This window comes from Wolffia australiana, chromosome 9 (assembly GCF_029677425.1).
Source record: "Wolffia australiana isolate 7733 chromosome 9, ASM2967742v1".
Taxonomy (NCBI): Eukaryota; Viridiplantae; Streptophyta; class Magnoliopsida; order Alismatales; family Araceae; genus Wolffia; species Wolffia australiana.
The window spans coordinates 4,874,390-4,946,478 of record NC_135843.1 but is presented as its reverse complement, the minus strand read 5'-3'; the positions used below and the strand labels follow the sequence as shown (position 1 = coordinate 4,946,478).

Here is a 72,089-nt window from a genome sequence, read left to right as displayed (position 1 = left end):
CATGGACGATGAAGTTGTTTGAGAGGATGAAGGTGGAGATCATGCACACATTATCAGAGGTCGACTTTGTGTCGGTGAGAACCAATGCTTGGATGGTGGAAAATGGTTGTGAACTTCTGGGTGTAACAGTCCATTGGATCAACATGTATTGGACGTATCGTGAATGTGTCCTCACGACCTGTATGATAGTGAATCAAAGGTGGAGAAGGGGGAAGCAGATTGCTCATTACACCAGAAAATCGGTTCGCTTGGGGACACAGTCACTAAAGTGAGAACAATAGTTCGAGCTATTCGTTGAACAACAACACAACGTATATATTATGATTACCTATGTAGGACACATAAATTAACACCAAGATTTTCCTCACTTGACTGCTCACCATGATAGAGTAGCACGCACGAGATGCTAGAAGAACCTATTGCGAAGAGAGATGTGATTGATGTCGGAGGTGCATTCTTCACAACAAGGGGGGAGCAGGAAGAAGATCTCACGTGAGATGTTGGAGGAGTTTGCCTTCCTGTTGGGACCTTTTGTGTTCATAAAAAATCATGTGAGCTGATCAAAGAAGTCTGTTGTTGGAGATGTCCTCCTCCTTGTGTGGGCTGCTAGATTCTATAGGCCTAGATCTTGATGAAGAGATCATAAAAATCCACAGTGGAAGACTTAAGCAAAATTGTACGACATCGATGAAACCATGAAACGAAGTACCTTTGCAAGGATCACATTCACAATTTCTTGGATCCGGCAAAGAGATAAGTCGAGCTGCTCAAGTGTGCAGCCTCTAGACGTATCCCCACGATCCTCGACATGTCGAATCCCCTCCTTCTCATTGACAAGCCTCGTTCTACCTCCCTCGTCGTTGTTACGCTGCTCCGATTACATCGGGCATGGAGAGGGGTGTGGGGAGAGTGGAAAAGAAGGGAAACTTTCTGACCTTCGTGATGTACCCAAACTAAGACCATTTAAAATCCCATGATTAGAGACTCGTTGGCCATAGTCAAAGTACAATGTCCGTCCACAATACGTCTTTGATGTCTCAGGTCTAATGACCACTTACACAACTTTGACGTGAATCGACCTGATTGACAGTTCGGTATAATACCATTCAGGGATTCGTATGGATCAAGTCAGTGAACTCTTTCCACTAAAGAGCACCCACTATCTATCCTTAGTGTCTCCACACTAATGGATACGGAATTGGCCATACTCATCATATGAGTGAGGCTAGATAGTGCTATTCTATCGGGATACTTCGATGTCCTTCTCGCGTATCCTTCGAGTAGGAATGTTTAGAACACATGCTTAAAGACTAGTGATCTCCGTATTACGATCTCATCATAATTCACTGTTCAATCTTGTATTCATGGACTTTATTATAATTATCACACATGCATTATAATGAATATGTTCCATTAATGAACATGGAACGAGATGTGGAATGTGTAGTTGGCTTGCCAGCCACATATATTCCCATAAGAAACTACACAACTTAAGTGTGCACATCATTAACTCTAATTCTGAAGCTGACGATGAGAATAATGGAAGGCCTAACTTAACTTACACAAACATTATTTAAAGAATAATCACTATTTAAAAATATTAAAACCTTCATTACCATTCCACGTGGAGAAAATCCATTCTCATCACTAGCTAAATTTATTCAAGTGAGTACATGCTTATATTTTTAATGATTAAACTCAAAATACTTTTTGAAAAATTAAAACTTTAATTTTTGAGTTTATCACATTTGATGGAAGATAAGTGATAACTTGCAAATTAACATGATTAATTAATGAATTTTATATTATATTTATGTGTTTTAATGACTATATTTCCATGTTATCATATTAAAATAAAGATAGATCATTTAACCTTTCATTTTATTATTAATTCTGATTTTTTATCATTTTTAATGGAATTTAACTTCATTTCAGTGAAGAAATATTTTTTACAGGGTTTTAAATACTTGGCTAAAGGTTGGTAAGTGTTTCCATGATTTTTCTGGAATTTTTCATATTTTTATATAATTTTTTGACCATTATATAGCCAAGAAATGATTTTTACATATTTAAATAACACATATATTATTTATTTGGCATTTATAATATATTTAAATATTTACTAAGGAGTATCCACGTCATTCGCCCGGGCGAATAAATGGATATATTTATTTAAATAAGAATAAAGAGAGAGAGAGAGAATGAGTGGTTATTATTATATAATAAATAGAGAGAAGAGAGAGAGAAGAATAGTCAACATAAGCGGCTATGATTTAAAATATATAAAAGAGAGAAGAGAGAGAGAAGAATAGTCAACATAAGAGGCTATGATTTAAAATATTTAAAGAGAGAAGAGAGAGAAGAATAGCGGCTTATGATTTAAAATAAAAGAGATAAGAATGGTCAAAGATTACGGCTAAGAGAATAAAAAAATATATATATTTTTTTTAAAAAGACCTTTTGTCCTTTTCTTTTGTTTTTATTATTTCAGGGTGACGTGGAGAATTCCTAGCCGTTCAAATGACGAAATCACTTGCCAATGATTGCGGGCGGACGACGCGCACAACAACGTGTCAGGGCGTGATCCGAGAAAGCGGAAAACGAGAAATAATCATGCTAGCCAATCAAAACGCGCCATTTCCAAGCTTATTGGAGGAGAGATAAATAAATCCAACGGCTCAGATTTTTTCTCACTAAAACCTTGATATCTTGAGATCTACATGTCCGATTGGGCTGAAATTTAGAGGGTAGGTTCGTCTTTTCCCCCTCTACAATCCAGACGGTTGGATCTTTAAATGGAGGTCTGGAAAGGGGCGAAGATCACTTTTGGAGGCTATCCCAAGCAATTTGCCAGGAAGGACACAGGAGGCATTCTGGAAGTCGTCAGATCTGGATCTCTTTATCAAATTTGTAAGTTTCTGAATTGTATTTGATCATCTTCTAGAACGATTCGAAAACGCCTTGGCATGGGCGAAATGTACATGCCCTAGATTCATGTTTTGAATGCATCAGCACTTCTTTTTGATTTGGATTCGAGATCTGATTTTTGATAATTAATTCTTAATCATTTTAGGACATTTCTGCTTCATTACATTTTTTATTTAGGGTCGAAATTGGGGCTTTCCCCAATTTCTTCACTTTCTCTCTATCCGCTAATTTGATTTTTTCTCTCTCTAGATTTCGGTTTTTATTGTTTAGGAATTTAATTTAATATATAAAAAACCTAAAAATAAAATTTGAACCGAAAATTCATCCATTTTGAACTCCAATTCAAAAATCACTTTCTTGATTATTAAATTCCCAATTTTAATTCTGAAAATTATTATAAATTTTATTAAATTGGGAAATTAATAATTTATATTTTTATGAGCTTAAAATTATAATAATATTCTTATCTGGAATTATCTGACTGAAATCAAAATTAAGTTTTACTTAATTTTGATTATTTTAAGAATATTATTTAATATTAATTGAATTAAATATTGCAAAATTCAAAATTACTTGACTTGATCCATAAAAATTGTTTGAAAATTCTGAATTGTTGCCTCCTTGCGGATCGACCCCTTGCTTGCTCTATATTCTTATTTAGTAATTAAGGGAATTATAAATTTATTGCATAAGTCTAAAAAGCGCAACGACCACGTAATTTTACGTGATTTTTCGGCTTATCAATAAGCCTTAAAATTAACATTTGACCTCATATAAATCAAGAAATTTTAGTAGGAACAAAAGTTAACGAGCAATCAGAATGATAAATAACATAGTCAAATAGGGGGGGGGTGATTGAAAATGATTAAATATAAGATAACCTAGACCTAGAAAAGATGAATTCCTAAAATAATTATATAGGTCAGATAAGCATATAACTTTAAAATAACTTGTTAGCTTCTTGTAAGGATAAAATTAATTAGACTAGTACCAATATTAGCTTCTCTCTATACCCCCCTCTCCCCTGCCCCCCCTCTCCGCCTCTCTCTCTCTATTGCTCCCCATCCCCTCTCATGTGCTCCTCCCCCTTGCTTCCTCTCTCATCTCACTCTCTCTCTCCACCCTCTCTCTCGTGCTCCTCCCCCTTGCTTCCTCTCTCATCTCTCTCTCGCCCCCCCTCCCCCCTCTCGTGCTCCTCCCCCTTGCTCCCTCTCTCATTTCTCTCTCTATCCACCCCCTCTACCGTGCTCCTTCCCCTTGCCCCCTCCCTCATCGCTCCCCCCCCCCCCCCTTCCCCCTTGCTCCCCCCCTTGCTCCCTCTCTCCTTTCTCTCTCTCCACCCCCTCTCCCGTGCTCCTCCCCCTTGCTCCCTCTCTCATTTCTCTCTCTATCCACCCCCTCTACCGTGCTCCTTCCCCTTGCTCCCTCTCTCATTTCTCTCTCTCCACCCCCTCTCCCGTGCTCCTCCCCCTTGCTCCCTCTCTCATTTCTCTCTCTCTCTCTCTATCTATCTCTCTGATCTTACAATTTTTTGATCATTTTTAAAAGTGTAACATTTGTGAAAGATTCGCGAACAAACTCGAATGAACCTATATGAAAAGCGTAACGTTCATTCTACGTCGAACAAGGGATTTCCTATCCCTAGTTCCACCAAGATCACAATGGTTTACGAGTGCCAGTAAGTTCCCCCTCTTCTCTAATGCTTCTTCCCACACACCCAAGGCACCAAGAACACACTTGATGGATCTCAAAAACTTACTGTCTTTCAATCAGCCCACATGCAAGGAATCAAGTTCAAGGATATTTTCACAGTGATCAATTCCTCTATTTATAGATCAGAGACATGGATGGAAATAGGAGGGGGAGACGAAGAAACCCTGAAAATTTCAGTTCAATCGAACATGTGGATCATCATATATCGCAGTTTAAATTTTGAGCAATCCTAGCCCTTGGTGTTTCTCTCTCATCAACATCATCACTGACACTTCCTCTTTTTCCATTTTGGTTGAATTGTCAACTCATCTAAATTCTTTGTCACCGCATCTTCAATGCTCGCACCTTTCAAAGCCGCCACATGTACACGTAGGGGAAAATGACAAAAGACACTTTTTATTTGTTCATTAATTATTCCATGATGTGGCGTGGCGTCGCCGTGCGCCACATCACGGAATATTATTTTTTTCTCTTTTTATAAGTGAATGACACGCTGACATGTATTATTCACGTCAGAGAAAAAGGGAAGATTCGCTTTTCAGTCTCTAATGCGACACATGTTTTTCCTTTTTTTTAATGATTTGCGGTGGTATATGTGTGCACCATGTGTACTACTACAATTTTTGACTTTTCGTTTATCATTTTTTATAATTTTATTTTCTCAATTCTTTTCAGTATTTACTGCAAAAAATGACTCCTTTCTAATTGGTCCACGTCGGCTCCCTACGAAAAAAATGTCATCGTGTCAGATAATGATTTGCGCATTATGGCATAACAATCTACGATGCCATAATTGCGCCTTGTCATAATGATTACTGCATTTAATCATTGCAGAATGGTGTGATTGGTCGCCATTTGACAAATAGAGCACGACCACAAAGTCCAAAACAGAATAAGGTACTTCAGCTTCTCTTGACATGAAATTAATTTTTAATTTATGATGAAGTTTTCTTAATGAACTCAAATCTTCTTATTAATCATTGAGATTACACTATGAATGTGATTTCCTGACTTACACTGTGAATCTGTGATTTCATCTCCTATTCTTGGTCTTGACTTCTTCAGTTGTTGATGAGGTTATATGCCAAGTTAATGCAGGAATTCCATCTCAACAATTCTAGTTCTCAAAGCAGGGTGTTAATATTTGATTGGATGTGTGAAGAATCTGGAATACTGTTGGATATCTGCTCATAATCTAGTTTTAAAGCTCGGAATAATTAGTAAATATAAATATTTTCCTTGATTTTTGAACATAGATAAATTGGAATAATCAGTAAAAATAAATCTAATTATAAAGCAAGGAATGGATAAATTGGAGATGGCATAATGTATTGTCTTTATAGTTATCTTTAACCAACCATAAAGGAAATAATTATTCTAATATAGGTAACATGTTTCTAACTGACAAAAGTGTGAAAACATAAAGGGATCAATAAAAAATATGGCACTAAAGTTGTGAACTAGAAATGAAAACCGAAAAAGTAAATATCATGGAAAATCGATCTCCACAAAAATGTTTTATATTTACTTCATATGCTGCATTGCATATATCACCGGTTTGACATTATTATATTGTAATTTATTAGGGCATTGATTCTGATATGTATGCGCATGCAAACAATATATGAATACCTATCTAAGAGCAAGGTGTAATGTGTTCTAAAATATTTTTCAAAAACTCATTAAACTTTATGGAGTATATATTTTCAATAACCTTGACAATTCGCTGGCGAAAAATATGAAAAATATAAATTTTAAGTCATATAGATATGGACTCTCTTTACAAAACCGTTGCAAAATATTTTATTAGAAAAAGAAAATTTCGAAGAAGTCGACAGGGACACAATCCTAATTAAACGTTTATCAGCCTATATATTCAAAAAACTGGGACTTTTGGCGGGAAAGAGTTACCCGCGCAATTATCTACTTTTAGGAATTTTAAACATAAAATCTATAAGCGCAGGAGTTTATCTAATAATTTGCAATAAAACGAAATAACACTATATAAGTTAGAAAAAAATGACAAATTGTTCTAAAGTTTGATCACAGCTTTGAAAATTCAATCATCATCACACCTGTAATTTGATTGCTGTCGTCTTGATTTCGGTCGGGGGGGCAGGTAAGAAAATCTCTCTTTGTTTCTCTATCTTGATCTCCATTCTTATTGCTTTCTTTTGATATCTCTATTTCCAAATTCCATTAGATCTCATCTGTTCTTCATATAATTAGTCTACATGACTCGGTTTGTTGTCATTTCTCTTTTATTGTAGCCGTGTGGCATTTTCCTATAGTTGGAAGTCGAAGGAGGGGACGCCACGGGGTTTCTTGGGATGAATTTAAGAACATGATTCGTTTAATTAATTTTTTTATTCCCTATTTTTTGTCGCAAATTATTGCTCGGAATGCGATTAATTACAGCTTTTAATTCCTCGTTGTTGACGAAAATGGGCTTCTGTAGTTGTCTGCGGATTTTTCTTCCTTAAAGAAACATTATTGTTCGATTTATTTCCTTCTTGCATCGATGGAAGAAACCTAAAAAATCTGTGAAGTTAGTCATACGAAACATGAAAAATTGACAGAATCTTTGAACAAGTTTCTTTCTCTCTCACTAAAATTCACCTTCGTTGAATATGCAGTTATGGCAACAGAGGATGGGAAATTTGATTCTCGCCCATCTGCCTCTCTGGTATGTGATATTATTTCTGGCTTTGTGATAACATTTTAAATTATGATTATGTCATTTATCTCTCATATTATTGGGAATTTGACAGATTGGCAAAACCTTCGTTGAACAATATTACACTATAATCCATCATTTTCCAGATATGGCCCAAAAATTCTACAAGGATGCAAGTATACTTACACATCCAGATCCTGATGGCACTATGTCATCGGTCACAACAATGGAAGTAAGGTCTCCAAACTCAATTTTGTTAGACTGCCTCTAGGATGTCTAATTATTGATTTTAATTCCCAGTGAGTTCCTGCTGTTGCTTTTTCTTTCTTTTATGAACGTTATTTTCTGTTATTTGTTGTGCTCCTTGTCTTTCTTTTTTTGAAAAAAAATCATTGCCTTTGAAGTTTATCTTTACAATTCTGTAGAATTATTATTATTTTTTGGTCTTGCAGGCGGTAGATGTAGGTATAAAGATGAATGGATGAAGAAACTTTGAGGAAACTGTAGGGAGGAAGGGATTACTGAAGACATACCTGGAGAGAGATAGGGACTCTGAAAAGAAACTCAAGTAATTCTTCTTGTATGTTTTAGGAGAACTCACCAGTTCAAAGAAAAAACTGCGTAAAGGAAAATCAACTGAAAAGTAAAATACAACGAGAAGTAAAGTTTTCAGCAAAAGAAAATGCATGACCCACAGAAAGATTCCAAGTTTTTCTTCATAGTTGTCAGAAATAGTATGCAGCCATTACCTCTAGGCCACTCGAGCAACTATCATTACGTTCATGAAGTCTAGATGCATTTTTTAAACTGGTTATTCATTAAAAAAAGAATGTAATACAGTTGAGAATTTAGTACAAGAATTTTTTTCTAGCTTTGAGCTTGACTAGTGAGCATTCTTCCCTTAGTGGTCGGTCCAATAATACCGTCTGTCTTATGCGTTTTTGAAGCTTTTGGTATGTATGAAGATGAAGGGTAAGAAAATATAAACGCTGCACTTGATTTGATGGTGTTTCTGTTCGCAGGGCATTAATGAAAAAATCCTATCTCTGAAGTATGAGGAATGCAACTTTGAGATAGAGACCGTTGATGCACAAAATTCCATGAATGACTGTGTGATTGTTCTCGTGACTGGAAGCCTTACTGGGCAGACGAAAATTGTGCAGAAATTCTGTCAGACTTTTTGTCTTGCTCCGCAAGAAAACGGTGGTTTCTATGTCTTGAATGACATTTTGAAATTATCAAGTCGAAGCCAAGTTCAGGGAGACAGTAATTTGCATGAAAATACTTCATCGGATCCAGGTGACTATACTTGATTATAGAAGCTTTTGGTTCCCTCATTAATCCTGGAAATTTAATCATCCTATTTCTAACATGAAAAGTTTTAAGTTTCTCCGAGTCACAGTTGCCAGGATTTGGAAGTCAACGCGGAAAGTTCTAAACAAGATGATGATCCTACTGTTAACAAATCACTGGAAAATTTTGAAGAAGACGGATCCCAGAAGTCATACGTGTCAAATGTAAGTTAGTTGAGCCATGTAGAATTGAACTTTTTTTCCTTCTTTAGAAATTGTGTCTTCAAAATGATTTGATGTCATAAAATTAAGGAAACGATAACTAGTCATCTTATCTTTTTTATTGATACGAGCTACTTGATTTTCAAACCATGTGAAAGAAACTAAAATTTTAGCTAGGCCTTAATATTCAGAATGTTTTTATCAACTTATGTCGCCATCACATAAATTTTTGGAGCAAAAAATGTACCTTTTAAACTTTATATTCTAGTTTGAAGAGTGTGAAAGTTGCCATTAATCTTGCCGTTGTCATAGTCTTCCCCATATTTCTTCATCTATTTTCACAACAAGAATAATTATGAGATGACGAGGATAAGATGATGAGTCTATGATGAATCCGTCAACTATGTTCATTATAATCATAATCCTGCTCGGGGGCTTTACTAGATATCTGAGAAAAATTATTTTATTTTTTAATAATTATATCCTTATTATTTAGCAATGATGAATCCGTCATCTATCTGCGAAAAATTCTTTTATTTTTTAACAATTATTCAACCTCTTTTGTTTGAGTTTTTTTAGCACATCGTTGCTGAGTCATTGAGCCAAGTGGAAATGAACTTCTTGCTTTTTCTAGAAATTTAGTGTCTCTCCCGAATGATGCGCTTTCATAATGTCAAGAAACTGTGTTGGGAGATCTACTATAATCCTTACTTTTGAATTCCTCATCATCCTCCCGAAATAAAATCTGGCAATTGAGCTATTATTATATTCTTTCCAATAAATCAAATTATTTAGTCCGCGGTTTTCAAACACATCATTGCTGAATAATAAGGATATAATTATTTGAAAATTAACCTGGGAGGCCTGAATAAACTTTTGGTGTTTCCTTCTTCTGCATTTCCTCTAAGATATGTTATTTGCCTTCAACCTAAATTTTTTAACAATTTCTGTTTTCTTCAAGGATAATGTTTCGAACAAGAGCAAATATGTTGGCAACGTGCTTCCGATTAAGTCCAAGGTTGAACCATTCAGTACTGAGAAACTTGCTCGTCCTCCACCAGAAACTGCTGAATCTCCCTCAGCAAACAATTCAGAAAATGAAGGTTATCCAATATTACTCTCATATCTTATGAAGGTTATTTTCTTCAAAAAAAAGAAACTCTCATATCTTATGAACTAGTTATATGAAAGAAACTATTTTTTTTCTCCTTGTATTAATGTTATATGGTCGCAGAGAAACGCCATACAATTTATGCCGGGAATATACCACGGCATGCCACTCTTGCTGAGGTTGAAAACCTTTTCAAAAAGTTTGGACCTATAAGACAGGGGGGTGTTCAAATGAAGGTTAACAAGGTCTGTTTTCCTGTCATCTACTCTCATCCTTTGATTTTATTTTTATTAATCTTTTGCATTCCGGAATCTTTTTTTATGTCCTTGTGAAATGTTTATTTACAGCGGGACAACTATTGCTTCTGCTTTGTTGAGTTTGAGTCTGCGAGCTCGGTGCAAGCAGCAGTCGAGGTATTTGTTATATTTTCCTATGCTTTTTTTTTATCTTGTTCCACTCCCATGTGGTAGTCTGATCAAGTAATTTGAATCCTTTTTTATTGGAAAATTAGATGAAGTAAGAGTGGGCCGCCCCTTGACATGATAATTGTGGAAAACATTCCTGAAGAGCGTACCATTTATTGGTTACCTTCTCATGTCAAAGTTTTTGAGTTTGTGATAAAACTACTTTCGAGAAATCAAAATTTAATAATATCCAGAGATCTTGGATTTTAGTGTCTGCATTTTTATAATAAAAAACTCTAGTCTGACATATCAGATTTCTCTTTTGAAAAAATATCTTTTAGGCCATGCCCTTGGAACTAGCTGGTCACCGCATTACAGTCCAGATACAGAAACGTTCAAAAAAAAGTAAGCTACTCGCTCTCTTGATAAATCTCTGTAAATTTTAATTGAGACGCTTCAGTATATTACATAACAGACTGAGGTGCTAATATAGCTTCAATTAGAAATTAAAATCAAAAAATCATATTCAAAATTGTTACGTTTCTATATCTATTGGAAACATATGTAAAAGTTCATACATCAATTCGGAAATCAAAGTTTATACACCAATATGCTAGCCCTTTCATAGAGGGATGTGTCATTGTTTTGAAGTATTTATGTTGTTACCAAGATAAATGAAAAAAATAATCAAACCGGGGGATCCTGGATTTTACATCTGCCTTTTTAAAATATCAAAAATCTTGAGCCTGGAAATCAGGTTTGTTTCTTAAAAGGATTCATTATGGAGATTTACATCTGTTTCATTTATTTGAATGCAGGAAGAGATGGCGGTGAAGGCCGCGTGAGCGGTATTGGCTGGCAGCTACCTCAATATGGAATTCCCTATGGAGTTTATGGATACAGGCCAATGTACCGGAGGTGAAAGAGTCATTCAAGGTCTTTTTTCTTTGTTTTCAAACTGTTCTTACTAGTCATGCTCTCAGTTTCTCTCTGAAATCTCAATTTTTTTTGTTTTATTCCTCCCAGAGAACTCAAACGGGTAAGGAGGAGATGATGTGGGTAAGTGAAATGGAGCTAGACACTGGTGATCAGATCAGATGAAAACAAAGAAATGATATTGTGAAGACTTTGATAAAATGGCTGATAAAATGACTTTGATATTGTTGGATCATAATCAGTCAGATCAATCCTATTTGATCAAGAGGACATAAAAATAGATTTTCAGGTTGCCAAGCAAGTGGAACCTGAAAATTAGTCTGTGATATGAACCTGCCAAGCAAGCTCATATCGGAAGGAGGGAAGAGTGCGAGGCGAGGTAGAAGTTCCTGTGGTAGAGAGGAGAAACGTGAAGGATCCGAGAGGAGGCCGAGCAGAGGGGGTAGGAATTGACCAGGGACGAGCCACCTGAAGACGCGGTGATGTAGAGACGATCACGAGGACGAGGATCATAGAGGGAGATGGAGCATGGATATAAAAAGAGACGAGAGGGGAGGGAAAACCAACAGTCACTTAAGAAATAACTTCCAGTCTGCCCTCCTAGAAGGAGGGCTGTGCTATTTAAAGGAAACACGGAGGGCTGTGCTATTCTCGCCCTTAATGGCAAAAGGGCGAGAGTGCCCCCAAAGAGGGCCCGGGGAATCCTATCAGTCTGATTGGGCATTTTAATTTTCCGAGTGGGGCTAATCTCATATTGACAGTTTATAATATTGATAGTTCTATATTTTTTGGTGGAGTGAAGAAGAAATATAACTCAGAAAGTCTAAGAGAGAAACTCTGAAATACATTAATATGATTATTGTAAGTTATCTTTGATTAATTCTAAGTTGATTTGAGCAGGTTGGAGGAAAAATATGAGAACATTGCCAGCTACTAAAGAAAAATATGAACCCATTGAAAATGATATGATTGATTTATATCATTCTCATCATGATAGGCCATGTTACTATATAGTAATTTTATTGGCTTAAGTAAAATATTAAAAGATTGTGACCCCTACGTGAAGCAAAAGGTTTTTTCAAGCATGGTATTTTGTGCGTAATATGAGTTCATTTATTCTTAAGGTCTTTGTAGTCATGACCTTGAAAAAGGGATCATGGAGTGATATCACGTAATTTAGTAGGTTAATATGACCATATTTACATATTTACTTACATCGAAATGATTATATACATGCATTATCAAGCTTAGAATGATTAACTCTATCTTTAAATGTTCTAAGTTTAATAGATTTTTAAGTACTTTTAACAATTTTTGTTACTTCATTTTATGAAAAAAATTAAAATTTTGGGTCTGAGTATGATTTTTAGGAATTTTGGTACATCATATTCTGAAAAAAATTAATTTTTTGAGCCTGGATATGATTTTTATGAATTTTCTGACATTAAATTTAGATATATATAATATATATACATAATATATATATACATAATGTATATATATATGTGTGTTTCTAAGTCAGAAAATATTTTTCTCAACAATTTTAACCTATTTATGATTTTATTAATAGGTTTTGAGATTAATCATCTGTTGTGCCATGTAACACCATTTGATCTAATCGGATGTTGACCTATCACTAACTTTCACAACGATTGGTGCTGCCAATCATTGAAAAATGCCATTATAGATTCCCAAATTGATGCAGTAATGGCTAATTATGGACTGACGCTTTTCCTCTCTATTTTTCACCATACTGAGTATACATAAAAAAAATTTACAAAATATACTCTTTAATGTTACGATAACATATGCCCACAACCACGTTTCCTTCAAATATCACTTAATTATCTGAACTTCTCTAACGCATGGCTATGAAGGATAACATTGAACATAGGACACATATATAGTCTCTATTTGATAGACTAACAGTTACACATGAGAGTGATCCTTGTGTCTATATAATAGTGTTGGCCAACACTCAAATTGGCACTATCATGATCCAAATTGGCACTTTTAGTCATCTGTGATTTTATTGGAATACTCATCTTGAAGTTTTTCAAGATTTCCATTTTAATTTTTTTCTTCGCATTCATATTTTATTTCCTTCTTTTGAATAGTTTAAAGTCTTATAAATCAACTAACATCTCCCATAACACATGATACCAAGTGATTTATATGCACTAATTTAGTGCATATATATCCCACTTTTTTTTAGAATTTGAATATGAGTTTTCAAGGTATAATCATCAAAATGGAATGGATCAAAATAAATTTAAACTGAATGCATCTAATAAACTGAATATTTACGTAATTTTATCTAATTTTCATGCCAAACTAGCCTCTCATATAAAACAAACTATCATTGATGTTATTTTCATTATGGATTTGGTAATTTTTATCATTTGTTTAATATTTTTACAAATTTTCTACACATTTTCGTAATTTTTAAATTTTAGATTCTGAAAATGAATATAAAAATAGAATATGATTTTATTTACATGGATTGTAGTCCCACCTAGGGCAAGGTCATTTCAAGAGCCACCAAGGCACTGCATGAGCATGCCCACTTAAAGAAGTGCCCTTAGGTATGACTCACTAAGGCACATCTTAGTGGGAGGACTGTTGAGGAGGAAAACCAGGTTTCTACGAAATATTTTTAGTATTTGAATATTAAAGGGCACATTTAATTTACACATATAACCTTGTCATTCATAAATGTGGGACTCAGTTTATCTTTTTGTTAAAGCAATTGATAAAATGACATGGTTTTGATGATTCAATAGGACCAAAGAGACGAAAACAAAGAAATAAAATTTTATTCCGCTTGTAGTTGACTGACAGAGAAATGGAATTTTATGCCAATGAATTTCTAAACTTAGGCTTACCATTTCTGCACCTTCACTAAAAGCAGACGTAGAACAACTCATGGAACCCCCATGAACGATCCAAATTCCCCATGATAGATTGGATCTTAATAATTTCAAATAAATTTCATTTTAATACCAAAGGACACAGTTAATTTATAAATATAACCTTTTTCATCAATAAATATAATACTAACCCTATCTTTTAGTTAATTTTAAGGATATAGTGATTTTAAAAAACCTATCTAACCATTTCTGCATCTTCACCGAAAATAACCATAAAATGGATCATGGAACCCATGCATGATCCAAATGCCCCATGAGATAATGAATCTTAGTGATTTTTATTTAAAACCATTTAAATATCAAATTTCCATTTTTAATTTATAAATATAAACTTTTCACTCATAAATATAATAATAAATCTATCATGTAGTTATATTTAAGGATATAGTGAATTAAAAAATCTGGCTACCAATTTCTGCACCTCCACCTCTAATAACCATAGAATGGATCATGGTAACTCCATGCATGATCCATATGCCCCATGAGATAGAGAATATTTTTAATTTCAAATAAGTATCATTTTAATATCAAAGGACCCCTTTAATTTATAAATGCAACCTTTTCATTTATAAATATGGGACTACATCTATCCTTTAGCTAAAGTTAAGGATAGACTAAATTAATAAATTCTGGTTAGACTGAGTTAAGGACTACATCTATCTTTTGTTTACAAATTTATCAAAGACTCCCTGACTTGGGATGTCCCAATTCCAGAGTCAAGTTACAACCCTGATATTCTTATTTGATAAGCACTGGAAGAAATCTAAAAGCAAACATTCTAGTGTTTGAGAAGTTCCCACTAGCAAGAAGGTGCCCCTTTAGGATCATTTACGAGGAGAATGATGAAATGTTCAGGGGATAAATGATGAAATGTTATCCAGCGGATAAACGATGAAACATTCTGAGAACAAAAATTAGCGGACAAGGTTTGCATCGTCACCAGCAAATTCCGTGCAGTAATGGACCAGGTGAGCTGAATACTTTTACCAAAATTCTTCATGTTCACTAAAAATATACCATAGAACAGGCAGGGATGACAACTATGATCTCAGTGAATCTAATTAAAAAATATTTAAATATTAAATGACCCATTTAATTGATTAACCTTACTTTTTTATTCATAACTATTAGGAATAAATCTATATCTTTAGGTTTACTCACCTACAAACATCACTCGTCATCCGTCCCTTGCCTTGAGGGATATGAATAGTCACCCCCTTAGACAATTTAAATTTAATTAAAAATAATGAAATATTAAATGACCCATTTAAATTAGAAAACTAAAATTTTCATTCATAAATATATATCTTGAAGATTATGCACCTAAACGTCATCCGTCATCCCTCCCTACCCTTGACGGGTAAACATAGCCTCCCCCTTAGCCAATTTAAATTTAATTAAAAATAATGAAACCTTACTTTTTCATTAATAACTGCTGGGAATAAATCTATAGCTCGAAGTTTACTCTGCTTCATCCGTCATCCGTCCCTACCCTTTACGGATATAAATAGCTACCCTTAGCCAATATAAATTTAATTAAAAATAATGAAACCTGACTCTTTCATTCATAACTATTGAGAATAGAATAATGACATCTTGAAGTTTACTCACCTAAAATGTCATCCATCCCTAGCCTTGACGGGTATAAATAACCACCACCTAAGTCAATTCAAATTTAATTAAAAATAATGAACCCTAACTTTTTCATTAATAACTATTGGGAATAAATCTATCTTTAAGTTTACTCTCCTAAAAACGTCATCCGTCATTCGTCCCTAGCCTCGACGGGTATACAAGTATAAAAGCCACCCCCATAGCCAATTTAAAAATAATGAAACCTAACTTTCTCATTCATAAGTATGGGAATAAATATATTCCATTTAGTTTACACAATACAAACGTCATTGGTCATCAGTCCCAAGCCTTGAAGGGTATAAATAGCCAACCCTTAGCCAATTTAAATTTGATTAAAAATAATGAAACCAAAATTTCTCATTTATAAGTATGTGAATAAATATATTCCGTTTAGTTTACACACTACAGACATCATTGTCATCCATCCCAAGCCTTGAAGGCTATAAATAGACAACCCCTTAGCCAATTTAGATTTCATTACAAATAATACAACCTAACTTTCTCATTGATTATAAAAATATTGAAACCTAAAATTTTCATTCATAGCTATTGTGAATAAATCTACATCTATATTTTGAAGTTTACTAAAACTCTCCTAAAACGTCATCCGTCCCTAGCCAATTTAAATTTTATTAAACATAATGATACCTAACTTTTTCATTAACAACTATGGGGAATAAATCTACATCTATATCTTGAAGTTTACTCTCCTAAAATGTCATCTATCATCCGTCATCTGTTCCTAGCCAATTTAAATATAATTAAATTGACAGGCGTTTCCTATCACCTGGCGGGCGTATCCAACTTATTCGACACGTCCTCATGAGTATCCCATTGCACACCCTCTCGGTTCATTCACTGTCTTCTACGGTCCTCTGCTCAGTGGAACGACTATGCGCACGTTTCTTATGGTCAGGGCACCGCCACCATTGGGTTTCTTGGGAGAAAGCATGTCGGCCGACGGATGAGGGGGGTCTAGGGATCAGACGCCTCATGGATGTCCATGACATGCTCCAAAAGAAGCTCGTATGGCGTTTGCGCACCACATACTCACTATTGGGTTGTTTCATTTACGCCAAGTATGGCGAGTGGGCCCATCGAGAGGTTGATATTCAGGGTCCTCGGTGATGGCGGACGTGGCAGCGCCACTGGCTTCAGCTTGCCCAGGTCACCCGTTGGCACATTGGACGAGGAGAGATTAGTGCCTAGTTTGATACCTGGCATGCTGATGAACTATTTGCGCACCATCCACAGTTTGTCCCACATGAAGTGCGTCTAACAGTGGCTTAGCTGCTTATGGGAAACACGCAACACCTACTGGAGCAGCATGGCCTCCCTTCAAATACGTTACCTGAGGTCTAGAGTACCTCAATCGGGTCTACTCCCGACTTTGCCATTTGGGCGCTCACACCCGAAGGAACATACTCGTGCAAATCTTCATGGGAGCATTTCCGTGAGAAATCCCCCATCCAGCACTGGGGTCGCCGCATCTGGCATCCGGCGATCCTTCCTCGAGTCTCCTTTTTCCTCTAGAGACTCTTACATCGCGGCCTACCGATCAATGATCGAGTGACCCGTAGAGGTTACTCTCTCAGTTCCCGCTGTCAATGCTGTCCCACAGCCCCACATACTGAGACCATGGATCATCTTTTCTTTCATAGTGAGACATCACTTGAATGCTGACGCCAAATCACATACCATTGGCGCCCACTACCTCATGCTACACTGACCCCGTTCGAGAGTTTTGGCAGGGTGTTTCTCTCGCCAACCTACTCTAAACAGAGCCCCATTCTATACATCATCATAGCTTATCTGCTATGGGAGATCTGGAAAGGGCGAAACTCTTCTCGTTTTGCAGGATTGCCCATGCGCCCCGTGGATATCATGCGTCGAGTCAAGTTGTAGATCAAGCGCATTCACCATCTCATTCCCCCTCAAGCCGGCAAATCAGCACTCGCATGCGACCTCCTCTGCCCCTAGGGCATTCCAGTGACCCCGACCCCTACACGCATTCAGTACTAGGTTGTTTGTTGACTGCAACTGCCAATCGACATCCTTAAATTGAATATGGATGGTGCGGCCAAAGGGAACCCAGGGCCCGCGGGAGGGGGGGGGTATCCTACGAGACCATTCAGGGAGCATTCTTTTTGCTTTTTCTTCTTTCTATGGCACACAGATTAATACAATAGCCGAAGCTATGGCGATACGTGATGGTCTACTCCCCTGTGAGGAACGGAACCTTCACAGAATTGTCGTAGAATCGGACTCACAGGTGTTAGTCGACTTGCTTCGTGTAGGTACATGCTCCCAGTGGCGACTCCACCGTGTATGGCAGGACATCATGCGGTGTCTTCCTCGCACAAAATGCTTTCGTCATCAGCTGCGAGAGGGCAACCAGACAGCAATGGCACTCGCCAACCACGCGGTACATGCACGAACCCCTTCCTCCATCTTTCTTTCTTGGCAGGAGACCCCTTCGACAGCGAGGGGCTGTTATCGCGTCAATCGTCTCGGCATGCCGACCCTCCGCACATGGCGCATCCTCGTAGGCCCGCGAGATTGGAGGATTGCGTGGAACACTGGAGCTAGAGGGGTGGACTGCGCCCGCCTCAACTAGAGCCCTCACCAGGCCCTTCATCGATCCCACTTGACGGAGGCAAGGACATCTCCCAAACTACATCGTCATCGCGGGGCGGCTCCAGTGGGACGACGACATGCACACTTCCCCGAGCGCCTGCAAGGTATCATTTATGTATCTTTTCTTTTTCTCAACATGGGCGTGGACGAGTGGGATCCGAGTGTAATTGGGATATTTATACTCGCTCCACGCCTAAAAACATTGACAAACACTTCACTTTATAAATAAAATCCCTCTGGGTGGCGTCCTGGGCACAGATGGATCGTTCTAAGGGCACAACCCCAGGGTTGGCCGTACCCGGCACCGTGTTTTTTGTCAATAAAAAAAATAAAAAAAATCTTGAGGTATAAATGGTCTGAGCGGTATGCGCCGTATATAAAAAAACTTCACTTTATAAAAAAAATCTATTTATAGCCTTGAGCGGTATAAATAGTCGACCCCTTGGCCAAAATTTCAATCTGAGCTTGAAATTTTCCCCCAAATTCTGGCCATGGCGTCGGCGCCGTCGTCTACACCAGCGGCGAAATCCTTCTTCCAAGTGCTGAGAAGCTTCATCAAGAAGCCATGGGAGATCACGGGCCCCTGCGCGCACCCCGAGTACAGGAACGCCGTGCCGGGAGCTCTTGAATACCGTCGATTTTGCCCCGCCACTGTTCCCGGCAAGGCCATCGTTCCCACTTCCGATCCCGAGACGGTGTTCGATATCAAGTACTTTACCCGCGATCAGCGGCGGAATCGGCCCCCGATCCGGCGGACTGTGCTGAAAAAGGCTGATGTGGAGCAGTTGATGAAGGAGAAGACGTTTAATTTGGGCGATTTCCCCCCTGTTTATCTCACTCATCGGGTGGAGGAAGATGGGAACACCCTCGGCGGCGGGTACCAGTCGTAATGGAGGTATGTAATCGTGAATTTAGTGGATATGGGTAACCTATTTTTGCCATGATCAGTGATTTTTGCTTTTTGAATCTTCTGGAGTTTGCCTTTCTTTCTCGGGATTTTGGTGGTTTCAATCCAACTGCCGGGTCTCGATACATACGTGGCACTGAAGAACTTGATGGAGTGTTTTCCTCTTCTGCTGTTTTTTTTTCGCCATATTTCTCCTCTTGTTGAACTATCCTTATTTAAATTTCTTTTTAAGCTAATGACATTTGTTTAAACATCAGAATTTTCAAGAATTACTATTTTCAATGCATTCTGAATCAGGTCTGCTTAGCGGGCTCGTTCATAAATCAATATCTTGGTGAAAAAGATTTTTAGAAAGATTTGAACGTTTGGACTGTAATCATTGAAGAATAACTTTTTAGTATGCATGTTTCTTGCTCAAAGCCCTTTATCGAACTTTGTTATTATATCGTATTCCTTGCTTCTAAATTACTTTTATACTTTGCTTTCACAATGAAATAGGCTTTTGAGGAAAAATAGGTGCGTTCATCAATGTAAACTCATCCTTTGTTGCTCAATTCATTGATATACATTCATTTTCCTCTCAAAATTGATTTGGAATTAGTGTAACGCCCAAAAAAGAGATTGGTTTTGTAAGACCCAGTTATGATCCCCATGGGGATCTGACAAAAATCAAGAAAGAAGAGAGAAGAAGAAGAAGAACAGGATAGGAAACATGAATGGCTCAAGTCTCAAGAATCACCAAATGCAAAATCTCTTGCCCTCACAATAGCTGAAACAGCTGGCTCAGGCCCAGAAGAAACCTCAAATTATCCTCTTCCTGATCTGTCTTGGCCGTACAATATTAATATTCATAACTGTCTGGTGAAGTCTAACGGTTATGGGCTCCCCCTATTACTTAATGGGCTCTTTTTAGGGCCTATCGAGCCTTCTTTGATAAGTACTTTACAGGATTCTATCAAAAATCGGATGCTCCATTCGCATTTTTTTTGCTTTTCTACCATGACGAATCAATTGATTTAATGTTTTCATCACATTCCGATAATCTTTGAAACCTTCTCCCTTTGCCCTCTAACTAGTTGTTACCCCTGATCTGAAGCACCCATTTTCCATTCATTGAGAGATCCAATCTTCAAAATCAATAAACGGCCAGAATTCAATCAAATCCTCTTTTTTAAAGGATCAAATCGACCTCTATAGCCCCATATTTAGTAATTCCGGAACTGAAGCTCCAAAAGGAGAGTTGGGCAAATTTTTTGTGGGAGATCAGAACGTTTGCCCTTGGAGACGGGAAATTCATCCTCCAACCATTGCCAATACCTTTTCAGCTGTGACTCACGTTATTTGCTGTCTTTCTCTTGTATCCTTATTTTATGTTTCTTTAATCACTCCTTATTAGATATTATGAAGTTCGGGTATGGGTTATGCGGTTTCCTCGAATTTCCCATACAAAGAATGGTTTGTTTACTGTTAAACTCTAATTGAGAAAAACGAAGATGGCCACCAGGAGAAGGTGCTGGAGTTCTTTGTCGATCATGGGTGACATTATCCCATTTAAGAAATTTTCAATTAGCATCAGGATATACTTCACTCTTTCTGTGGGTATCCTCAGTTATTTTGTTCCCTTTGTTTCCCTTTTTTCTTTCTTTCCTATTTCCATTTCATCCGAGCTGCTCGTTTAAAGTGTTTGGTCTCCAACCTCTGCCAACTGATTGATCACTTTCACATTTACATAATAATATTCCTTTTGAAGGGATATTAAAATAAATACTTGTATTCATTAAATTTGTGAACACCAAACAACATGCACCTACATTTTTGTGAAAAGGAGTCCTGCGGTCTATTCTACTTATTTTCTGATGGGTTTTTGGTTCGTCCATTTGGATGCTTGACTCCCTTATTTTTTTTTTCTTCACATTTTAATCATTCATCTCAAGAAACGTATCGTATTGTTTTCAGGATGCGAATTCACTCGATATTCTCGTGAACTCTTTCATGAGTCAAAACTCTCTTGGTGAGTCAAAACTCTTTCTTGAAGACTTGTGTGTATGCCTTTGAGTTGGCCAATCATCTGGAAAAAAATAAGATATCTGCGTCTTTTTCCTTGCACTTTTTTATGTAGCTTGGTTTCTAAGAATATAACACCATGGTTCATTGGGAGGATATTTACAATGTTTTTAATGCGTTTCCTTGCATTCTAGTTGATACTTTAAAAACTTAAAACATAATGAACAAAATAACTCTCATCTTACGTATTTGCTAACTTTATTTTTTTCATTGATAGACAATATATACCGCTATCCATGAATATTGTAATAGTTCGCTACCTACAGTTCATTTATTTTACAAATGTAAGACTGTTGTGTTTCTAATCTTAACAATATTTTATGTTGAATAGATAAACATTACACTTTGCCATTTGACTGGCAGTCATTTGACTCAACATCCAACAAGTAAAGCACATTAAAAATGTTTTTTTTCAGAAAAAAATGTAGTGGAATTTCCTGGTCGATTATTTGGATGTTTGATATTTTAACATATCTCTTAATTAAACTGTGACGATTGTGTAATTTTAAATGAAAAAGGCATCAAAGGTTTAGGAAATTAGATAAAATAAGGAAACTCTAAGACTATATACCGATCTACAAAGAAATGAGCTCCATGTTTTTCTAACAATTCATATTTATTTCTTTATCTATCTCCGTTTTATCCCTTTGTTACAATTAATCGGATGTAATCTCAATAAGTTTTGTAACTTAAAAATTCATGTAGAATCAAATCGGAAACAAGAAAACAGAGTAGTTAATGTTTCTCCCAGTATCTTTTACTTCAAACTATGTCTTAAACAACTCTAGAAAATGAATAACATAAATCATGAGATGGCTTTGCTTTCGATAGTGTATTAATGAAACAATTCATAAAATGATCTTACCTTCGATATCTTGTACTGATTCTAGATGTTCATCCGTAACAGAGAAATAATGATTTATTGTGGGCTGCATGATTCGATTTTTGTTTATGATCTGAAAGATAAAATACCATTCTGTACTATGATACTGATTATTTGTTTGAATATTTCTGAAACTATGGTGAATATTCATTTATTTTTGAGTAAAATTTGATTCTTTTATTGCAACACTTTTCAAAATGGACAAAGAAACACAATAAACATTCAAGTATTTGCACAAACTAGTAGTTAGTTCCTTTCACTAAGTATTTGATCTAAACATAAATTGTGTAGTCTTCTCAAAATCATGCAATTTCAGCTGTCAGTTCAATTCAGTTTGATATAAAAGTGTGTTTGAAATCTTATGTCACAGTGAACTTCGTATCCTCTAAATCGTAGGTTTGAGACCCAGGGTTTGTGTTGTTGAATTTACTATTAATGTCAGATATATTAAATAACATGAAGATATTAGGTAATGATTAGATAGAGTTCAACTAATACATGATTGTTTAACTTGATGGTATCTTGGATTGTTGAGGAAATGTAATCATATCTGACCAAGGATTGATCAGGGTCACTGCATTTTATAAAGTTTGACAAGTCCATTTAAGATTTTCTGCAATTAAGCTTAACTTTCAACATTCATCATCTCTAAAATAGGCATTGTAGGTCAATCCCCAATCATATATTCTTTACACGGTAATCGATTTTTCTGAAACAAATGAAGTATACTTTTGATGGAATTTCACTTGGCAATCAATTTTCATGAAAGAACATATAGGATCTAAGAATCAAAATTCACTCATTAGTAAGAACTTGGATCTCATTCAGGATTATTTTAATTTTCATTATCTGATGTGGTTTATGGGTATAATGGACCTACATAGGAAGAGACAAGGCCCCTCTATATAGATGCATTTTTGTCCCCTAACTAAATATTTGTTCCTAATAGCGTGTCTTCACAAATTGACTTTTTCAGCTATACAATGGCTGTATCAAAGAGTCACCAGGATTGTTAACTTGGTTGAAAGAGTGAGAGAGATAAAATCATGTAGTGGAGCCTATATAAAAGTTCAATAAACTCCATATTTCTCTTTCACCAATATTTGATTCATGTTGATTTTAATCTAAAAGTCCTTATATTTATTATTATGCCTTATAAATACTATCTTACCAGTTTGTGAAATAATATCAGTTGAATATCAAAGATAGAAATAAATATGAACAATCAAAATTTGAACTTTTTTTATTACCACAGGATTCTGGGGTAAGTTTCATTGAACACCCGTTATTCCAATAATACGGTGATATTGAGATTCAGAAGTTGGCCTATTGTAGAGACATCCATACATTTAAAATAAGGAAGAAGATAAACAAGAGTAGGATAAGGCTCATCCATTTATTGTGAAATAAAACGAGCTTATTTAGGAGAAATAACTGATATAAGATCTCTATGGTTTGGAAATGAAATCATTTATTATATGCTGTATAGGCAGGCAATCTTCCAATGATGAAATTAAGATGAAATATATAATGTGATTTGACCCTGGTTTATAGGGTTAGCGTTTCTTGATATTTTCCTTCATAATTTTCACAATTATACTAGTTTGGTTATAATTTCAGAAGTATAATTTTTCTATAATACAAAATCTCTTGAAGAGCTAAAGCGAATTGTCAGTCAATGTTACAATCAAAGTAGTTAATAAGATTCATCTCTCGACATTGTTCTCTTTATCGCTTAAACTAATCATTTTTAGCTGTCTAAAAATCTAATTATATTGTGTACAGATTACTTCAGATATCTCTTTGATGTGTTTATTTTAAAATAAATGAAAGTAAAAAATAAATTCAGATAAAAATCACGAATATCAGTTTCTAAGTTATCTCAATGACATTCACCAAAAACCAAAAATATTGAGAACAAAGAAAAAGAGAAAACAAAGGAGGATAGATATAAAATGGGATGTGCATCTGATTTTTTTCCTTGGTAATTATGTTAATAAATAAATGAACTTTCAATAACTAAAAAACCAAGAGAAAAATATGCACTTACATACTTATTAGATAATAATAGATATTAGTATGGAAAACATATTAATATTTTATATCTCTAGGGGGTTTTAAAATATTGCAAACGTTGGTTGGAAGAAGATGTTTCCAAGATCTTCATGGATGATTATTTTTAATAATAGGCAGATGAAATGGATAAACTATTTTTTTCACTCTAACCTGCAATGAATTTTATACCTGAAATATTTTGGTTCTTGATATCGGGTTCATCTTAGACATAACAAACATCTCCTTCCTTTAATGTGTCCTGTCAAAGATATCATTTGACATTTTGGTTAAATTATTGTTGATGGAAAAAGAATAAATATTTCTCATTTTCAATTTTCAAAACTTCTGGGTATCATTTCTGAGACAAGTTTTTACTGCTAGAAAAGTGAACTCCAATAATTGAGATCATTCTTTATGTTATTTGTGAGGAATCTGCAACTCTGTATGTATATATCAACCTTTTTATTGAGCCATTATTTCTACATTAGCTATCTTCAGCCAGAACACATAGCTTAAAACCAACCTGGAAACATCAACCATTTGAGCCACCTTAGTTTTTTTGCTGCACATGATACAATTATTCCCCAATCCTATTGATAATCAGAAATAGTAATCAAATTTTATTGAAATTTGATGCATTTATATTTATTAATGTTATTTGGAATGATCGTAAGTGTATGCTATTAGGACTCAAAATGATCTATTACATTATTGGAATGAGATCCTTAATTTTCTCAATTTTATGGTATTTAAACATAATTTTATAACATTAATTTCATTACAATATATTTTTATAACTCCTGAATATATTTATATTTACTTAATTTTCTAACAGTTTGTCGCATTTTCAGAATGAAACTCTGATTTTCTCATTTTTCTTGTCTTTTTTATTTAGTTTTTCAAAATAAATTTCTATTTAAATTTTCTGACTCAAAATTATTTTCATCATAATTTTAGGAATCAAATTCTAATTTTTTCTATGCTATGGTATTTTTATGTAATTTTCTACCACTAAATTTATAAAGAAGTAGTTATGCCATAAATTGTAATTTTGTAAGGATTTTTTTTGACTTTTGAGGTTTTCCTCAAATTTATGCCATGCTGGCAATCTACCGAGATTACAGAGATGGAAAATTGGAGGAGAGAGAAATTAAGATGGAACATATTTCTCCAACTTCAGATGAATATATTTAATGATCTAGAAATATTTTTGAGCTAAAATTTGGACGGTAGTTCTGTCTTTACCTCCTGTATCCATCCATGACATATTCATATTTTTCCTACGTTATTGGCATCAACTGTTGGGTTTGGTGCCTTGGTTCGTCCAAGGAAAATGCGTTTCCATGGATGCGAAAGCGTGTCGATAGATTTTCAATCGATCTTTAAAATAAAAAATTGAAAGTTCCTTTTGGGGAACTCGTTCCACCTTTGACTTTACCTCTCTGAGATCGTTCTCAAGCCGTTCACGTGTCCCCCCTCTAGAAGTATGCACACGATCACTCGATGCTTGGGTCTCCACGTCTTCTTCTTCAAAATCTAGAAGATCTCCTCACCATGAAGACACTCTTCCTTGGATGAGTGGAGAAGAGAGTGGAGAAAGGGTGAGAGGCTCTCAAATCAGGCTTGTATAGGTGCTAAAAATGAGGCATCTTTCCCTCTTTATATTTTACTTAATGTTTTCTCAAAAACCCTCCGAATTAAAATATATCCACCAATGCCCTTATGACCTTGTGCGTGTGACCCTCGAGGCCCATGTATCATTCTAAATAATAACTTTAATGGCCCAATAACATTTATTGACCAAACTTATTAATTAATTATATCAACATATATATTAATTAAATAAGGATTGATTCAACCCAATCGATAGGCTAAGTTTCCAGCCCGTGGGGTGCCAAGCTACACCTAGTGCTCTAGAAGATATCGAGTAGTGTTGAACTCTCTCATGGAACCTTCACCGTCATCGATTACCTTATATGAATAATCCATCATCTGCGCAAGACTCTCGAATAACTTAGGGTATGGTTTATCCTCAAACTCTAATCCGTCATTCGATTACTATTGCTGTATAACGGGGATCGTTGGAGAGCTCCTCCTATGATATCCTCACAACCCTGGCCATAGATTTTATGCATAGTCTTCCTCAAGTCAATCTCCTCTTATACCAAGGGCGGATGATCCCATCTTGACCACTCAATCATCTCCGTAAGCTTTTTACTATATCCGATCTATAACTTATTTGAATCCCATGATTAGAGGCTTGTAAGTCATAGTCAAAACATATTCGTCCACTCACGAGATGTCCTTGGTGTCTCAAGTCAGTGGATCACTTATACAACTGTGACTTTTTTAATTGGCAAAAAACACAGTGTCGGGTATGTCCAACCCTGCGGTTGTGCCCGTAGATTGATCCAGTCGTGCCTTGGACGTCACCCATAATGATTTTATATATAATGTGGATTGTTTATCAGTGCTTATAGGCGTGGAACAAGCATAAATGTCCCAATTACACTCGGATTCCACTCATCCACGTCCATGTGCAGGAAAGGAAAAGATACATAAGTGGTACCTGGCAAGTGCTCGGAGAAGGTCACTCGTGCTGGCGTCTCTCCGGATCCCCCCGCGGTGGTGGTGATACATGGAGTGTGGGGAGCATCCCGGCTGTTGAGGTTTTTGTGTTTTAATGTACATTAAATTAAAATAGTAATCATGACTTTATAAATTAATAAGTTCCTTGAAGTTAAAGGTTTTTAAAGGTTTTTGAATGCTTTAAAAAAATGTATTAAAATATTAAGAGCTATTAATATAATTGTTAAAGAAATTGTTAAAATCTTATGTATAATTAAAAATGCTTTTTAAATATTCTGAAAATGTTTTTAAATGTTTTTAAAATGTTTTAAAGAATATAAAGGACGTTTTAGGTTTTAAAGTGTCTTTAAAACATTGATTTATATTTTAAAATGTCAAAAAAAATAATAAAGAAATTAAAAGAATTTTTATTGAATGAGAAATGGTTTTTTAATCATTTTTTTGGATTTATTATGGGTTATAAAGGGCCCAATAAGGCCTAAATGGTGAGTCCATTAGTTTAGTATGACCCGACGGGCGGACTTAACCAGTTAAGTCCGCGGTCGGGTCCGCAGTAGAAAGTCTAAATAAAGAAAAAAAAAACGGGGCGGGCAGGATTCAAACCCGCGACCTCCACCCTGGCAACGTGGCGCTTGACCAGTGTGCCACGTGTGCACTTTAATATCGAAATAAAATTTCTATATTTAACTCATTTCAGACCCGATAAATCGAACTAGGAAATTCAATTTATTCCAAAGGTCGGGTCCGACGGTTGACTTTCCAAAATTCATTTGTCAATTCTAAAAAATCATATTTTTTCCGACTTTTGGAATACCTATATTAAACCTAACTACTTTAATTAGCACTAATTACTATAATTAATTTTTTAATTAAGGAAACTTTCTATAAAACTTTGAAAGATCATAAAAAATTAATTACAGCTCCTTTTGAGCTCGAATTTTTTTTAAAATTCTCAGAAAATTACAATCTACCCCTCTAGCCCTATAAATACCCCTTCAGAGCAAGGGTTGAGGCATCCGCTTTGAAAACCATCTCTCTTGAGCTCTTCTTTGAAGAAGAAAGTGCTCCCTCTTGTGAAGTTCTTCCCTGCAATCAGTGTGCTTGTGCTTCTCGACTCTCAAGGGAAGTTTTTCATTTTCATCATTCATTCATTTACTGAATAGGGTGATAGTTTCCTTCACAATCATTGAGTTAGTGGTGATTTTTATGAGATTTTGTGAAGGATAGTGAAGGGATTGATATTATTTTTGAAAGTGATTAAGAGGATTTGATTTGTTGATATTGAAAGTACTTATGAGACAGGTTTTCAGAATTGATCTTGATATCACATTTGAATCTTAGTGTGTTTGATCATTCATACATCATTGAGAGCGATGATTGACCTTTGATCAATCACGGGGAGCGGTATATCGTTTCTTCCACTAATCTGAACAGGTGTTGAAGATCAAGAAGGCAGGGACGTGACGTTGGTGGCACCAAGGACGTGACGGTGACGAGGGAAGTGGACGTACGAGGAAGAGCTCGTGACGGTCTACCCGAAGGCGATTCGGGGTTGAAGCTAGTGCACCCAAGGACGTGACGTACCATCGGAAGACTCCTCTGCAGAGGCAACTCGGTGAGTTGGGTTAAGGTGCCTTACAAGGGAGGATCCTTAGTAAGGTTATCCTGAGTCCTAATTTGGACTCGAAGGGGGGGGGCTTGGAGTGACTCGATCACTAGCGGATCGAGGAACCAAGTAAATCTTGTGTTCGAGAGAAAGAAGGTGAGCGACAATCCAAGGAATCTTAAAATTAATTTAGGCAAATTAAAAGCAGATAAGCTAATTCACCCCCCCTCTTAGCTTCCAACACCCGTCGTCGACCAATGAGGTGCGTGGCGGGGATATCGGTCGGTCGAGAGAGTGAGGACGCCAATCGCGAGGGCCGCTCTCGGGGAGATGTTTTGCCAAAAGGAGAATGGGGATTCGGCGTAGTAGAGGTGATGCATGGAGTGTAGTCCAACCCAGCGGCCGCATATGCCAGCGTTTAGGTGCATGGCAAATTGGACGATCATGTGAGAGAGTGAGATGAATCAACCTGATTAACATTTAGGTATAATCCCATTCTGGGATTCGTACGGATCAATTCAGTGAGTTCTTTCTCCAAAGAGCACCCACTATCTGTCCTTAGTGTTTCCACACTAATAGCCACAAGATCAGCTAAACTTATCGTATAAGTAGGATCAGCTAGTGCTATTCTATTTGAATAATTTGATGTCTGTCTCGATTATCCATTGAATAGGAATAATTAGAATACATGTTTAAAGACTAGTGATTGTTGTATTATGATCTCATCATAATTCACTACATCATTGCACATATTCATGGACTTCATTATAAACATCACACGGAATAATAATGAACACAAATATTGTATTCAATGAACTTATATAAACACGATAGTGTGATTGGCTTGACATCCACATAATATCCGTCATCGACTGCTTATGTTTTTTTTTCTGCCATGCACAACACCTCAAAATCCACCATTCATCGGCGCATATGTGCATCCATTTATGCTGCCACAGACAACATTAAACACAATATCACTTGCCCCAGTTTGCCAATTGTCTAGGCATACCCGCAGCCATCTCTGGTCAATCAGTGACAGAAAAACTCATCTACTCTCCATTCACCACACTGCTATCAGTTGTCACCTGGAGCTGCCAAAGTGACAACTAAGGTATTCATCTAGAATTAATTAATATTTTCCACTAAAATTTAATAAATTTCCTGATGTTTTTCTAAAAAAAATGGAAAATTTAAGTACTTTTTCTTCATTCGCTGTGACTTCTTATGTTCAAAATAACATAACATTCTTATGATGAATCTGAATCAAATTCTTACTTCCTAGAATTATGTTGAATTAATTTTAACTAGTTTACTTTGATTACATTAGACTTAATCCCTATAATAATTATAAAAAATATGAAAAATAATGTAAAGCTTAAATTCACTTATGCAATACTTGCTCCTTAAGGGTTATGTCCATATATAGTCTTATAGGGGAATTTATATATATTGTGAAAAGAGTGAAATGATATAATTAACCCAAATTCATGGTTCATCACCTATTTATCTAATGCATTTTTTTACTCAACCAATATATGGTGTGTACCCTCATTACAACAATTCTTCAAATTACATCTGCCTCTGATTGCCTGCTACAACCTTGGCAAACTTTATATCCTTTTTATAGATAACATCCTTGAACTATTTGTCATTCTTTAGATATTTTCTAAATCACTTTAGTCCGTAATGTATGATCGCCAATCGATTAGTCTTCTTGAAACTATATTTATATCCATCTTTGAAAGATGTTATGACATATTACTGCAACTACTTAAAAATAGAGGTCGATCACTACTGCATTTAAAAGCTCTTGTGAATGTGGGCACTGAAGCAGCCATCAATCTTAAACATACACCTTTGTTCAAAAATATACCATCTTCTCATATATATATATATATGTTTGTGTGTGTGTGTGTGTGTGTGTTCTTGAAGTAGCCATCAATCTTAAACAAACCCCTTTCTTCAATAATATACCATCTTCTCTTCTCTCTCTTTTTCATTGAATCAGCCATCGATCTTAAACCAATCCCTTGGATTATATACCATATTCTCTTCTCTCTCTCTCTCTCTCTCTCTCTCTTCCTTTAAGCAGCCATCAATCTTAAACCAATCCCTCTCTTCAATAATATACCATCTTTTCTTCTCTCTCTCTCTCAACAGCCATCAATCCTAAACCAACCCTTTTCTTCAATTATATACCATCTCTCCTCTCTTCCCTTACTCTCTCTCTCTTCCTTGAAACAGCCATCAATCTTAAACCAACACCTTTCTTCAATAATATACCATCTTTTCTTCTTCTTCTTCTCTCTCTCTCTCTCTCTCTCTCTCTCTCTCTTTATCCAGCCATCAATCTTAAACCAATCCCTCTCTTCTATAATATACCATCTTTTCTTCTCTCTCTCTTTTCTCTCTCTTCCTTAAAGCAGCCTTATTCTTATCTCATTTGTTCTGTTATCCACTTGTCTCACTGTCTCTCTCTCTCTCTCTCTCTCTCTCTCTCTCTCTCTCTCTCTCTCTCTCTCTCTCTCTCTTCTTGAAACAGCCATCAGTCTTAAACCAACCAATCCCTTGAATAATATCCCGTCTCTTCTTCTCTTACCACCCCCCGTACCTCTCTCTCTCTCTTTCTTGAAAAGCTTTGCCCAAGACTTTGATGGCGGACGACGGGGACGACTTCCTCCCCTTAGAATTTGTAACGAAGCACATGGAAGAAGCTCTGCCGGAGGCCGCCAAGCTCTCCATCTCCGCCGTGGAAACCGTCCGCTCCTGCGCGTCCATCTTCATCGCCTTTCTCACCGGCCAAGCCTCCCACAACGGCGATTCGATCGACGCCGACGACGTTATATCTTCCATGGGCGACTTGGGCTTTGACGACTACGTCGAGCCTCTCTCTATCTACTTGGAGAGGTTTCGGAGGACGAACGTGTATAGGAAGCTCGTTGGGTCTCGTCGCGCTGTGAAGATAGAGAACGGTGGTGTGGGGGGGAAGAGAGAGGAGAGAGAACGGGGTGGGGGAGAGGATGATGGGGAGATGGTTGGAGGAGAAGGTGGGGAAGGATGAGATTTGAAAGTCAAGAAGTTGAATTGGCCGGTTTCTTTTGTCTGCTTCTCCTTCTCTCTCTGTCTTTGCTGGTCTTTCTCTCTCTGTTTGCCTTTCTCTCTCTGTATCTGGGTGTCTCTTTCTCTCTGTCTCTCTGCTCGTCTTTCTCTCTCTGTGTCTGTCTCTTTCTCTCTCTCTGTCTCTCGTTCTCTCTGTCTCTCTGCTTGTTTTTCTCTCTTTCATCTCTGTCTCTCTCTGGGTTCTCTCTCTCCCTCTATCTCTCCCTGTCTTTCTCTCACTTTCTCTCTAGGTCTTTTTCTCCCTCTCTCTCTCTCTGTGTCTTTCTCTCACTCTCTTTTGGTCTTTTTTATCACTCTGTCTCTCTTTCTCTCTCTATCTCTTTGGGTCTCTCTTTCTCTATCTCTCTCTTCTTCTCTCTCGCTCTCTGTCTCTTTCTCTCTCTGTGTCTCGTTCTCTCTCTCTCTCACTCTCTGTCTCTCTCTGTCTCTCTCTATTATTTTCTCTTTGGGGGAGGTTCATTCTTTGTTGCTCTTAAAAGAGATGGGCTATTTGAAGGAAGCAACCCATAAAGGGCATTGACCACAATACCCCAACCAAGGGGGAATGACAGAAAACACAAGACAGAGAGTATAATAGTAGGCTGCACACACGCACATACATACATACATACATACATACATATATGTATGGAGAATACATGCTGTGACAAGGCACGGAAGGCACATAAATCTTCCACCTGTCGATTAGACGAAAACCTCAACCTATACCTGAGTCTTGGCTCGGTCAAAGATTGGTTTCAGTTTGGTAAAACCTATAATTTTTATCACTAGTATTGGACAAAACAAATTGAAAGTTGAAAAATAAAAGTCAAAAGTGAGGCCAACAGGTCAAACAATCAACTTTACTAGGTAAAGATACCAATTTTATCATGAGTCGACTAAAAAATAAAAAAAATTGGCGAAACCCATTTACATAAACTCTTCGTGACTAAAAAAGTATTATTCTAGAGTTGTTTGCAATTCATACCGAAATTATTACCTAACTTTCGGTGCCTGTAAAACATGAGCAGACAGCATCAACTCAGTTTTATAAAGTTCAGTAAAAAATGGCGAACCCGAATCTCGCTTAATCTCCAAGATTTTTTCTCACCCTTTTTACTGAGACCCTTTAATTCAATCAGGCCCAAATACTGACTACAGAATGGCCACCTTCAGTGGCACATGCCCTGAACATGCCAGAGGTGTTGAATGGCATCACCATAGATCCATCAGCTGATACAGCAATAAGGCCAACAGTGCTCTTTGGTGCCTTCTGGATAACAAAGTTGGCAGCATCCTCAAGAGATAACCCCTGAAACTCCATTAGAGCAGCAACATCTCTAGCAACAGTTCCTCTGATGATAGCTTCGCCCTTGCCGGTGGCGGAGACAGCGCATAGGCTATTGGCATAGGTCCCTGCGCCGATGATCGGCGTGTCCCCGATGCGACCAGCCATCTTGTTCACCAGTCCGCCTGTTGATGTGGCGGCCGCCAGGGAACCGAGACCATCGGTCACCACACAGCCGACTGTGCCGCCATCGCTCTCCCCCAGAAGTTTATTTTCTCCTCTAATGGCGGTTACTGGTTCTGTGTAATCAACCTGGGAAGGGGAAGAAGAAGAAGAAGAAGAAGAAGAAGAAGAAGAAGATTTTCAGATCAAGAGGGAAGCAAAAAAAAGAATAATGCAGGCTGAATAAATGAGAAAATAATAGAGATTTTGAAATTAAAGGTTGAGAGAGATGGAGAGGAAGGATAAAAGAAATATAAAAATCTTGGACGACTTAATCGTCTAGTGGGGACAATGATGCATCATCCCCCTCTGTGGTCAGAATGATGAGGACCAAATTGCCATCATCATTATCATCCCAGCCAGAGATGAATGGGAACGAGCTGATCATTATCATTTCATGCGAAAGAATAAAAGAATAAAAATAGGGAAAGTGACGAGAGGACGATAACAACATCGGTCAACAATCCCCAGTCGGCGGATGAAAGAAATAGGATTCACCATCAGCATTGTCATTTCGACGAAGAATGAAGGACAAGGATGATGATGAGATGTCATCGTCCTCTTGTTCTCATTACCGTCCGCCTTCAGGGAGGGCTACAAATAGTTTTTGGGAACTACAAGAAAGCCAAATTTTGAAAATGCCGCAAGTAGGGATTGAGAGGATTGCATCAGAAGACCTGCACTCTTTTGGCTTCTTTGGCTTGTTTCAATCGCTCCACATTTTCTGGTGTGATGAAATGGCTCGGATCGGCTACTTCCAGACCCTAAAAAAATCAACAAGATGAATCAAATAAGTCTGAAAATGAGGTTTAAAACATTAGAGCTGGAAATTGACTACCTGCTCTCTGGCAAAGGCCTCTGCAGCAGAAAACCCCAGATAAATATGCGGGGTTTTCTGCATCACAACTCTAGCAAGAGATATGGGATTGATCACGGAGATAAGCCCAGAGACTGCGCCGCAGGCCATGGTTTTTCCATCCATGATGGCAGCCTCCATCTCCACAGTTCCATCTGCGGTAAGAACAGATCCCCTGCCAGCATTAAAATCTGGCCAGTTTTCCAGCTCTCGGACCTTGAACCAAGTAAAGAACTCAACAAGATTATCCACAGGATTTGGGAAATTAGATGACATGAAAGAGAAATTTGACAGCCAAGCATTAGTTTCTCTCTTAGTTTGTAAATCCAGGACATCGAAGAGAAATTCTACACCCAAGCATAAATTTCTCTCGTAGTACGCGAAAGTTTTTCTCTCAGTTTGCATATTAATGACATCAATAGAGAAAATTTCCTTTCGTATGAGTTGTTTCTTAGTTAGTAAATCGACGACATGGAATTTTTTAGACCCAATTAAAAATACTACACCCAAGCATATGTTTATCTCACATTCAGTGAATCGACGACATGGGACTGAAATCTGAAACCCAATAAAAAAATTTCATCGTAGAAAGTACATCAACAAGAGGGAGCAGAAATTTTAGGCCCAAGTATAAGTTCTTTCCTAGTAAATCGACGACAATGGAAGAAAAATTTAGATCCAACCATAAATTACTCTTTCATTTAGGAAATTGACGATACGGACTATAAATTCTAGACCCAAGCATAAGTTTTCCTCTTAGTTAGTAAACAGCGACGTGGAATAGAAATTTTAGACCTGAGCACAAGTTTCTCCCTCAATCAGCACATCAACAACACTGACTTCAAATCTCAGAATAAGTAAGAACAGTGATCTATCCAGAAATGCGCAGTTTACTTAAACTTCAAAAAGGGCCTACTCAATCATCAAGATCCAGATTTTCAAATCGAAACCATCCGGCGAGTATCAAATCGAAGAGATAAAATGGCAGAATTTCACATGAATCCCAGAAAACCAAGTGGGTAAGCAAAGTTGCAGTTACCACGCGCTCTGCGACGTCGATCGGAGGGAGACCGGCGTTAATGGCGGCGATTCCGACATCGAGGGAATGGCGAAGGCCGGATTCCCGGGGGAGCCTCCGATCGAGAGGAAGATCGACAGGAATGTCGCCGGCGCCGCCATGGAGAGCGATCGCCCAACCCATCTGCCCTCTACAACTTCAATTGAGAGCTCCATTACATAGTTTTTTTCACCAACTCTTGGGTTTAGTCTGAGATTTCTTATTATTTGTTCTTATTATGATGTAATTAGCATAGTCTGAAAATTTCTGACAATTTGTTCTTGTAATGATGGAACTATCATTGTTGTGGTGTTTGCAATGTATGGAAGATCTTGAATTTTACCTTGGGATGATTGTGGTAGTCATATTAGATGATTGGTGTATTCTCATCAAAATTGACATAGTTGTGGTGTTGGCAATTCTTGGAAGATCTTAAATTTGACTTTATGATGATTGTAATATTCAAATTAGATGATTGTCGTATTATTATGATGTCATTAGCATAGTTGTGGTATGCGCAGTTTATAAAAAATATGGAATTTGATTTTAAGATGATTGTAGAATTCAAATTAGATGATTGTTGCATTATTATGATGTTATTAGCATAGCTTTGGTGTGTGTAGTTTATGAAAGATCTTAATTATAACTTCAAGATGATTCTAGTATTAAAATTAAATGATTGTTGTATTATTATGATGTAATTAGCATAGCTGTGAAAGAAACTGAAGAGAAGATCGAGAGACGTAGAGGACTTGAAGCAGATGAAAGAGAGAATGTATGATCATTAAAGGATAGAAGAGAAAGAAGAGGGACGAGAAGAGAATCCCATAACTAACAGTGAGGTCGAGTGTCCAATTTATAGAGAATAGAAGTAGAGGAGAGTTAATGCGGGAGAATTAATGATGGCATGGCGCACATCATCGTGAATACATTTATCGAGGCGTAGTCATGATGATGTGTGTTTTGTGTCTTGCAACCTGCCATGTCTTCTGCAAGGATAACATATATTAATAGCGCTTGGAGTCTTTTGCAGAGCTGCCGCAAGTACAGACGTCGGCGTTCAAACATTCCAACGTACTGTCTTGCTTACGACCCCCGTCAGGATAGTCTCTCGAGGCAGATAGTCTTTGATGCCGGACGTCGTCGCGACGTCGTCCGACCGTCACCGAGGGTAAGGGCTCGGTATCGAATCAAGTAACTAATCGGACTACGTCGATAAACGTCGTCCGATGAATGCGGGTGGACAGATAATAATGACGAGATAAATGAATGAAAGCCTAATATTGTACGTGCGTGCGCCGACGAGCAATGAATTGCCACTCCAGAGAAATGACGGGTCGCCTGAGTGAAGCCCGACGGGCCTCCTGAACCTCGCCCGAGGGGGTCAAGGGCGAGTACGTCACCGAACGGGAAATTCCCGCTGAGATGCTCACACACGACGGGTGTTCCCGACTCGTGCCGGACGGGTAAAGACTCTCGTGAGATATCGTCGTCGTCTCAACCTGTCGCACACTCACCTACCTAACCCGAGCGCGGAGGAGGCAATACGAAAGTATACTGAAGAAGGTAAGAGACGAGAGAGAGCAGAGCAAGAGGGTACCTTCGTCGCGCTGGCGACTTTTTTTGTACCGTCAGATTCCGGAGGGTGATGGAGAAGCACGAGTGGCCGCGGTGTAGGTATCCTTGCGGTTCGATAGTGGGCACTGATCGTCGTCCCGAGGTTGTGATTGGCCGCGGCTTAGGCTAGCCGATTTGGGCTGCGGATAGTCCGATAGTCACAGCAACCAACCCAGCAATTCGCGCCAGCCGGTAGGAATCCGCCAATGGCAATCGGGCCCGGGAGTGAGAGAGTGGATCAGTTTGCGGACGCAGGAAGAGAATCTGGGGAGTGGACGGCGCAGATGACGTGAAGCGTGAGAAATGGCGGGCGAGAGGGATGGCAACAGAACGGAGGAACGCAGGGAGAGAGAGAACGGTGGTAGCAATCCGGAAGGATGCGGGGGTCGAGAACGGCAGCAGGAGGCAGGAGCGAGAGTAACGGCAGTCGAGAGGGATGGCAACAGAACGGGAATGACGCGGGGAGGAAAGATGCAAGGGACGATAATGGCAGCAGGGGAGGGTCGAGGGTGACGGTAAGAGGCGTAGGGTGGTGCTAATGGCGGCAGAAGGCGGCGGAGATGGCACAGGTGGTCGCAACGGCCGCGGTCGGCGGCCGGCGGTGGGAAGCGGCGGCGATCGGAGTTGGGCGGCAGTGAGGGTCGAGGTGATGATCTTCTTCTCCCTTTCTTTCTCCTTCTTCTTCTTCTTATTATTATTCTTCTTCTTCTTCTTCTTCTTCTTCCTTCCTCTCACGAACGTGACTCTTCCACTTCTAAGAAAATAACTGCCAATTCAAGAAAGAGTGGTCTTAGGACGCCCACCCCTTCCCCTTATATAATGGGTGAAGGTGGGCCCCCCTTTAACAACAAGAGAGAAAATAAGAAATTAAGAAAAAGGGAAGATAATGGGCTTGTCAGGCCCATGTGAGGGGAAGACGTCCTCCTATGGGCTCTTCCCCTCACTACACGACGACACATAAGACACGATGACGAAAAGTAACAGAGGCGTAAAGAGACGAAACATAAGATGTGAAACGACAACAAAGCAAGGGAAAGGTAGACGGAATGCTCCGATGGTGAGACGATGCACGCGTCACGCCGAGTATCTGAATTCGGGGTCGTGGGCTGCTGTGGCGGCTCGTCGTGTCGGTTGGACACGTGGCGGTGGCGGGCCTGATGACGATGGTGGTTCCTCGCGATCTGGCTCGATGACGTCCGGCGGCTCCTCGCGTGCTGGCTCGATGACGTACGTGGCGGGCTCGATGACGTCCGGTGGTGCCGCGCCATCAGTCTTGAAAAAATCCTTCTGTTGACAGTTTGTGTTTATGGGAAGTGTGTACTGCTGGCGGCATCATTATTGCAGTGTCAGTGTGTGGTGCTCGAGGCCGACTAACGGAAGCTTCTGAAACGTGTGCTTTAACAGCCCCCCGCAAAACGAACGTGGGAAGCACGTTGAGTTTTGATCTGATCCAATGAAATTGTTGCTTGGCAAGTGACTTAGTCAAAAGATCTGCAAGTTGATCATGCGTAGATAAGAAAGAGACTCTAAGTAAGCCAGACGATACATGTTTGCGGACAAAACGAAAAGCAATTTCGATATGTTTTGTATGCAAATGAAAAACAGGATTCTTTGTAAGGTATGTGGCTCCAAGATTATCACACCATAGTGTGGGAGCTGAGCCAGGATGCAACGAAATTTCATAAAGTAAAGATTCAATCCAAATTAGATCAGCGGTCGCATTGGCAACAGACTTATATTCGGCTTCAGTACTCGAAAGAGAAACTAAAGCCTGTTTCTTAGACGACCAGCTGACAAGGCTGGGTCCAAAATATACTAAATAATCTTGTTGGGAGTGTCGGTCAGTGGAATCACCATCCCAATCAGAGTCAGAGGAGACGTTGATACTCATATTTGTAGATCGAGTGAAGTAAGAGAAAAATCAATCGTACCTTTTAAATACCTGAGAAGATGTTTTACAGCAGCCCAGTGTACACCTGTTGGAGCATGCAGGTGTTGACATGCTCGGTTTTACCGCATAGGTAATATCAGGGCGAGTAAGAGTAAGATATTACAAGCTACCAACTATTTTTCTATACATGGTTGGATCGGGTGGGTGACACTAAATTTTGACAAGAGGAGTTCGACAGACTAGATGGTGTAGACGTTGGTTTACATGTATCCATTTAAGAAGTAGTTAGTATTTGATTAAGATATTTAGATTGCGACAGCTGAATTCCAGTTGGAGTTTTTATTAGTTCAATTCTGAGAAAATACTGAGCTGGGCCAAAATGACGAACAAGAAAAGTTCCTTTAACAGCATTTATTGTAGTAGAAACCTAGTTAGAATTTGATCCTAAGATTAAAATATCATCGACATAGACAAGGAGGAATAAATGTGAATGTGATGAAATTTTTTTAAAAAGCGATGTGTCTGTTTTAGAACTTTGAAAATTCAATTGATGTAAGAAATTTGAGAGTTTTTGGTGCCACATTCGGGGTGCTTGTTTTAAGCCGTAGATAGATTTCTTTAAGAGACATACATGATTAGGATACGAGGAATTAAAAAATCCTGGAGGTTGTTTCATATAAATTGTTTCACTAAGATCACCATGTAAGAATGCATTGGAAATGTCTAATTGTTGTGTACACCAATTACTAGAGATAGCTATGTGATAACAGGAAAATAAGAGCTGATAAATTGTTTATTTCATCATAATTTTGGGCTTTTAATGCTTAAAAACATTGATTGTTAATGCATGTTATCATGATTTTAGGTTAAAAGAAGAATTTCCCTAAATTTCAAGTTAAATAAGACTTTCTATAAATAACTAGGTCAATTTATACATTTTGAACATTTTTAAAATGAATTTTTAAAAGGAGTTAAATATTTTAATTGACCTATTTCTATTAATAAAAAGAAATTAAAAGATAAAACTTAATTTTGAATCAATAGAATATTTTTACATATTAATAAATGGTTTTTAGGATTTACTGAAATTTGTTTTTAATAAAAAATCTTTTTTTCTTATAAAAATGGCCCTTATTGGGTCATTTTAAGCGCTAACGGAATTCGTGAGTGGCGCAGAGCACAGAGGATGGCGCCAGCCAATCAGAAGGTGCCATGGCACCTTCAGTGCGTGACACGCACGCACGCGTGCCCTGCATGTCGCGCATCATACGCAGCACGAAGCGCGACATACGCCGCATGACGTAAACCAATCACGTCCAACTTAACTCGCACCGGTGCGGCGCGACGTGGACCAATAAAAATGCAGATCGAGATGAGCTGGTGACATTTTCTCCGTGCGTTCCACACGCACGCGCCACCGTGCACACGATGCCCAGCACCCAACGTGGACCAAACGGCGTGCGACGCACACACGGCGTACAGAGCGCTATGGATAAAATTGGTAACGGAATCAGAAGAAGTTGTTCTTCTGATTCCACGGTGATAATAGGGGAAGATCGAAGCATTAGAAGCGTTCTTGATTGTGAAGCTCAAGGAAGGATCCCCTAGCCTCCTTGAAGTCTCAATAATCACCCAGGAGCGATTCAGAGTTCAAATTGGACCAGAATTACTCAGATCCGGCGCCGCATTCTTCCAACCAATTCAAGCAAAAAATCGTAGAAAAGTGTGGCTGTTCGTTGCGCGGGATTCCTCCATGTCGACACAAGATCAATCCTGGTATCTCTAGGCCTTATTTCTTTGATTTGATTCTTGATTTGGTACTCAATGTTAGCAAATTTGTAGTGTCATTCTTGTTCGCCGTTTTTCTTAAATTTCAATTTTATTTCTGTTGATTCTGGAATTTCTATCGTTTTTGAATTGTTTGAGCTTTAGTTGTCCTAGTGGCATAGTTTTGAATCGAAAGTGAGCAGTATTCCATTCATATTTCATCCCAATTACCTCAATTGGCAAATCGTGTTCACGATTTGCCAATATACGGTAGCTCTTAGATTCGAGAAAAAAAAATTAAAAGAATAAAAAATTAAATAACTCTAAGTTAGATCCATTTACAAAGAGTTTTACCATGCCTAAGAACTAATCAGAGTGAGATTATACAACTAAATTGAGCTAAAATTTCCACCTGGTGTGAGCATAGATCACTCCGAGTCAACAAATGGTCGCCATGAATTGTGAGCTAGGTGCATTTTTACAAGTTCGAAATTAACTGGATAAAAGAATATGCAATTAAACCTTACATTTCAATTTCTAATCCGTGAGAACAGTGATTGTTTCTTTTGCAAGTAACTTTGAGAAGTAAATTGGAAGCTATAAAAATTGCCTCAATCACCCCCAATTAACTAGTTAAAACTAAAACCTAACTAATCTGAATTAAGGTTTGGTGAAAATAAGTGGGTAAAAGCAATTCTGAGAAGCTGAGACCCAATCAAACATAGTCAATATTACTTAGCAATTCTTACCCAGAATTGCTAGTTAGTCATTAATCTGACTCTTTCTGCTAACAAAAACATCAGAATTAAACCTTTGATTAATTGAGATACTTAGAAATGGAAGATTTAGAAGGGTAGTTACAATTTACACGCCTCTTCCATCACTTGAGTTAAAATTTGATATCTGTTAAATCTGAAATGCTAATCCCTAATCCGATAAAAATTGAATTTCCCTAACGTCTCCCTAGGGTTCGACCCCTTACTCTAGCATTAAGGGATATATAAATTTTAGTGATTAAGTTCAGAAACCCTTAAAATAACGACATACAAACACACATTTTTGAACTTATCACTATGGACAATAAAAGACGAATCGTATTCATTATTACTACTGGACTAAAAGTATCATGATAGTCTATACCTTGAGATTGACTGAAACCTTGAGCAACTAATCTAGCTTTATACCTTTCAACTGTACCATCAGCGTTGAGTATAGTTTTGAATACCCATTTGGAGCCAACAATATTTGCACCTTGAGGTGGTATTGTGAGGAGCCACGTCTGGTTGCGGTTTAATGCACTCACTTCATCTTCCATTGCCTTTTTCCAGACTGGTATCCTCAGAGCCTGCAAGAAAGTAGAGGGTTCAAGTAACGATGATGAGATGGAATTTGAACTTACCTGTGCATGATTGGCACTAAGCCTTGAAAGAAGCCATTTCCGCTCCTTTGTGGCCTGCGAAAGTTCCAATAGATCATAGATACACCGCGTTTTCTGAGGTGGAGTGGACTAGTTCATTGGACTGTCAGATGTGAGTTCATTGCTATGTTTGGGTTGCTGTGAGGGTAGTGGTGTAGAGGGTGAAGAGGCAGAAACAGGAGTTTCTGGTAGTATAGTAGTAGATGTATACGAATTTGTATAACCAGATGTATGAGTTGAGTCATGTTCGTTAGAAGGATTGTTAAGTTTATTTATTGTGGTATATTCAACAGGTGGTGATCCTAATATTCCATCTGACAAGCGAGCAGACTGGAATGAAGGTGAAAATGGAAAAATCGATTCATCGAATACAACGTCACGAGAAATAAAAAGTCGATGCGTGAGAAGAGAAAGACACCTATATCATTTATGCAGCAAACTATAACCAACAAAAATGCATCGTTCAGAACGAGATGATAATTTGTTTTTAGCATAAGGACGGAGTTTTGGAAAACAAAATGTGCCAAAGACTCTTAAAAACCTATAGTCAGGTACCTTAGAATGTAACACTTCGAAAGGTGATTTCTTGCCCAACAGAGGTGAAATCTTGCGATTAATGAGATATGCTGGAGTTGCAACAGCTTCATCCCAGAATTTCTCTGGCATGGAGATGATGGGGTACCATTGTGACGACAGCGACACGGGACGAACTCAACCGCACTGAGCCACTCGTGCCGACGCTCGTGATCCCAACTTCAACTATACGACGTACAGTCATTTTTAAGTTTTCCCTTATTGTTTGATTATAATTTTTAATTTCGTTGGACAATCGGATTGGGCCGTTGTATTGGGAATTTCCGTTACTTTTCGTCAATGTAATGCATGTTTAGAGGAGGACTTCGTCTCGCGACGGTTTCCTCCTCTAGGAACGGCCACTTGGCACCCATCCTCCCTATATAAGGGGATGGCATGCCCAAGTGAGAGACAGACTTGTTGAAAATTGAAATTTGAATGTTCTTACTTTTCCTTCCTTTCTTAGAGAGAGAGATTAGATAGTTGTAGCCTTTTCAAGATCGTGGGAGAACGTGTTCTTCGTCGCTGCCGCTGCCCACGTCGACAAGCTTCTCCACGTTGTTTCTTGAAGATCTACTCTTCAAGATCTGCTTTCTTGGTGGTTATTCATCAAGAACCCCAAGAAGAGCCGTTGGTGGTGCACTCTTGAGGAATCACCCTTTCGCGAGCCTCGTCGCCCCATGCCCCACGCAGCGCCATGCGACTCGCCATTGCGCCATCTGCGCAAGTCAGCCCCACCTCGCCTTCATCTCTGCGTCTGGTGGCCCCTTGTGCTCTTCATCCATCGAGCGCCGCGGCTGTCGCGCGACACGCCATCGCGCGCCACCCGCGATGCGCACCACGCCAGCTGCGCGTCGCACCGCAGCGCGCTACCACCCTTGCGCGCCGCATCTGCAGCGTGCTGTGCCCTCTGCGCGCTGTAACTTCTGTGCACCACATCCACCACGCATCGAGCCCGCCACACGCCGTGCCCGCCCGTGTGCCGCTGATCTGCGAGTTACACCGGCATCTGACACTTTACTCCAGCTGAACAACTCGGCCGCGCCCTGCCCTTTGCCGCGCCATCGAGTCCCATTTTCTGTCGATCCCGTATCGCATGCCAGGTTCACCTCATTTCCCCTTCGTTCACAGTATTATTACTTCTTGCAATGCCGTCTTCTGCTATCGTTTCCTCTGCCATTAATTAAATTGTCCAGTGGACCATCTGTCGAGAGGTAGGAACTTCATTGTGATAGACGAATAGAATTCCCTGATATAAATGGTGTGAACTCCGACGGCCCGTAAAATGCCTCTCTCGTCGTAGTCGTTCTAGTGGATTCTGAGGGTCATTAGGAGTCTGTCTTGACCTTTTCCCCTTCGAGGATTTATTGTATCATTCCTCCTTAGCCGGTTACCCCTCCTATTGCTCAGTTAGAGTCGCTTTAAACTTGCATATCTCATTAACAACATTATCAAATTCTTCCTATCGCTGTGACGTAATACGTGCGGTTGATCCTGGCATTCCGTGTATTACATCAGGAGGCTTGTTGTAGCATGCAGAGTGTGGTCTCAATAATATGGCGATGTTTCCGTTCCGCTGTCCCATTTTGCTCAGGCGTATGAGGACAAGAAACTTCATGTTTTATACCACAAGATTGAAAATATTTATGAAGGGGTTGATACCACCCCAATCAGACCCAAATACCTATATTTTGCTGTGGAATTGGTGTTCTACCAACTGTTGAAACTGGATGAAAGTAGAAAGAACGTCGCTTTTGGCCTTAAGTGGGTACAGCCAGGTGTACCTGTTGTATTCATCAATGAAAGTGACGTAATACGAGTACCCAAGATATGACTTAATCGGCAAAGGACCCCAAAGGTCTGATTGGATTTTCTGCAGAGTTAAAATTGAAGAGTTTTCAGAAACTAAAAATGGAAGTTTACGAACCTTGCTTAAGCAGCACGCTGAACAAGAAGATAAAGCTAATGTTTGTGATAAAGGAAGACCAAAGCGTTTAATAATCTGTCTTAAAGTACGAAATGCAGGATGTCCCAGATGAAGATGCCACACGTCAGCAGACTGCGGTGCACCAAAAAATGCCTTCGCTTCATCGGGTTCAATACAGTAGAGGCCTTCACGCACCCGTCCCGTGAGAAGAAGATCCCCCGTCATGTGATCCTTTACATAACATACATGAGGATGAAATTCAACATAAACTTGATTATCGGCAGTTAGTTTTTGGATAGGCAAAAGATTTTTTGAAATATGAGGAACATGAAGAACATTATGAAGATGAAGAAAACTATTACTATTATGTAAAGGAATGGAAGACAATCCAACCAAGGAGATAGCCAAACCTGTTTCGTCACCTATGTAGAGCGAGTTTGTGCCAGTGTATGGAGCTGGTCCATAGAGATTGTGCACGTCTGCCATAACATGATGCGTTGCCCCCTTATTAGGATACCACGTTGTGGTATGTTGGGGGGGAACTGGAGAAGGAACAAATGGGTGCCCTTGATTTCCATGATCCACAATGTACCCTTGTGGGGAATAACTTGGTGTTGATGCAGTATGAGGAATCCTCGAAAGTGTTGCGGCCGACTTTGCAAGACGGATCGACACTCAGGTGCACAATGACCTTGCTTGAGGCATAACTGACATTTGGGAATGAATCTTCCACCACGTCCATTGCATTCACGTCCATCTCCAGACCTTCCAGAGTACCAATATCCTCGAGTATGAAATGAAGGTGTGTAATAGCTAGAGTTTAAGTTCGAGGCTTGACTTACATGAGTTGTTTGGACTTGATTGGCCATGGGTGCAGTCGCCGAATCCAAATGGTCATCATCACTATCAAAGTTGTCCAACGCTACTTCAGAGAGGAGAGCAGCCACCGTGTCATCAAATGAAAGATTTTCATTGTGCGTCATTATGCCGGTTCGGAACAAACGAAATTTGGATCCAAGCCCACTGAGAAAAAAAATATTTGTTGTGCGCTCAGCAACAAACTCACCAACACTGGTTAGTTCAGCAACTATTTTTTAAACTCAGATACATATTCGTCAAGCGATCAGTTCCCTTTCTTAAAGGAATGGAACCAAGTAGTTAATTCCATTATGCGGTATTCCGATGCAGACAAAAGTTCTGATGCAATTTTGTCCCAAAGCATTACGAGTTGTAAGACAGCCGGAGACCATAGGAAGCAGTTCAGCAGACATGGATGAAATGATAGTCAAAAGTACATGTTGGTCATTGCACTTCCAGGGCGTATATTCATTGTCTGTGTCTATCTCTTCAGGAGGAGGTGGATAAGTCAGGTGTCGACTAAGGTCTTGTGACTTGATGATCGGAACAATCTGAATCTTCCACAGCTAGTAGTTACTTTTTGACAATTTAATTGTCATTCCTGGAGGCGGAGGGGCTGGAAGCGCAGTGCCCATGTGCTTGCGAGCTAGAGAAGATGGCCAAGCAGGAACAGGGTTGGTCGTTACGGCAGCTCCTCCTGTCGAAGCACTTGCAGCTTCAACTTCAGCTAGCTCTGATACCATGAAAGAAACTGAAGATAAGATCGAGAGACGTAGAGGACGTGAAGCAGATGAAAGAGAAAATGTATGATCATTAAAGGATATAAGAGAAAGAAGAGGGACGAGAAGAGAATCCCATAACTAACAGTGAGGTCGAGTATCCAATTTATCGAGAATAGAAGTAGAGAAGAGTTAATGCGGGAAAATTAATGATGGCATGGCACACATCATCGTGAAGACATGTATCGAGGCGTAGTCATGATGATGTGCGCTTTGTGTCTTGAAACCTGCCATGTCTTCTGCAAGGATAACATATATTAATAGCGGTTGGAGTCTTTTGCAGAGCTGCCGCACGTAGAGACGTCGGCGTTCCAACATTCCAACGTACTGTCTTGCGTACGACCGCCGTTAGGATAGTCTCTCGAGGCAGATAGTCTTGAAAAAATCCTTCTGTCGACAGATTGTGTTTATGGGAAGTGTGTACTGCTGGCGGCATCATTATGGCGGTGTCAGTGTGGTGCTCGAGGCCGACTAACGGAAGCTTCTGGAACGTGTGCTTTAACAAGCTGTGGTGTGTGCAGTTTATGGAAGATCTTGAATTTGACTTCAAGATGATTGTAGTATTTAAATTAGATTATTGTTGTATTGTTATGATGTTATTAGCATAGCTGTGGTTTGTGCAGTTTATGGAAGATCTTGAGTTTGAATACTACAATCTTCTTAAAGCCAAATTAGATGATTCTTGAAGGTGCAGTTTTATCCTCTATATTCTGGTCATATAGCTGAAACACCACGACAATACCAGAAGATCTAATTTGGCTGTTGGAAGATTTATGTGCCTTGTGCGGCTTGTCACAGAATGTATTCTAAGTACATGTATGTATGTATGTGCGTGTGTGCAGCCTACTATTATACTCTCTGTCTTGTGTTTTCTGTCATTCCCCCTTGGTTGGGGTATTGTGGTCAATGCCCTTTATGGGTTGCTTCCTTCAAATAGCCCATCTCTTTTAAGAGCAACAAAGAATGAACCTCCCCCAAAGAGAAAATAATAGAGAGAGACAGAGAGAGACAGAGAGTGAGAGAGAGAGAGAACGAGACACAGAGAGAGAAAGAGACAGAGAGCGAGAGAGAAGAAGAGAGAGATAGAGAAAGAGAGACATAGGGGGAAAAGACCCAAAGAGATAGAGAGAGAAAGAGAGACAGAGTGATAAAAAAGACCAAAAGAGAGTGAGAGAAAGACACAGAGAGAGAGAGAGGGAGAAAAAGACCTAGAGAGAAAGTGAGAGAAAGACAGGGAGAGATAGAGGGAGAGAGAGAACCCAGAGAGAGACAGAGATGAAAGAGAGAAAAACAAGCAGAGAGACAGAGAGAACGAGAGACAGAGAGAGAGAAAGAGACAGACACAGAGAGAGAAAGACGAGCAGAGAGACAGAGAGAAAGAGACACCCAGATACAGAGAGAGAAAGGCAAACAGAGAGAGAAAGACCAGCAAAGACAGAGAGAGAAGGAGAAGCAGACAAAAGAAACCGGCCAATTCAACTTCTTGACTTTCAAATCTCATCCTTCCCCACCTTCTCCTCCAACCATCTCCCCATCATCCTCTCCCCACCTCGTTTCTCTCCTCTCTCTTCCCCCCACACCACCGTTCTCTATCTTCACAGCGCGACGAGACCCAACGAGCTTCCTATACACGTTCGTCCTCCGAAACCTCTCCAAGTAGATAGAGAGAGGCTCGACGTAGTCGTCAAAGCCCAAGTCGCCCATGGAAGATATAACGTCGTCGGCGTCGATCGAATCGCCGTTGTGGGAGGCTTGGCCGGTGAGAAAGGCGATGAAGATGGACGCGCAGGAGCGGACGGTTTCCACGGCGGAGATGGAGAGCTTGGCGGCCTCCGGCAGAGCTTCTTCCATGTGCTTCGTTACAAATTCTAAGGGGAGGAAGTCGTCCCCGTCGTCCGCCATCAAAGTCTTGGGCAAAGCTTTTCAAGAAAGAGAGAGAGAGAGGTACGGGGGGTGGTAAGAGAAGAAGAGACGGGATATTATTCAAGGGATTGGTTGGTTTAAGACTGATGGCTGTTTCAAGAAGAGAGAGAGAGAGAGAGAGAGAGAGAGAGAGAGAGAGAGAGAGAGAGAGAGAGAGATAGCGAGAGAGGGTGGTGGATAATTGAAGAAAGGGGTTGGTTTAAGATTAAGGCTGCTTTAAGGAAGAGAGAGAAAAGAGAGAGAGAAGAAAAGATGGTATATTATTGAAGAAAGGTGTTGGTTTAAGATTGATGGCTACTTCAAGAAGAGAGAGAGAGTGAGAGAGAGAGGGAGAGAAGAAAAGATGATTTATTATTGAAGGGATTGGTTGGTTTAAGATTGATGGCTGCCTCAAGGAAAAGAGAGAGAGAAGAGAAGAAGGTATATTATTGAAGAAAGGGGTTGGTTTAAGATTGATGGCTGCTTCAAGAGAGAGAGAGAGAGGGAGAGAGAGAGGGAGAGAAAGAGAGAAAGGGAGGGAGGGAGAGAGAGATATATATATAGAGAAAAGAAAAGATGGTATATTATTGAAGGGATTGGTTGGTTTAAGATTGATGGCTGCTTCAAGAATTGAGAGAGAGAGAGAGAAGAAGAAGAAGAAAAGATGGTATATTATTGAAGAAAGGTGTTGGTTTAAGATTGATGGCTGTTTCAAGGAAGAGAGAGAGAGTAAGGGAAGAGAGGAGAGATGGTATATAATTGAAGAAAAGGGTTGGTTTAGGATTGATGGCTGTTGAGAGAGAGAGAGAAGAAAAGATGGTATATTATTGAAGAGAGGGATTGGTTTAAGATTGATGGCTGCTTAAAGGAAGAGAGAGAGAGAGAGAGAGAGAGAAGAGAATATGGTATATAATCCAAGGGATTGGTTTAAGATCGATGGCTGATTCAATGAAAAAGAGAGAGAAGAGAAGATGGTATATTATTGAAGAAAGGGGTTTGTTTAAGATTGATGGCTACTTCAAGAACACACACACACACACACACACACACATATATATATATATGAGAAGATGGTATATTTTTGAACAAAGGTGTATGTTTAAGATTGATGGCTGCTTCAGTGCCCACATTCACAAGAGCTTTTAAATGCAGTAGTGATCGACCTCTATTTTTAAGTAGTTGCAGTAATATGTCATAACATCTTTCAAAGATGGATATAAATATAGTTTCAAGTAGACTAATCGATTGGCGATCATACATTACGGACTAAAGTGATTTAGAAAATATCTAAAGAATGACAAATAGTTCAAGGATGTTATCTATAAAAAGGATATAAAGTTTGCCAAGGTTGTAGCAGGCAATCAGAGGCAGATGTAATTTGAAGAATTGTTGTAATGAGGGTACACACCATATATTGGTTGAGTAAAAAAATGCATTAGATAAATAGGTGATGAACCATGAATTTGGGTTAATTATATCATTTCACTCTTTTCACAATATATATAAATTCCCCTATAAGACTATATATGGACATAACCCTTAAGGAGCAAGTATTGCATAAGTGAATTTAAGCTTTACATTATTTTTCATATTTTTTATAATTATTATAGGGATTAAGTCTAATGTAATCAAAGTAAACTAGTTAAAATTAATTCAACATAATTCTAGGAAGTAAGAATTTGATTCAGATTCATCATAAGAATGTTATGTTATTTTGAACATAAGAAGTCACAGCGAATGAAGAAAAAGTACTTAAATTTTCCATTTTTTTAGAAAAACATCAGGAAATTTATTAAATTTTAGTGGAAAATATTAATTAATTCTAGATGAATACCTTAGTTGTCACTTTGGCAGCTCCAGGTGACAACTGATAGCAGTGTGGTGAATGGAGAGTAGATGAGTTTTTCTGTCACTGATTGACCAGAGATGGCTGCGGGTATGCCTAGACAATTGGCAAACTGGGGCAAGTGATATTGTGTTTAATGTTGTCTGTGGCAGCATAAATGGATGCACATATGCGCCGATGAATGGTGGATTTTGAGGTGTTGTGCATGGCAGAAAAAAAAACATAAGCAGTCGATGACGGATATTATGTGGATGTCAAGCCAATCACACTATCGTGTTTATATAAGTTCATTGAATAAAATATTTGTGTTCATTATTATTCCGTGTGATGTTTATAATGAAGTCCATGAATATGTGCAATGATGTAGTGAATTATGATGAGATCATAATACAACAATCACTAGTCTTTAAACATGTATTCTAATTATTCCTATTCAATGGATAATCAAGACAGACATCGAATTATTCAAATAGAATAGCAATAGCTGATCCTACTTATACGATAAGTTTAGCTGATCTTGTGGCTATTAGTGTGGAAACACTAAGGACAGATAGTGGGTGCTCTTTGGAGAAAGAATTCACTGAATTGATCCGTACGAATCCCAGAATGTGATTATACCTAAATGTAAATCAGGTTGATTCATCTCACTCTCTCACATGATCGTCCAATTTGCCATGCACCTAAACGCTGGCATATGCGGCCGCTGGGTTGGACTACACTCCATGCATCACCTCTACTACGCCGAATCCCCATTCTCCTTTTGGCAAAACATCTCCCCGAGAGCGGCCCTCGCGATTGGCGTCCTGCATGAAGCATGGAAGGTGGAAGCGCTCGCTCTCTCGACCGACCGATATCCCCGCCACGCACCTCATTGGTCGACGACGGGTGTTGGAAGCTAAGAGGGGGGGTGAATTAGCTTATCTGCTTTTAATTTTCCTAAATTAATTTTAAGATTCCTTAGATTGTCGCTCACCTTCTTTCTCTCTAACACAAGATTTACTTGGTTCCTCGATCCGCTAGTGATCGAGTCACTCCAAGCCCCCCCCCCCCTTCGAGTCCAAATTAGGACTCAGGATAACCTTACTAAGGATCCTCCCTTGTAAGGCACCTTAACCCAACTCACCGAGTTGCCTCTGCAGAGGAGTCTTCCGATGGTACGTCACGTCCTTGGGTGCACGAGCTTCAACCCCGAATCGCCTTCGGGTAGACCGTCACGAGCTCTTCCTCGTACGTCCACTTCCCTCATCACCGTCACGTCCTTGGTGCCACCAACATCACGTCCCGGCCTTCTCGATCTTCAACACCTGTTCAGATTAGTGGAAGAAACGATATACCGCTCCCCGTGATTGATCAAAGGTCAATCATCGCTCTCAATGATGTATGAATGATCAAACACACTAAGATTCAAATGTGATATCAAGATCAATTCTGAAAACCTGTCTCATAAGTAATTTCAATATCAACAAATCAATTCCTCTTAATCACTTTCAAAAATAATATCAGTCCCTTCACTATCCTTCACAAAATCTCATAAAAATCACCACTAACTCAATGATTGTGAAGGAAACTATCACCCTATTCAGTAAATGAATGAATGATGAAAATGAAAAACTTCCCTTGAGAGTCGAGAAGCACAAGCACACTGATTGCAGGGAAGAACTTCACAAGAGGGAGCACTTTCTTCTTCAAAGAAGAGCTCAAGAGAGATGGTTTTCAAAGCGGATGCCTCAACCCTTGCTCTGAAGAGGTATTTATAGGGCTAGAGGGGTAGATTGTAATTTTCTGAGAATTTAAAAAAAAAAATTGAGCTCAAAAGGAGCTGTAATTAATTTTTTATGATCTTTCAAAGTTTTATAGAAAGTTTCCTTAATTAAAAAATTAATTATAGTAAATAGTGATAATTAAAGTAGTTAGGTTTAATATAGGAATTCCAAAAGTTGGAAAAATATGATTTTTTAGAAATGACAAATGAATTTTGGAAAGTCAACCGTCAGACCCTTTGGAATAAATCGAATTTCCTAATTCGATTTATCGGGTCTGAAGTGAGTTAAATATAGAAATTTTATTTCTATATTAAACTGCACACGTGGCACACTGGTCAAGCGCCACGTTGCCAGGCGGAGGTCGCAGGTTGAATTCCGCCCGCCCCATTTTTTTCTTTATTTAAACTTTCTCTGCGATTCCATCGGACTTAACTGGTTAAGTCCGCCCGCCGGGTCCGCCACTCCGCCCATTTAGGCCTTATTGGGCCCTTTATAACCCATAATAAATCCAAAAAAATGATTTTAAAACCATTTCTCATTCAATAAAAATTCTTTTAATTTCAATAAAATATAAATCAATGTTTTAAAGACACTTTAAAACCTAAAACGCCTTTATATTATTTAAAACATTTTAAAAACATTTAAAAACATTTTCATAATATTTAAAAAACATTTTTAATTATACATAAGATTTTAACAATTTCTTTAACAATTATATTAATAGCTCTTAATATTTTAAAACATTTTTTTTTAAAGCATTCAAAAACCTTTAAAAACCTTTAACTTCAAGGAACTTATTAATTTATAAAGTCATGATTACTATTTTAATTTAATGTACATTAAAACAGAAAAACCTCAACAATCTCCCCCTTTTTGATGTACTACAAAATTACTAATATCATGACTGTATTGAAAAATATTTTTCTTAAATAAGACGATCTCCCCTTAGTTAGGATGCTCCTTGCTCCCCCTATCATGATCATGATATTTTCTCGCCCTTTTTGTATTCATCAAACAAGGGTATATAGGTGCAACACATGCAATCATGAGCATAAACATGTATGAATGACACCTCACCACGGTAGATGCATTCAGAGAAAACCAAATGCAGTACCTAAACAACTATGAAGTGCATATAAGGAGGATCTTATATGCCTTCATAATTCCGAATGTCAGAAAATTATACCTTAAGAGACGAACCATACCGATCAGTTTGCTTCTTGTTCCGTTAAAGATTGCGAACTTCCTGAAATCTTAGAAATACACCAGTTTCTTGAAAATAATAAGTTAGTTTAAAAACAAAAAAATCCAAGTAGTAGTTTTACTCCCCCTAAATCTTGGAGCTGGTGACGCCGTATGTTGGAGACAACGACACATGGAACCTGTAAGGTGTGGGATAAAACAAAACTGGCAGAAAAACATATCGGGACAGTTTTATGCGTCATGATAGTGTCATAAACACAAAAACCGAGAAGATGATTTTGAGAGACTGAATAAAAATTTTAAATTAAAACAGAGGAAGAAATGAAAACCAAGGGTGTTTAACATAAGATTTATCAAAGTGAAAGAAAGAACATGAGTAAATCGATCCGTCACACTAATCATGACCTGTCCCTTTTGAGTGCATATCTTAGCAATATAATGGACACCATCGGGTGCCAGATGATTGCTTAGATATTTTCGGACAAAACAAAACCGAAAGAAATCCTGAAAAACAAAACAAAACCGAACGATATCAACAAAAATCATATGGTCTTCATGATAACTGACTTCCTTTCATCATCCCTAGTTCTCTTACTAGTGTACTAAATCTTTCCCCTACTAAAGGTTTAGTAAAAATGTCTGCGATCTGATTTGAAGTTTCTACAAACTTCAAGTCAACATCATTTTTACTAATATGATCTCTAATAAAATGATGCCATACCTCTATGTGCTTCGTGCGTGAGTGCACAATAGGGTTTTTTGCCAAGTTTATGGCGCTAGTATTATCACATAATTTCGGAATCCTTTCAAGAAAGATTCCATAGTCCTCAAGTTGGTGTTTCATCCACAAAACCTGAGCCACACATGCACCCCCCTGCAATGTATTCGGCCTCTGCCGTAGAGAGAGCGATCGAGTTTTGTTTCTTGGAATTCCAAGAAACCAAACATCCACCAAAGAACAAGCATGATCCGCTTGTACTTTTTCTCTCAACTTTGCATCCTGCAAAGTCAGCATCACAATATCCAACCAAAGTCATATCCTGATTTTTGGGAAACCACAAACCCATGTCAGTGGTTCCAATCAAATATCGAAAGATATGCTTCACAGCTTTCAAATGAGACTCCTTTGGAGCACTTTGAAATCTGGCACAAAGACAAACACTAAACAATATGTCTGGCCTACTAGCTGTCAAGTATAATAATGATCCAATAAGTCCTCTATATTTATTTTGATCGACACTAACGCCTTTCTCATCGGCGTCTAACTTAACTCCATTTCCCATTGGAGTAGACTTTGATTTCAAATCATGAAATCTGAATTTCTTAATTAGGTCCTTAGTGTATTTTTCCTGAGATACGAACAGACCATCCTTAGTCTGTTTAATCTGTAAGCCTAAGAAATAGGTAAGCTCACCCATCATGCTCATCTCGAATTTTTTTTGCATTAATGATGCAAACTCCTCACATAAAGACTCATTATTAGACCCGAAAATGATGTCATCTACATATATTTGGACAACTATCATATCATTGTTCATTTTCCGTGTGAACAATGTAGTATCTGCTCTACCTCGTATGTATCCATGATCGATGAGAAAGTTGCTTAATTTCTCATACCAAGCTCTTGGAGCTTGTTTGAGTCCATACAACGACTTGTGCAACTTATAGACCCAATCGGGGTGTTCACTATTTTCAAACCCTGGAGGTTGCTCGACATAGACTTCTTCCTTAATTATTCCATTCAAGAATGCACTTTTTACATCCATTTGGAATAATTTGAAGTCATTCGCCGATGCGAATGACAGGAGTAATCTAATGGCGTCTAATCGTGCCACGGGTGCATATGACTCCTCATAGTCAATGCCCTCTTCCTGCACGTATCCCTGAGCCACGAGTCGAGCTTTATTCCTAATAACCTGATTTTGTTCATTACTCTTATTTTTAAAAATCCACTTAGTTCCTATCACATTTTGATCATCAGGTCTAGGAACTAAACTCCAAACTTTGTTCCTTTCAAATTGATCTAATTCCTCATGCATGGCATTTATCCAATCGACATCCATTAATGCCTCCTCGACTTTTTTCGGCTCAAATTGGGAGGTGAATGCAATATTCATATCTTCCCTTCTAGAGGAACGAGTCCTTACTCGATCTTCTAAGTTCCCAATTACATTCTCAATAGGGTGATCTCTCACTATTCTTACCGTTCTTGGGATGTCTACCTCATCTCGATGATTTTCTCCATCCTGCCCCTTTTCGAATTCAGAATAATCATTATTTGGTTCGTTTTCATGAGCAGGTTCTACTTCTTGCTCACGATGGTCTCCTACTTTTCTTTCAACAAATCTCACATGAACGGTTTCTTCAACGTTCAGTGTCCTTTTGTTGAAGATTCTATATGCCTTGGATGTTTCAGAATATCCTAAGAATATTCCCTCATCACTTCTATCCTCAAATTTCCCTATGTCCCGTTTTCCATTCACATGGACAAAACATTTACAGCCAAAAGACCGAAAGTATCCAATGTTTGGTCTCTTTCCTTTAAGAAGCTCATAGGGCGTCTTCTTAAAGATGAGTCTGGGTATGGCTCTATTTCCTATGTAGTTTGCCGTATTTACAGCTTCTGCCCACAGATAGCCGGGTAGATTGTTTTCACCCAACATTGCCCTTGACATCTCAATTAGGGTTCTGTTTTTCCTTTTGGCCACCCCATTCCGCTGAGGTGTACGAGGGCAGAGAATTGGTGAAGAATCCCCATTTCTTCACAAAATTTATTAAAGTGATCATTCTCGAATTCTTTTCCATGATCACTTCTGATTTTCTTAATTTTTAGTTCTAAATCATTCTGCACTTGCAATGTAAAGACTCTAAACTTCTCAAAAGCCTCATTTTTGGTTTTTAAGAAGTATACCCAAGTATATCTTGAGTAGTCATCTATGATTACCATGCAATATAATGTTCCTCCTAGACTTAGGGTCCTATTAGGTCCAAAAAGGTCCATATGTAGTAATTCTAGGGGTTTTTTAGTGGATATTTCTAACTTCTTCCCAAAACTTGTTTTGACTTGTTTTGACTTGATGCAAGTTTCACAAGTCTCACAAGTTCCCACAAGTTTTTGGGGAAGCCCCCTAACTAGTTTTAACGATTCTAGCATTTTTAATTTTCTCTCACTAATATGACCTAATCTTCGATGCCATAATGTGATATTATTGACATTGTTTTTTGCCATTAAACATGTTTTTGAAAATCTAATAACTTCTAAATCAATCAGATAAATATTTTTTACTCTCTTTCCGACAAAGAGAATTTCCCTCGTGTCTTCATCTAGGATGTTGCATCCTCGACGAGTAAATTCGACAATCTTATGATTATCACATAGTTGACTAATGCTAATTAAGTTATGATGAAGACCATCTACAAATAAAATATTTCGAACTAAAACGTCGTTATCGATTCGAATATCTCCAATACCTTTGATTGTTCCGGTGTTGCTGTCTCCAAACACGACTTCACCAGGTTCAGCAGATCTGATGTCACTCAGAAACTTCTTTTCTCCAGTCATGTGTCTTGAACATCCACTGTCCAAGTACCATTTACTCCTAAGACTGGAGTTTACCTAAAGATAAGGTTATATCTAATAATGATAACAATCATATCCCCAATCATGTTGACCATAGTATGGTGTGTGTCTATAACTTCTTAACCTATGATGATTATACCCTAAGTGATATGGGTTCAAAAAGTCATTTCTATCTTCAAAAAATGGAATTTTATGCATTACTGGGGCATAAGGGGTAAAACTCCTTTCATTCCTTCTAGGTTTCCATGAGTTCACGTTCCTAACTCTATCAAATTGTTGATCCTCATTCCAATCCCCAATGCTGTGGGAAAATCTATATCTCCGATCTTTTTCCATGTATGTATCTTTAGAATATGATCGAATGATCTTATTCTTCCCATAGTGTCTCTTTTCCTCAAATTTCTGTCCCTCGACGACACTATGAGATAATATATATCTTTTATCTTGAGCTAAGTTCTTGTCGGGCTCATATGATTCCACAATTTTCATTAATTGTGTATCCTTATTTTTTGCCATCTTCTTCTTCTTCTTGCAAGGGTCATATCCTAATCCTTCCTTGCAAGAATATGGTCTACATGATCCTAATAACATTTGTAAAGTTTTCTCACTATCTGAAAATTTTTCATAAATTTCAGATATTTGTTTCTTATCTAACGTCTTATTCCGTTTTAGCATATCTATTTGTTTCTTAAGTTCATTGTTTTCTTCTTTTAATTGTAGGACTAGTTCCGAAGTTTTTTTAAGTTGTGAATTTGCTTCGTCAAGTTCCTAAGTTAATTCTGCCACTTGTTTATTTATGCTGCAAAGTTCATTTTTGCAGATTCTCAAGTCCCTAGTGGACGTTTCGAGCTTAGAAGATGTTTCTCGTAAGACTTCTTCTAGTTCTTCTCGAGAGTGTTCATCTTCTAAAGCCCTAGGAGCCTCAAGTTTACATACAAGTTCAGACTTGAGAACTGTAACTTGTTGATTTAAGTTGCAAATTTCTGTTTTGCAACTTTTTAATTCTTTTTGGGAGGCTTTTAATTTTGCATGTGTTTTCTAGAATCTCTATTGAGTCATCACTAGTAGTGTCATAAGTGGATACCTCCGAATCGCTTCCCTTCGCCATCATCCAAAGGTTGGCCGACTCAGTCTTCTCGTCGGACTCATCGTCTGAGCTGTCCTCGCTTGAATCGCTCCAGGTTGCCCGTAGTGCCTTCTTCTTCTTGCCTCCGAACTCCGTTGATCTTCTCCGGTTCGGTTCGTCTTCTTCATCCTTGTTCTTCTTCTTCTTTGGACATTCGTCCTTGAAGTGACCTGGTCTACGACACTCAAAACATTTCTTAGTAGTTTTTGAAAATTTTCCCTTAGCCCTAATCATCCTAGCTATCTTCTTTGATAGCAATACTATTTCATCATCTTCATCACTTTCGTCATCATCTAAAGACTCCTTAACTCGGAGAGCGATGTTTCTCCTTCTTACTCATGGATCCATTTCTCCGAGTCTCATCCATTTCAAAAGTGATGAGTGATCCGACTATGTCAACTAACGAGGTTGTTGACAAATTTTTGGCCTCCTCAATGGCCACAACCTTTACTCTAAATTCTGAATTTAGAGCACCTAGAAATTTCTTGTTCAACTCTAAAGTTGAATAAGTTTTGTCTAGGCTTTTAAGATTATTGACTAGTGAACTAAATCTTTCGGACATCTCTCTAATTTCCTCACCAGGATTTTGACTAAAAAGTGCAAAATCTCTAACTAGCATTCCAACCCTAGTTTCCTTTATTTGGGTTGTACCTTCATACGAGGTTTTTAAGTAATCCCAAATATCTTTAGCTAAGGGATAACTAGATACTTGATGAAAGTTAGTTCCTTCTAGTGTGGATAACAATATATTTCTACCTGATGCATTTAGTTCGAGTTCTAAGGTCGAAAGTTCTTTGACCTTTTTCTCGAACCCCAAGGTTATAGCACTCCATAGTGACTGCTTCTTACCCATGGTGTATGCTTCAATACTAGTTTTCCAATTTCTACAGTTAGTACCATCTAACATTGGAGGAAATAACTTCGATTCACCAGCCATTAGCTTCCGATCAGTCTTGCGGATTAATTACAATCCTTAAGCAAGAACCTGCTCTGATACCACTTGTTGGAAGCTAAGAGGGGGGGTGAATTAGCTTATCTGCTTTTAATTTTCCTAAATTAATTGTAAGATTCCTTGGATTGTCGCTCACCTTCTTTCTCTCGAACACAAGATTTACTTGGTTCCTCGATCCGCTAGTGATCGAGTCACTCCAAGCCCCCCCCCTTCGAGTCCAAATTAGGACTCAGGATAACCTTACTAAGGATCCTCCCTTGTAAGGCACCTTAACCCAACTCACCGAGTTACCTCTGCAGAGGAGTCTTCCGATGGTACGTCACGTCCTTGGGTGCACGAGCTTCAACCCCGAATCGCCTTCGGGTAGACCGTCACGAGCTCTTCCTTGTACGTCCACTTCCCTCTTCACCGTCACGTCCTTGGTGCCACCAACGTCACGTCCCTGCCTTCTTGATCTTCAATACCTGTTCAGATTAGTGGAAGAAACGATATACCGCTCCCCGTGATTGATCAAAGGTCAATCACCGCTCTCAATGATGTATGAATGATCAAACACACTAAGATTCAAATGTGATATCAAGATCAATTCTGAAGCCTGTCTCATAAGTACTTTCAAGATCAACAAATCAATTCCTCTTAATCACTTTCAAAAATAATATCAATCCCTTCACTATCCTTCACAAAATCTCATAAAAATCACCACTAACTCAATGATTGTGAAGGAAACTATCACCCTATTCAGTAAATGAATGAATGATGAAAATGAAAAACTTCCCTTGAGAGTCGAGAAGCACAAGCACACTGATTGCAGGGAAGAACTTCACAAGAGGGAGCACTTTCTTCTTCAAAGAAGAGCTCAAGAGAGATGGTTTTCAAAGCGGATGCCTCAACCCTTGCTCTGAAGAGGTATTTATAGGGCTAGAGGGGTAGATTGTAATTTTCTGAGAATTTAAAAAAAAAAATTGAGCTCAAAAGGAGCTGTAATTAATTTTTTATGATCTTTCAAAGTTTTATAGAAAGTTTCCTTAATTAAAAAATTAATTATAGTAAATAGTGCTAATTAAAGTAGTTAGGTTTAATATAGGAATTCCAAAAGTTGGAAAAATATGATTTTTTAGAAATGACAAATGAATTTTGGAAAGTCAACCGTCAGACCCGACCTTTGGAATAAATCGAATTTCCTAATTCGATTTATCGGGTCTGAAGTGAGTTAAATATAGAAATTTTATTTCTATATTAAACTGCACACGTGGCACACTGGTCAAGCGCCACGTTGCCAGGGCGGAGGTCGCAGGTTCGAATTCCGCCCGCCCCATTTTTTTTCTTTATTTAAACTTTCTACTGCGGACCCGACTGCGGACTTAACTGGTTAAGTCCGCCCGTCGGGTCCGCCACGCTCCGCCCATTTAGGCCTTATTGGGCCCTTTATAACCCATAATAAATCCAAAAAAATGATTTTAAAACCATTTCTCATTCAATAAAAATTCTTTTAATTTCAATAAAATATAAATCAATGTTTTAAAGACACTTTAAAACCTAAAACGCCCTTTATATTATTTAAAACATTTTAAAAACATTTAAAAACATTTTCATAATATTTAAAAAACATTTTTAATTATACATAAGATTTTAACAATTTCTTTAACAATGAAAGAGAGAGAGAGAGAGAGAGAGAGGTAAGAGATGAGAAGATGGTGTATTATTGAAGGGATTGGTTAGTTTAGGATTATGGCTGCTTCAAGAAGAGAGAGAGAAGATGGTGAATAATTGAAGAAAGGGGTTGGTTTAAGATTAAGGCTGCTTCAAGAGAAGAAAGGGGAATATAGAAAAAGAGCAAGAGAGGGAGAGGGAGAGGAAGATAGATAGAGAGAAAGAGAGGGAGAGAGAGGGAGAGGGAGAGGAAGATTGATAGAGAGAATGAGAGGGAGAGAGAGTGAGAGGGAAAGGAAGATAGATAGAGAGAAAGAGAGGGAGAGGAAGATATATAGAGAGAAAAAGAGGGAGAGAGAGGGAGAGGGAGAGGAAGGCAGATAGAGAGAGGGAGAGGAAGATATATATATATATATATAGAGTGAGAGAGAGAGTGAAAAAAAAAGAGGGAGAGGGAGAGGAAGATAGAGAGAGTCAGAGAGAAAGATAGGGAGAGAGATAAGGAGAGTGAAAGAAAGAGAGGTAAGAGAATAAGAGATTGCAATTTACTGAAGAAAGGGTTGCTCTCATCGTATAGAGGACACAAGATGGTTGTTATAGAAAGAGAGAGGCAAGGGAATAGAATAGTTGTTTAAGAAAAGGGTTGACTTAAAATGGTATTTAGATCTCTTCCATGAGAAATATATTTGGATTATGTTAGTAGATCATCCTGCTCATTTTTTGTGATCCATGATAAACTCAAAATTAGGGTAAAATACGTCGTTGTGAATTTCAGTTTAATCAATAATTGGATGAGTTAGTGATGAGTAATAGTTGTCTCATACGGAACAGATCCTTGGGGAATGATTTCATTCTACAATGTAAATTTGAGAAAGTGAGAAGGATTATGTATAGTGTAAGATATAGTGATGATTTGAAGATAGTGATCACAATAGAGGTTGCAGTAATTTAGGAAGACGGGATGAGTATCATACTAGTAGTAACGGATCGTGAAAAAGCGAGTAAAAACTAGAGCTTATGATAGTGGAAGAGGTGAGGAATGGCAATGGGATGAGAGTTACCAATATGAAGCAGCTGATTTAGGGTTTAATAATTTGGGGTTAAAGATGATGGTGTAGGACATGATGATGATAGATGAGGATAGATGTTCATGATGGATGGGAGTGTTAAATGATCTACCTAAATGTGATGAAGAATAATCACCGTTAGACAACAGGCTAACCTTATGATAAGCGGAAAATAGGGGTGAAAATTACGCAAATTTTTAGCCCTTGTCGTTGTGAATTTTTGGCTTATGCAATAAAATTTATAAAACTCTACTTAATATGTATAGTGATAAGTATGAGTGTCGTCCAAGGGAGGCAAGTAGGAATTTCAATTTGATTTAATTTTTGGTGTTTTAGATCCTAATTAGAGTGAATTTGATCTTCAATGAGGATCAAGTCACCCTAATTAGGTGAGAATTTAGAGAGGGGGGTAGGAGACATGGGAAGATTAGAAGAATTAAGAGCTCTAAATTTCCTTCTTTGATCCTAATTAAAGGATCCAAGAAATCATTTAGAGAGGTTGAAAGAGGGTTCTTAAAATGAGTTGGGTTGATTTTTCAGATTGATAAGTCAGAACTAAAATGGGGTAAATTGAGACTTCTAAAAATTAAAACTAAAATTTTTTATAATTTTCTTTTGTAATGCAATTGAATGCCCAGGTAAAATTCCTCAATTTCTCCTCTCAATCCTAATCAGGGCTTGTACATGCCGCTCAAGCCAAGCGATTTAGAAGTTCAGACTAGAATGGAGATGAAGAAACAAACAACTTAACCTATTTCATTCAAAATGCACAAAAGTTTGAATACAATGAAAGAAAAAAATACCAAAACTGTTGATCCAGGCTGGGACTCCTCTCTGTCTTGCAGCTGTGATGAAGCACCCTCCAGAATGAGCTCCCCCTCTCAAAATTCAGCTTTTATACTTAGGTTATAGGGTAAAAATCACCATTTTACCCCCGTTTAGTAATTAATATTTATCTATCAATGTAGGCTAGATCTGAATAATCTAACCGTACAGATAGAAACAGGGGATCAAGACAAACAAATCCATAAAAAAATCATCTCAATCGGACTTCAGGATCAAAAGTTATTAATAAATCAATTTTAAACCAATTTAATCCATTGGATTTAAAATTGATTTATTTATTAGTTTCGTTTTTAAACACGCAATGACGTGTCGCTCTCTCATTGGCTGGCGCATTTTGAATCCTCCTTTTTGCAGAAAAGTCCTTAAAAAGCCTGGAATTGCTTTTGGACGCCGCCCAAAAGTAATTGCGTATATGCCCCTGGCGCACTCTCTCTCCTCCGATTTCTCCTAAAACATTAAAAATATATATTAAAAATTGCAATAAATTCCTGAATGATTTTAAATAGGATCTTTACGCCTGCCGTGGCGACCGAGAGCTGTTTTCAGGTTCTTTTTGCAACGAAACGTTGCAAAAAGGCCCCGAAAAGTCTAGAAATTGCATAAATACATTTTTTTTCTCCTATAAATATGCCCTTTTTTCATAGAATAAATGCATTTCTTCTTGAAATAAATCCCAGAAAATTCCTAAAAATTTGTAAAAAATTCTAGAAAATTCCCTGATTAATTCCCATGTTGATAAATGTCGAAATAAACTTTTTAATGTGCCATTTTCATCCAAAAATAATTATTTCAAGCTTCAATAAATCCTTAAAAATTCATATAATTAACAGAAAATTAGGGAAAAATCAGAAATTACTTGGAAGCATTATTTTTGTGTAAATATATGATAACAACCCAAATTTAAGCCTTTTAAATGCATAAATCATGCTAATAACATGAAATAAAGACCGAAATTAGGGTGTTATCACCTTAGATCCCTATGCTCTACCAGGATTTATAGTTCTGGATCATTCCGGACGTGGACAATGGACGGGATGCGACAAAGTTTGTCCCGTCATATGTCCCAATTTTTAGATTTTCATCTAAATCGTCCCATCCCGTCTGAAACCGTTCCATCCAAGAAATTCTCGTCTCGTCCGACGTCACAAGAGGAAACAAGGAGTGCACGAGCTCTAGACCACTCTGAAATTGACATGTGGTGCGGCACGTGCATTGTTCAGCTGGACCTGTCAAGCACATACTATACTCCCACAGGACGCAGAAACCGGCCCGTCCAACTTCCAAGGCCCCAGACCGGGACGGTTGTTTCATCCATGGACAAAGCAATCATCCTGTCCAGGCACGAGCAGACGATTCTTCGTCCTGTCGATTGTCCAAAGTCCTAGATGGGACAATTATTTTGTCCATTGTAAAATTTCCATCCTGTCTGCATCCATGCACTATACCAGGATTACTGCATCTTCCTGATGTAGATCAGCCTCCCCACTTCTTTGTCGATCCTTTACAAGCACTAAAGACACTAAGAACACCCTTGATGGACCTTCAAAACTTCAGTTTCTTTCAATCTACCTTCTTGGAGGAATTGAGCTTAAATATTTTTTTTACAAAGATATGGAGATCAATTTGTAGATTAAAACATATGGATGGGTAGAGGACATAATTGTACATAAATCTACGTAATGATGGAAAGGGTTGTAATCTGCATAAAAATGAAACAATTAAAACAGATTTGTGAATATTTTAATATTTTGTTTCTGTGCTGTCACATGTTTAGCATATCAATTTCCATTCATTGCGCATTAAATATGTGATTTCGTTCGTGCCACCATGTGTCTCCACACATTAAAGCAACCAATGTCTGCACATGATTGGCCTATTATGGCATTGCCATCTACAAAACCATAATGGTGCAAAAGTGCAACTAATATAACAAACATTTGAAAATAAAAAAATATTTATCATGATAAAAATATCAATCTAACAAGATATTTTATCATGTTAAGGTTGATAACATACAAATATAGTCATCTAACACAAATAAACAAAAAATAATTGATGTGCTATCACATACCAAAACATTATCAAGTGGTGGGGGATTAATATGTAAGTCTGACTATTTAGTATTATCAGGTGACTAGAATAGTTTTATAGTATGCACATAATATCTTAACTGTGGCCAACCAACTCATTTTCTCAAGACAAAAGTATGGCAATTTTGTATTATTATGGGGTAATTAAAGTAGTTATTGAGTATGCAATGTATAGAAGGTTTTTATCATGAGTTACTAACTCCTGCATCAAGATGCCATTCTGAGTATTTAATATTTTTATGATATTCTTAGTACATGTAGAGTTCAATGCCTCTATGTTCTGATACTGTTCGTACTTATTCTTCCTAATACACATGATTGAAATAAGATACAGTATTATTGATCCCTCATCATCAACCTCTATAGCAAGAAAACTTAATTTTCTAAAATGGGATAAAACAAAAAGTAAAATGATTTAATAAGCTCTCAAAGTGCGACTGGATTACTTTACATCAAATACAAATTTAAACAAGCATATGATGGGCAAAGAGAGAAACAATGTCAATATATATCCCAAATAACAATAATGACATAATTTTGGAAGATAATATATCTATGTATCTATACACTCTCCTTTCAATGTAGAGTGCATGTGCCATATATCTATACACTCCCCTTTAGTCACTAAGTTTATAAAATAATGAAAATCCACCTCAATATGCAAGTAAACTCATTGAAAATTCTATTAATGGTTATAGCATGGAAGCGGGAACTTTAGTTTCAAGTTCCAATAAATGATATTATCCCCATACTCTATCAGCCATTCTACTCCATAGACCAATACCCAACCTCTACAATTAACCAAAAAACTACATTCTGCTTATTTCCCCTCTATGTAACAAGATCACCTCAAAATAGGTGTACTAACAAATTGTATACCTACGGTCACCTTTGTCACAAATTAATACCACATCCAAAAATGTTTCATCTCCAAGTACGTTTATCTTGTTTAGATACGATCACCTTTTTCAAATATCTCTTCAAATAGGCCTCAACATGTAAGCCATGATCCAAGATCTAAGGTAGGTTCACACATGAACTAAATCAATAATTCAACAATGAAAAAAAATCTGATTCATTTTTTAGTATTTTTTATTTTCCATAAATTAGTTATATAAGTGTACATTTCTTATCAGACGTGAGTCAATATGTAAAAGTCAAAATTAAATGCCACTAGGGAATATTTAGGTTCACAACCAAGAAGTTATCTTCTAAAGTAAGCCTTATGTGTATTTTTTCTCAGATAAGACGTGATTTCTTTCTTATGCAACAATTCAGTCCCTATGAAGTACATAGATGCGTCTAAGTACTAAAAAACAATCTTTGTTAGAAGATATTTCTTGAATTGAGGTTTTTCATCTATTGTACACCTGTCAATATGATATCATTATCAATATCTACAACCAATGTAACAGAACCTTCAAAAATTTTACATTGACATATCTACGACAATCAATATCTATAACCAATGTTAGCGGCATATGAAGGAAATATTTGTTTCATCAACCCAAAAGATGGATGTCCCAAACAAAAATGTAAAACTTTAAAGCCTTTTATTTGCTTGTCATGGTTCCTTCCCGTAAATAAGATATCATTATCAATATCTACAACCAATGTTAGTAGCAAACTCTATTTTTTTTTCTTTCTTTCCATATTCATACTTTCCATATTTACTCTTATCTGTCCTTTCTATGTTTAACTAGCTGGCCTGTTATAATAGGTCCAATACTGTACAGCCCATATTAACATCTCATATATGGATGTGTGTGCGTCATTAGTGAAATGTAATGCTTTTCTCTATTAACCCTATTGGCAGTCTAGGGTTTGTGTCGTCCAATCCCGACATGGTATCAGAGCAACGGTGAAGCTGGTTGATCAAAGTGTGGCATCACTGTGGAACATCGTGATGCTGTTACAGTGCCATAGAATGTTGTGAAGCAGGTTGATCGAAGCGTGGAGCAAGTTGTCTTGAAGCCAACATCGTCGTGTGACGTGTTGTTGGATTGAGCGTGTTGTGGAGCGTCATGTGACGCTGTATGGGGCAGGAGTTGCTGTCTGGAGCGTCGTGTGACGCTGGCAAGATCGTAGTGGGACAGGTCGTGTGACACTGTGTGAAGCTGATATATTGTGAAGTTGCCAACGACAACGGTCACGGATCATTAGGTGATGTTTTCAAGATTAATTGCACAGTTGACTGAAGCTTTTACAACGCCGGTCATTGGTATTTTCTGTATTGTGTTGTCCATCCATTCAAACCAAGTAGAAAATGGTGCCCTCCAACACGGTGAACTCATCACATGGAGCAGAAGGAGACCATGGCATCACCTCTTATTCGGTATCATCTGTAATATCGACAATTGTTGAACCGCTTTGTTACAATGGCCGTAACTTTGATTAGTGGGGCCAGATGGTGGAGCTCACACTCCTTGACAGGGAGCTCGATGATCATTTGATCACTGAAGTCGATCCTGATGACCCAACATACAAAGTATGTAAAACGGATGATGCCAACGTCCACATCTTCTTGCTAAGAAGCATGACTAAAGATGTGTGCCCAAAGTTGTCATTGTTGAAGACCGCCAAACAAATATGGGATTATGTTGGGAAGACAGCGCTAAAAAGGAGTATTGTGTGGGTAAATCAGGTTGATTCATATCAAGATTGTATAAGTGATCCATTAACTTGAGACACCAAGGATATCTTGAGGATGGACAACTTATCTTGACTACGACTTACGAGTCTCTAACCACAACATTCAAACAAATCTTAGCTTTGATGTAGGAATAAGCTGATGCAGGAAGTCTCACAAACGTGGCTCGGAGAGAGAGAGATTTCAAAGGGAGAGAAAGAGAGGGAGAGTCAGAGGGCGAGAAGTAGCGCTACTATGAGAGGAAGAAAGAAGGTGTTTGATAAGCCAAAAATAGGGGTGAATTTCATGCAATTTTTAAACCCTTGTCGTTGTCAATTTTAGCTTATACAATAAAATTTATAAAGCCTCACTTAAGATGCACAATGATGAGTAGAGGTATCGTCCAAGGGAGGCTAGTAAGGAGTTCAATTCGATGATTTTTTCGATAATTAGGATTAATTGGATCTTCAATGAAGATTAAATCAACCTAATTAGACAAAGGATTTAGAGAGTGAGGTAGGAGAGATGAGAAGGGTAAAAGAAACAAGGAAGCTCTAAGTTGAATTAATTGATCCCAATGAAAGGATCAAGGGATTCAATTAGAGGGATTAAGAAGAACCTTTTGATTTGGTTGGTTGGTTTTTGTAAGTTTGATAATTCAGAATTAACTACACTTTTAGATAACATATATAAAAAAATAAATTTTAATACCCTAGAATTCAAAGTTTTTAGAGTTTTCTTTTGAAATGTACTTGAATTCCAAGTTAAATCTCTCAATTTCTCCTCTCAATCCTAATCAGGGCTTGTACATGCCGCTCAAGTTAAACGATTTAGAGGTTCAGACCAGAATCGAGAAGAACAATCAAGAAATTGAACTAATTTCATTCAAAATGCACCAAAAATTCAAATACAATGAAGGGAAAGGTACCAAACAGGTTGATCCAGGCTGGGGCTCCTCTCTGTCTTGCAGCTGTGATAGAGAACCATCACGAATGACCCCCTTCTCTCAAAATTCGGTTTTTATACTTAGGTTAAATGGTAAAAAATACCATTTTACCCCTAATTTGTGATTAATTTTTATCTATCAATGTAGGCTTGGTCTTGATGATCCAAAATATAGATAGAAAGAGGGGATCAAGACGAGCAAATACATAAAAAAATTGTCTCGATCGGTGATGACTCTAAAATATGTCATCAAATAATCAAGTTCTTAAGTTTAAATTCATTACAATTATCTTGTGAATTCATGCTAAGTTCATGCATATGTATTGTTTTATGAAATCACTATCCCCACTTGATTCTTTGAATCAAGTGGAATATATTTAACATTTTATGGCTAGTGAACATTCAGAAACAGGTTAAGAAGATCAAGGAAGAGAGGAGGATCAAGAGAAGTGGGCAAAATTCGAAGTGGCAAAAATTACGAAAATGCCCCTGGGCATGACTTAAGAGAAAAACTATAAATACTCTCTTGAGAGAGGAGTTTAGGTTGTTCAGAATTTTCTCTAAGGAAACTAGGGCTTGGAGAAGAGGATTTTTGCACCCTCCAGGAGCTGATGAGCTTTTGGAGTTGGAGAGGAAGAACAGACTGAAGATAGCTTGGATTGAAGAACCACGCCTCGCCGCAAGGACGTGACACCCGACGTGGGGAAATCTCAAGCTTCAGCCCTATAATCCCTCTCTTCTCAGACAATTTTGGTTGGGTTGGAAGAGTCACAAGATCTTCCAATGTTTTCCAACTGAGGATTGTTTCGTTTTAGATTTGATTTCAGTTGAACTTTGTTTCTTTCTTGTTCTGATCATCCTCCCCAAACCTCCCCAAAATTCCCTTTGATATAGCAGAACTACTGCGCAGCAGCAACAGCAAGAGCGCCGCCAGCAGCACTGGCCGCGCCGCCGCAACAGCGCTGCCGCAGCGCCGCAGCGCATGCGCCACGCCGCGCGCGACAGCTGCCGCGCAAACACCTTGCGCGCAGGTACCCTGCACGCAAGGTGTTTGATCCTTTGCCCCAAGGGAAAGGTACTGTCTCTGAGAACTTCTCTGTAGACAGCCTCTATTAAGTTAAATCTTTAACTTAATCAGAGCAATAGCAGTTAAATCTTTCGACTAAACTGGGAATTAAAGAGGAATTCTGTGATTTTCCTGAGGATCATTTAACAGAGTTTAATATTTATTTTAAATTGATATGTGACATATCTATTGAATAAAGAAGGAAATTTCCGCTGTTTTCTCCTGCTCCCTGTGGATCGACCCTCACTCGCCTTACGCCGTGAGGTTTATAAATTTGTTGCATAAGCTCTGAACCTCACACGTCTGAACTGCTAAATAACCAGTAAAAAACGCCATAAAATTAAGTTTATCAATCAGACTTCTGGATCAAAAGTTATTAATAAATGAATTTAAACCAATTTTAACCATTGGATTTAAATCATTTATTTAAATATTTTATTTTGAGACACGCAATGATGTGTCGAGCATCCATTGGCCGGCGACAGTTCGACTTCTAAGGATGGCTTCAATCTTGTTGCGCCACGTAACCCCGTGGCGAAAATAAAACAAAAAAAATAATTCAAAAGTCGGGAATTTCATACATTTTGATACGCACGTACATGTGCGTTTGTATTCGACTGAATCGAATCACGATGTGCCACGTCACCGCTCGTGCGTGCACATTGCATGCGCCGCACGGGCGGTAATCTTACCGCACCATGGCCCCCATCACTGCCCGCCGTTGGATTCTCATCCGACGGCTGTGATGCAGCCACATCGTCGCCCCCAGATGTCGCCCTGACATTTACATATAAATCCTTTGTGAAAAAAAAATTTGCCGCCCGACGCCGCCCAAAAATAATTATGTATATACCCCTTGCACATTCTCTCTCCTCCGGTTTTTTTCATAAACATTAAAACAAAATATAAAAGAATTACAATAAAACCCTAGAACATTATAAATCGTATCTTTACGCCTGCAACCACGACCGAGAGCTGTTTTGAGGGTATCATTGCAACGAAACTTCAAAGTTCAAAAATAGTGTTAATACACATTTTTTTCTTATAAATATATCCCTTTTCTTTTGTTTTTCTTTAAAAAATGCATTTCTTCTTCAAATAAATCTCAGAAAAATCCTAGAAAATCCTAGAAAATTCTAGAAAATTTCCTGATTCATCCCTACTGATAAATCTCAAAATTAAATATTAAACTTGCCATTTTCATTTTAAAATAATTGTTTCAGGTTTAGATAAATCCCTTAAAATTCATAGAATTAACAGAAAATTAGGGAAAAAATCAGAAATCACTTGAAAACCATATTTTTCCTGTAAATAGATGATAATAACCCCATTTTAAGCTCTTGAAATGCATAAAAGTGTGCTAATAGCATGAGATAAAGACCAAATTTAGGGTGTTATCATTGTTAATGAGAGAGTGAGAAATAATGGGAAAGAGAGAGATCTGGTTATAACAAGCTTGGATGTGGGAGATAACGAAAGAAAATAGAGAAGATAGAATGAGAGAAAATAGAGAAAATAGAATGAGGAGAAAATAAAGGAGAGAGCGTGAATGATAGAGCAAGTGAATGAGAGAGGAGTAGCACGGGCGAGAGGGGGGAGAGCATTATTGAGAAAGATACGATTAACTAGAGAGAGAGATACGATTAAGTGAGAGAGTCCGATAGAGATACAGAATGATGGAGAGAGGGAAAGAGATAGCCGATAGAGAATCCGAAAGAGCGTGTGAACGAGAGAGGAGTATCACGGGTGAGAGGTAGGGATAGCGTTACTAAGAAAGATATGAATAACTAGAGAGAGAGATACGATTAAGAGAGAGGGTCCGATAGAGAGAAAGAATGATGGAGAGGGGGAAAGAGATAGCCGATAGAGAAAGAAGAGAGCATCCAACAGAGTGTGCGAACGAGAGAGGAGTATCACGGGCGAGAGGGAGGGAGAGCGTTATTGATAAAAACATAGAGAGAAATAGAGATAGGGCGAGGGAGAACACATCAGAAATAGAGAGATTCAGGGAGAGTGAGTGCAGCGGATAGAGAGATAAACGAGTTACTAAGAGAGACAAAGCACGAGAGAAACAGCAATATAAAAGAGGGAGAATGCCAAACAGAGTGTGATGGAGAGAGGGTAGTAGGAGAGAAATAGAGAGTACAATTTGAAATAAAGAACATGAAAGAGATGATGTAAAACGACGAAATACGAGCGATGGTGATGCAATGTAGAAATCACTGAGAAGTATAAATCCGGTGTCGACATACACCAACGTCCACTAGGCTACAACAAGCAAGGCCTGGAAATGCCACTAGGCTCCCGATGATCCGAATGTCGGATTGACGGCTAACGGTGCGAGCTCGGCTACTGCCGCTAATGCGCACACCTCAACGGTCCAAACCAAGAACGTAATGATTAAAATCCTATTCCTCTGAACGTGAATCCTATCTATCACTAATCCAACCCCGGCGGTGGAGAAAATGTTTGGAGGCACTGAAGGAAATAATATAACGCCAAGAGGGGAATAGATGAGTGTACCAGTAGTGTTAGGCGCACGCAAGGTCTGATTCGGCAGTCGTGGAAGGCGTCCAGCAGGTAGGCACATCGACGGGTGCAACAATGGGTGCAGCGTGGTTGCGGCACTAGGGTAGCAATGGGGGGGGACTGCACGGCGAGGAGGCGTCGAGGCACGGAGGTGCAACAGGGAACACTGTCAGCCGGGGCTGGTTGCTGGGGGCAGATGTAGAGGTGGGCGAGAGGCGACCGCAGAGCAACTGAGGGGCGGCCAAAGAGACGATCACAGAGGTGGTTGCGAGGCAGCCGAAGGAGGCGACCGAAGACTGGCAACATGGGCGGCCTAAGCGCATCTGCGGGGACAGCCGCTAGGGCGTTCAAAGGGTGACTGTGGGGCGGCCACAGGGTTGGCCGTAGACGACTGCGAGAGTGGCCGCAAGACAGCCGAGGAGTGACCTCGGTAGGGTGGCCTCTAGTCAGTCGTGGGGCGGCGACCTCCGATCGGTCGTGAGGCGGTGGTTTCTGGTCGATCGCGGGTTGCGGTGGCCTTCAGGCGGCCACGGGGCGCGGCGGTCTGAGATCAGCTGTGAGAGCAGCGGCCTCAGATCAGCCGCGAGGGGGGCCGGCAGTCCTTGGCGGCAACTGGGCAACTATTGGCGGCGATGGGCAGCCGCTGGCGGCCCTCTACGGCCAATGGTGGCCCTGTGGGGTCGCTGGCGGCACTGAGAGATGTTGGGCAGCCTTAGGAACGATAACTGGATCTCCGGCGAAGGCGGCGCCAGTGGCAGTTTCCGGCCATGGCGGCGGTGGTTTCCGACGAACTCTAGGGTTTCCTTCTCTCTCTCTCTCTCTCTACTTTTTCAGTGGCATTTATGTAAATATGACAAAAATTAAAAAACACAAAAAAATCAGGAAAAATCACTAAAAATTATATTTTTTCATTCTTTCTTCTCTTCTCTTCCTATGGGCGGGCCCCACCTTT

General features: G+C 38.5%; 4 protein-coding genes and 2 pseudogenes across 5 annotated transcripts; 3 read left to right on the top strand and 3 right to left on the bottom strand.

Annotated features, from left to right (window-relative positions):
* The first annotated feature begins 6,686 nt into the window (after window positions 1-6,686).
* On the top strand, window positions 6,687-11,506 carry LOC144707818 (nuclear transport factor 2-like). Its single transcript, XM_078581065.1, has 11 exons — window positions 6,687-6,760; window positions 7,278-7,327; window positions 7,413-7,550; window positions 8,341-8,617; window positions 8,705-8,835; window positions 9,794-9,935; window positions 10,067-10,188; window positions 10,291-10,356; window positions 10,689-10,752; window positions 11,166-11,283; window positions 11,374-11,506. The coding sequence occupies exons 2-10, from the start codon at window positions 7,280-7,282 to the stop codon at window positions 11,267-11,269; spliced, it is 1,092 nt and encodes a 363-aa protein (XP_078437191.1). The 5' UTR covers window positions 6,687-6,760; window positions 7,278-7,279; the 3' UTR covers window positions 11,270-11,283; window positions 11,374-11,506.
* A 7,424-nt stretch (window positions 11,507-18,930) lies between these two features.
* Window positions 18,931-21,552, top strand: LOC144707856 (furry). The gene is made up of 2 exons (XM_078581104.1): window positions 18,931-19,380; window positions 21,349-21,552. The coding sequence occupies exon 1, from the start codon at window positions 18,977-18,979 to the stop codon at window positions 19,373-19,375; it is 399 nt and encodes a 132-aa protein (XP_078437230.1). The 5' UTR covers window positions 18,931-18,976; the 3' UTR covers window positions 19,376-19,380; window positions 21,349-21,552.
* Window positions 21,553-31,245: 9,693 nt separating this feature from the next.
* On the top strand, window positions 31,246-31,653 carry LOC144707366 (nuclear transcription factor Y subunit B-3-like). The gene has a single exon (XM_078580472.1). It carries the CDS (start codon window positions 31,246-31,248, stop codon window positions 31,651-31,653), a length of 408 nt encoding a protein of 135 aa, XP_078436598.1.
* A 980-nt stretch (window positions 31,654-32,633) lies between these two features.
* Window positions 32,634-35,291, bottom strand: ASPGA1 (N-terminal nucleophile aminohydrolases (Ntn hydrolases) superfamily protein). Of its 2 annotated transcripts, none has more exons than XM_078581237.1 (4): window positions 35,097-35,291; window positions 34,040-34,273; window positions 33,879-33,965; window positions 32,634-33,291 (listed from the first exon to the last, which is right to left on the bottom strand). In XM_078581237.1, exons 1-4 carry the CDS (start codon window positions 35,256-35,258, stop codon window positions 32,830-32,832), a joined length of 945 nt encoding a protein of 314 aa, XP_078437363.1. In that variant the 5' UTR covers window positions 35,259-35,291; the 3' UTR covers window positions 32,634-32,829. The 2 variants fall into 2 exon arrangements, with proteins under 2 accessions (XP_078437363.1, XP_078437364.1); XM_078581238.1 differs by having other exon boundaries at window positions 34,040-34,212; window positions 35,097-35,236.
* A 17,919-nt stretch (window positions 35,292-53,210) lies between these two features.
* LOC144707365 (secreted RxLR effector protein 161-like) lies at window positions 53,211-53,940 on the bottom strand (annotated as a pseudogene).
* A 539-nt stretch (window positions 53,941-54,479) lies between these two features.
* LOC144707904 (uncharacterized) lies at window positions 54,480-58,216 on the bottom strand (annotated as a pseudogene).
* Window positions 58,217-72,089: the final 13,873 nt, after the last annotated feature.

Bases quoted from the DNA above. Each gene is read 5' to 3' on its own strand.
- LOC144707818 (XM_078581065.1), top strand. From the start codon at position 7,280: ATGGCAACAGAGGATGGGAAATTTGATTCTCGCCCATCTGCCTCTCTG. The intron at 8,618-8,704 runs GTGACTATACTT...AAAAGTTTTAAG, and splicing joins AAATACTTCATCGGATCCAG to TTTCTCCGAGTCACAGTTGC. The intron at 10,357-10,688 runs GTATTTGTTATA...AATATCTTTTAG, and splicing joins CGGTGCAAGCAGCAGTCGAG to GCCATGCCCTTGGAACTAGC.
- LOC144707856 (XM_078581104.1), top strand. From the start codon at position 18,977: ATGGCGTCGGCGCCGTCGTCTACACCAGCGGCGAAATCCTTCTTCCAA.
- LOC144707366 (XM_078580472.1), top strand. From the start codon at position 31,246: ATGGCGGACGACGGGGACGACTTCCTCCCCTTAGAATTTGTAACGAAG.
- ASPGA1 (XM_078581237.1), bottom strand. From the start codon at position 35,258: ATGGGTTGGGCGATCGCTCTCCATGGCGGCGCCGGCGACATTCCTGTC. The intron at 34,274-35,096 runs GTAACTGCAACT...ACTTGGTTCAAG, and splicing joins TCGACGTCGCAGAGCGCGTG to GTCCGAGAGCTGGAAAACTG. The intron at 33,966-34,039 runs GTAGTCAATTTC...TGATTTTTTTAG, and splicing joins AGGCCTTTGCCAGAGAGCAG to GGTCTGGAAGTAGCCGATCC.